The following is a 72,089-nucleotide window of genomic DNA, read 5'->3' on the forward strand; positions in this document are numbered from 1 at the left end:
AGGACTAAGGATATGTTTCTCGTTTATGGAGGTGACGAAGAGCTCGTTGTAAAGGGTTACGTCGACGCTATCTTCGACACAGATCTGGATGACTCGAAGTCACAGACCGGATACGTGTATATTTTTGAATGGAGGAGCAGTAAGCTGGTGCAGTTGCAAGCAAAGCGTCGTGGCGGGATTTACATGTGAAGCGGAGTACATGGCAGCCTCGGAGGCAGCACAGGAAGCAGTCTGGATGAAGGAGTTCATTACCGACCTAGGGGTGATTCCCAATGCGTCGGGCCCGATGACTCTCTTCTGTGACAACACTGGAGCTATTGCCCTTGCGAAGGAGCCCAGGTTTCACAGGAAGACCAGGCATATCAAGCGTCGCTTCAACTCCATTCGTGAAAGTGTTCACAATGGAGACATAGATATTTGTAAAGTACACACGGACCTGAATGTAGCAGATCCGTTGACTAAACCTCTCCCTAGGGCAAAACATGATCAACACTAGGACGCAATGGGTGTTCGATTCATCACAATGTAACTAGATTATTGACTGTAGTGCAAGTGGGAGACTGTTGGAAATATGCCCTAGAGGCAATAATAAATGGTTATTATTATATTTCTTTGTTCATGGTAATTGTCTATTATTCATGCTATAATTGTATTGTCCGGAAATCGTAATACATGTGTGGATACATAGACCACAACGTGTCCCTAGTAAGCCTCTATGTTGACTAGCTCGTTGATCAACTGATAGTCATGGTTTCCTGGCTATGGACATTGGATGTCATTGATAACGGGATCACATCATTAGGAGAATGATGTGATGGACAAGACCCAATCCTAAGCATAGCATAAAAGATCGTGTAGTTTCGTTTGCTAGAGCTTTTCCAATGTCAAGTATCTTTTCCTTAGACCATGAGATCGTGCAACTACCGGATACCGTAGGAGTGCTTTGGGTGTGCCAAACGTCACAACGTAACTGGGTGACTATAAAGGTGCACTACGGGTATCTCCGAAAGTGTCTGTTGGGTTGGCACGGATCGAGACTGGGATTTGTCACTCCGTGTGACGGAGAGGTATCTCTGGGCCCACTCGGTAATGCATCATCATAATGAGCTCAATGTGACTAAGGCGTTAGTCACGGGATCATGCATTGCGGTAGGAGTAAAGAGACTTGCCTGTAACGAGATTGAACAAGGTATTGGGATACCGACGATCGAATCTCGGGCAAGTAACATACCGATTGACAAAGGGAATTGAATACGGGATTGATTGAATCCTCGACACCGTGGTTCATCCGATGAGATCATCGTGGAACATGTGGGAGCCAACATGGGTATCCAGATCCCGCTGTTGGTTATTGACCGGAGAGGCATCTCGGTCATGTCTGCATGTCTCCCGAACCCGTAGGGTCTACACACTTAAGGTTCGGTGACGCTAGGGTTGTAGAGATATATGTATGCGGAAACCCGAAAGTTGTTCGCAGTCCCGGATGAGATCCCAGACGTCACGAGAGGTTCTGGAATGGTCCGGAGGTGAAGAATTATATATAGGAAGTCCAGTTTCGGCCACCGGGAAAGTTTCGGGGGTTACCGGTATTGTACCGGGACCACCGGAAGGGTCCCGGGGGTCCACCGGGTGGGGCCACCTATCCCGGAGGGCCCCGTGGGCTGAAAGTGGAAGGGAACCAGCCCCTAGTGGGCTGGGCGCCCCCCATGGGCCTCCCCCCATGCGCCTAGGGTTGGGAACCCTAGGGTGGGGGGGCTTCCCCCTTGCCTTGGGGGGCAAGGCAACCCCTTCCCCCCTTTGGCCGCCGGCCCCCCCTTGAGATCCCATCTCCAGGGGCCAGCGCCCCCCAGGGGGCCTATATAAAGGGGGGGAGGGAGGGCAGCAACCTACAGCCTTGGGCGCCTCCCTCCTCCCCTGCAACACCTCTCTCTCTCTCTCTCTCTCTCTCTCTCTCTCTCTCTCTCGCAGAAGCTCGGCGAAGCCCTGCCGGAGACCCGCTACATCCACCACCACGCCGTCGTGCTGCTGGATCTCCATCAACCTCTCCTCCCCCCTTGCTTGATCAAGAAGGAGGAGACGTCGCTGCACCGTACGTGTGTTGAACGCGGAGGTGCCGTCCGTTCGGCACTCGGTCATCGGTGATTTGGATCACGGCGAGTACGACTCCGTCATCCATGTTCATTGGAACGCTTCCGCTCGCGATCTACAAGGGTATGTAGATGCACTCCTTTCCCCTCGTTGCTAGTATACTCCATAGATGCATCTTGGTGAGCGTAGGAAAATTTTAAATTATGCTACGATTCCCAACAAGCAGACCTAGCCTAGCAGGCGTTGCAGTCCAATCCGGCGCGCGCCGCTCCGTCGCTGACGTCACGAAGGCTTCGGCTGATACCACGACGTCGAGTGCCCATAACTGTTCCCGCGTAGTTGGTTAGTGCGTATAGACCAAATGGCCAGACTCAGATCAAATACCAAGATCTCGTTAAGCATGTTAAGTATCCGCGAACGCCGACCAGGGCCAGGCCCACCTCGCTCCTAGGTGGTCTCAACCTGCCCTGTCGCTCCGCCATAAAGTAACAGTCAGGGGCCATCAGGAACCCAGGCCCACCTCTACCGGGATGGAGCCACCTGTCCTTTCAGCCCCCTCATCAGAATCACTTGCGGGTACTCAACGAGCCGACCCGACTTTAGTCACCACATGTGTCATGTATATAAAGTATATAGTATATACCCGTGATCACCTCCCGAAGTGATCACGGCCCAGTAGTATAGCATGGCAGACGGACAAGAGTGTAGGGCCACTGATGGAACACTAGCATCCTATACTAAGCAGTAGGATAGCAGGTAAGGGTAACAACTTTAGCAATAATGACAGGCTATGCAACAGAATAGGATTAACCGAAATCAGTAACATGCTACACTACTCTAACGCAAGCAGTATAGAGAAGAATAGGCGATATCTGGTGATCAAGGGGGCGGGGGGCTTGCCTGGAAGCTCAGCCGAGAAGGAGGGGTCATCAACACCGTAGTCGTACTGGGTAGCAGCGGCGTTGGTCTCGGTGTCTAACGAGAGAAGAGGGGGGAAGAAACAATAAATATAATGCAAACATAAGCATGACGATGCAAGACATGACAATGAGCGGTGCTAGGTGTGCCCTAACGCGGTAGGAGGTGATACCGACGAAGGGGGAAACATCCGGGAAAGTATCCCCGGTGTTTCGCGTTTTCGGACAGATGAACCGGAGGGGGAAAGTTGCGAGTTCGATAGGTTAGGGATGTGTGGCGGACGAACAGGCTGTGTATCCGGATTCGTCTCGTCGTTCTGAGCAACTTTCATGTAGAAAGTTTTCCCATCCGAGCTACGGTTTATTTTATATTAATTTTAAAAGATTTAATCATTTTTTGAATTTATTTAATTTATTTTAATTCAACATTACCCAGAATAGTGCTTGCTGACGTCAGCATGATGTCAGCAGTCAACAGAGGTGTTGACTGGGTCAATCTGACGGTGGGTCCCGCATGTCATAGACTCATAGTAATTAAACATGGTTAATTAGCTTTAACTAAATGATTAGGTTACTCTAATCCGATTTAATTAAGTTAATTAATTCTTTAATTAATTAATTAATTAATTAATATTTTAATTATTATATTTATTATTTATTTATTTATATTTTTTTAAACGTTCCGGGGCTGGCCCCACGTGTAAGTGGCCCAGCGCCAACGGGGCGGGCGGCTTAACGGGTGCGGGCGCCGGCCCGACTGGGCGCTGGCCCTGGCTAGCCGCGGCTGCACGCGCGCGCGCAAAGGCGCCGGGGGCATGCCCAGCGTGGCCGGCAAGAGAGCAGGGGCAGGCGGAGGCTGGCACCAGCGCGCGGGCCTGTAGGCGTCAACGGAGGCGAGCTCGGCGGCGGGGAAGCAGGCGACGGGCGAGCGGGCGACGAGCGGCTGTGGCGCGAGGCAAGGCGGGGCGATGGCGCGGGTGGCAGAGGAGCAGAGCAGCGGAGCGGGGCCGCGCAGCGTGGGGCGTCGTCGAGCGCGGCGGCCAGCCGCAGCAGCGGCGATGGGGATAGCCGCAGCGGGGACAGAGGCGGGGCGAGGGGCGTGGCCCCGAGCGGCGTGCGCGGGTGTGGGACGGCGAGCAGCGGGCGCGCGGGACCTGGCGGTGAGCGCGGCGGTGCAGTGCAGCAGGGGAGACAGGAGGAGGAGAGGGCCGCGTGCTCACAGCGGGGAGTGGGGACGGGGCAGTGGGGGTCGGGGTGGTCGATGGGGACGACGCGGCAGAGCAGGAGGCAGACCAGTGGGGAGGTCCGGCGAGGATGGACGGCGACGGGCGATCTGGGCGGCGGCGTCGGCGGTCTCCTCCCTCGATCCCGATCCAATCGGGGGGAGAGGGGGAGATATTTTGGGGGGAGTGGGGGTGTCGGTGGTTGACTGGGAGGGGAGTGGGGGTTAAGGAGTGCGGGTGGGCCTTGGCCCAGTTGGGTAGGCCAGCTGGGCCGGAGCCTAGTGGGGGGGTGCTTCCTTTTATTTATTTTTGTTTGTTTCTATTTTGTAATTTCTTTTCTTTTTATTTATTTTCTTTTCTGTTTAAAATCATTTTAAATTATCTAGGCATTTTATAAAAATGTGTTTATTACACCATATTTACTTTTGCAAAATATGGCACCTGCCGAACATTTTTGTTTTCAATTTTTAAAAACTTTTATTGTTGACATTAATTTGAATTTGAATTGTGAAACGGTTTTGATCCAACGCGATATTATCAACAGTAACCGGGGTGACGTGGCACCGTTAGCGTGGGATTACTGTAGCTTAATTATCCGGGCGTCACAATTCTCCTCCACTACAAGAAATCTCGTCCCGAGATTTAAGAGGGGGTCTAAGGGGGAAATGTTTGGTTACGATATTCTAACGGATCTTCTCGAAGAAGTTAATCCCTTTCGTTGATGTCTTCAATTCTTTATTCCAATGCATGATGATGAAGTTGTCTCCCTTCGGGAACTCCATCGTACTTACGAAAGGATAAGGGGGTATTACGGAAGAACGGACCGCTACAATGTTTGCTTATCTAGCAGATAACATCAGGGAAGGTGGCGGAAGTAACTCTCAAATTGAAACTTTAGACATTATCGAGAGCAAGTGAGGAGGTATCATGAGAAGTTTCGAGCGGATAGACAATCGTTCGTTGCCTGAAACAGTGTGTGAGAGGGGTGCAAGGCAACGGGAATAAGTATTCTGTCTAATACCAGAATTGTTGATCACAGGGAAGGTGGCTCGTGAATTACATACGAAGCCAAGCATGAGGAATAGCTTTGGAAATAGGGGGTGTATAGGAGAGTCAGGTTTTGATCCTGTGGAACTGTGGGTTATGGGCCCACCATGTGGTTAAAGTAGGAAGGGCGGTGACATCTTGCACGATCATGATAGCAAGGCATGTCAGAGGGTAGCCTGTCAGATATATGTCAGCAACATCGTCGGTAGCAAGGGCGAGGGACGAAGAGAACCATTTTCCTGCTCGTTGAAACGAGGCGGACCAATAGGCAAAGTTCTCGTCCATTGGTGGTTACTGGAATGTCACCAACAATAGTAACAGGGTCTTACTGACAGAGTTGTACACCGAGGTGTTTGCACAAGCAGGGAATTAATACTGCTTAGATCATAATGATCACCAGAAACGTTAAGCCAACCAATGGAAAGGACAATATGATTACCAGATTAAACAGAACAATGGAAAGGAAAATGTGTTTAAACACATATTTCAGGGGGTATATCCTTCCCAAGGACAATGGTTAGAAGAGAACCATTTAGGTTAGGGAAGAGGAAGTTCATGACATTACCCAAAGAACGGTGTTTGAATAATTGATAACGAAAATTTAGCATTGTGCTTCAAATGTTTTTATTGAAGATCGGAGTACCACAGACATGCTTCGAGATAGCATTGACATGGTCATTAGGTAAGATCAGGCTATGGATACACAAAGGATCCATCAGGAACAACTTATAGAGTAAGTCTTACAATTTCCTCATGGAAGAATAGCTAACCTTGCTAAAAAGGAAAACTTATAACAATAGGTCCTCCGGCCAGGTGTGTTAGGCATGACATCACCTTACCGGGTCATAAATAGACCAATGTTATAACTCTTGGAAATATGTTCCAACCATCATATCTGACCGAGATTCAGATCTGATTGGTGTCAGGATAACTCAGACTCAGGATGCCTGAGAAGAAAAGGTGCAACACAAATTGACGAGATGACATGTAAGATTCTCGGGAGATGAACTATGGAAGCGAGTTCCGAACAAGGGTTCATCATTAAATCAAGGAGAGGTGAGGAGGTGACTGATTGACTCAGCGACAATCCATTGAGATTTCCAAAAGATGGATTTCCACAACTATGTGAACAAGGAGATAACATTAGCTAGATCGAATGACTTAATGATGTATGCTCGAGGAAAACATACACAGTTAAACATTGGTTGAAATGTGCACCCGAAATATGGGCTAGGTAGCACGATCAATGTTCGAATGATGATTCATTAAGCCATAGACGTAGAATGAAACTATAGACCAATAACTTCAAAGCAATAGGGTTGCTAGAAGTTTAGAATTTACACATCACAGACCATTTGTCGGTATTTCGTTTAGAAACAACACGGGGACCAAGAAAGAATGGTGATGGTGAGAAGTATCACTGTACCAAGAATTCTTAAGAGGTGGAGTAATGCTCACGACATTCTTGACATCAAAGATGGTAATACTCCACGGTAGAACATAACATAAGTTGGATAGCAGGGAAATCAAGATACAACACAAAATATGAACAAGTTTGTGTTGGGGGGAGGCAAGAATGTTGTCGATGATAACACAATTCATCGAGGGGCAAGGATGGTATTTCTCATCCTGAATTTCGACACACAACTTGGAAGAAGTCAAATTGTTGACAATGATCACGACAAATTTGTCGAGAGGTTTTCAAGAAGATGTAATTGATCGACGATGACATCTAGTCAAAGGAATGATGAAAGCGAAAGGTTATTGGAACCACGGGTAGGACACAAACTCGAAATCAAGTTTGTTGTTCAAGGAGAAGTGATATGACGAGGAAGATCGACGCAAGATTAGCTCACTATCAAAATTTGTGCGCTGGGATGGTCCAGGTAGCACAGTTAAAATCGGCACGATAATGACATAGCCGAGCAGGCTAGGAATGACTTGAAGGATTATTAAACTCGTAAGCAACAAAAATTACTTAGAGTTATTGAATCGGAGTGCGGAATTGATTCACTTATCGTGTCCTTGAGGGGTTCTAACAACTCAGAACCCGTTGGAAAAATGGAATCGGCAAGAATATTAGTTGATGAAGAACTCATAAGAAGTTAAGTAGTTCCTTGGCATTCTCGAGATACCAGGGGGGTAATACTCGACGACAGACCAAAGTAGAGGTTGGACGGGGGTATTGCTCTGCAGAGGACAAGTGCTCAACTTGTACGAGAAATGGTATTTAAAGGAGAACATGGTCGGAACCACGATTGCAGAAGGCCAGATCCCAGATATAAGATGAACTTATACCAAGGGAATAATTAATTTAAGAGAAGCTTTTAATGATAAGATCTACATCGTGTCCATGGGCATGAACACAAAGTTCATGGTCGACTCCCACTTCTCCAATGCATAACCTTTCATTCACTTCTCGCATTTGATGAAGTTGTATGGTAGAAAATTATCTCGTAAAATACCAGAAGGGTATGGCTTGTGAAAACCTTCGGGTTCATACGGTTTTTAGGAAAGGTATAGGTTCAATCCATCGGGGCATCTTAGAAACATATACCTCAAACTTCAAGAGTAAAATCACCAGCTCAAAAGTAGAGTATGGTTATCAAGCAGAGGATACAAATTACCAAAGGCATTATATATCCATGGAAATGATCACAAGGTTATTGAATATGAAGGACACTGTCGGATAACAACCCAACAAGGGGTCTTGTGGTCTACAACGGAGCTGATGCGAGTATCGGTACTCTATCAGAGGAAGAAGGAACGAAAGGGCATCGGACTATAAAAACAACTGAGTAATTCAAAGCTCAAATGCAAAGGAATTATCATTTCCAAATCAAGGGATCAGAAGCCAATGGTCTGATTAAGAATGGATAAGTTGAATAGACTTAGGGGTACAATCGACGGCAATTTGATTGGTCGATAACCAGTTCACGTTTCAAATGACGTCTGAGCCGGAAGGATGAATTCTAGGCTCTGATTGAGGATTGCGAGCATTCGCAACAAATTGAATCAACGGACTCAAAATGATAATGACAAGAGATGCCAATAAGATTACGAGACTTAAGATTAATCATAATGCAAGTAAGCAAGAATTTCAAGAGCAAAAGGCTCCTGAGGATTTTCGGAAGATCGAATGGTATTTTGAACACTTTTGTGAAATACTTGAATCAACTGGGGATGAGCGGATACTCGGTAAGTGCGAGAATTATCCGTAGGGGTATTCAGGTGACAAAGAACAACAAGGCAGTAAGCTCAAAGGATTCTCGGAACAACAGAGAGAATTTCGGGGTATCTTGTAATAACAAGATCAACTGGGAAACATTGTATGAATGGCGAGTATACGTGGTTATCCATAGGAGTTTATCGATGAAAGGGAATTGCAAAAGCGATGAACACAAGTTCTCGGGTTATCAGCGGAGAGTATCTTCAGGGTCTTCACGTGCAGCAGACGATCATCAGTAATAAGGGGCTCTTCGGGTGAAAGTGATAACGAGATCCTAATGTTAGATTTAGCAAAATTCACTTAACCCGAATAGAAGAGATATCAGAGTCCCAGAGTATAGACAAGGAGTAAAAGATCCTAATACCACCCAATGGCGACGTGGGCCCGTAAGCCACACAGCCATGTTAGTAAAAGTTTTTCAATGACTAGACTCGACTTCGGCTAAGGAGTAGGAAAGGGGATTCCTACAGGCAGTCGGCTCTGATACCAACTTGTGACGCCCCCGATTTGACCGTACACTAATCATGCACGCAAACGTGTACGAACAAGATCAGGGACTCACGGGAAGATATCACAACACAACTCTAAAACATAAAAAAAGTCATACAAGCATCATAATACAAGCCAGGGGCCTCGAGGACTCGAATGCAAGTGCTCGATCATAGACGAGTCAGCGGAAGCGACAATATCTGAGTACAGACATAAGTTAAACAAGATTGCCTTAAGAAGGCTAGCACAAAAGTAACAACGATCGAAAAGGCAAGGCCTCCTGCCTGGGACCTCCTAACTACTCCTCGAAGCCGAACTCCACGTAGAGTCATCCTCGGGATCTCTAGCTCCTGGACTCCAGCATCTGGTTGCGACAACCAGGTATAGAAAGGGGAAAAGAGGGAGAAAAGCAACCGTGAGTACTCATCCAAAGTACTCGCAAGCAAGGAGCTACACTACATATGCATGGGTATATGTGTAAAGGGCCATATCGGTGGACTGAACTGCAGAATGCCAGAATAAGAGGGGGATAGCTCATCCTGTCGAAGACTATGCTTCTGGCCACCTCCATCTTGCAGCATGTAGAAGAGAGTAGATGGTAAGTTCACCAAGTAGCATCGCATAGCATAATCCTACCCGGCGATCCCCTCCTCGTCGCCCTGTTAGAGAGCGATCACCGGGTTGTATCTGGCACTTGGAAGGGTGTGTTTTATTAAGTATCCGGTTCTAGTTGTCATAAGGTCAAGGTACAACTCCGGGTCGTCCTTTTACCGAGGGACACGGCTATTCGAATAGATAAACTTCCCTGCAGGGGTGCACCACATAACCCAACACGCTCGATCCCATTTGGCCGGACACACTTTCCTGGGTCATGCCCGGCCTCGGAAGATCAACACGTCACAGCCCCACCTAGGCTCAACAGAGAGGTCAGCACGCCGGTCTAAATCCTATGCGCGCAGGGGTCTGGGCCCATCGCCCATTGCACACCTACACGTTGCGTACGTGGCCGGAAGCAGACCTAGCCTAGCAGGCGTTCCAGTCCAATCCGGCGCGCGCCGCTCCGTCGCTGACGTCACGAAGGCTTCGGCTGATACCACGACGTCGAGTGCCCATAACTGTTCCCGCGTAGTTGGTTAGTGCGTATAGACCAAATGGCCAGACTCAGATCAAATACCAAGATCTCGTTAAGCGTGTTAAGTATCCGCGAACGCCGACCAGGGCCAGGCCCACCTCTCTCCTAGGTGGTCTCAACCTGCCCTGTCGCTCCGCCACAAAGTAACAGTCGGGGGCCGTCAGGAACCCAGGCCCACCTCTACCGGGATGGAGCCACCTGTCCTTTCAGCCCCCTCATCAGAATCACTTGCGGGTACTCAACGAGCCGACCCGACTTTAGTCACCACATGTGTCATGTATATAAAGTATATAGTATATACCCGTGATCACCTCCTGAAGTGATCACGGCCCAGTAGTATAGCATGGCAGACGGACAAGAGTGTAGGGCCACTGATGGAACACTAGCATCCTATACTAAGCAGTAGGATAGCAGGTAAGGGTAACAACTGTAGCAACAATGACAGGCTATGCAACAGAATAGGATTAACCGAAATCAGTAACATGCTACACTACTCTAATGCAAGCAGTATAGAGAAGAATAGGCGATATCTGGTGATCAAGGGGGCGGGGGGCTTGCCTGGAAGCTCAGCCGAGAAGGAGGGGTCATCAACACCGTAGTCGTACTGGGTAGCAGCGGCGTCGGTCTCGGTGTCTAACGAGAGAAGAGGGGGGAAGAAACAATAAAAATGCAAACATAAGCATGACGATGCAAGACATGAAAATGAGCGGTGCTAGGTGTGCCCTAACGCGGTAGGAGGTGATACCGACGAAGGGGGAAACATCCAGGAAAGTATCCCCGGTGTTTCGCGTTTTCGGACAGATGAACCGGAGGGGGAAAGTTGCGAGTTCGATAGGTTAGGCATGTGTGGCGGACGAACGGGCTGCGTATCCGAATTCGTCTCGTCGTTCTGAGCAACTTTCATGTAGAAAGTTTTTCCATCCGAGCTACGGTTTATTTTATATTAATTTTAAAAGATTTAATCATTTTTAGAATTTATTTAATTTATTTTAATTCAACATTACCCAGAATAGTGCTTGCTGACGTCAACATGATGTCAGCAGTCAACAGAGGTGTTGACTGGGTCAATCTGACGGTGGGTCCCGCATGTCATAGACTCATAGTAATTAAACATGGTTAATTAGCTTTAACTAAATGATTAGGTTACTCTAATCCGATTTAATTAAGTTAATTAATTCTTCAATTAATTAATTAATATTTTAATTATTATATTTATTATTTATTTATTTATATTTTTTTAAACGTTCTGGGGCTGGCCCCCACGTGTAAGTGGCCCAGCACCAACGGGGCGGGCGGCTTAACGGGTGCGGGCGCCGGCCCGACTGGGCGCTGGCCTTGGCCAGCCGCGGCTGCACGCGCGCGCGCAGAGGCGCCGGGGGCATGCCCAGCGTGGCCGGCGAGAGAGCAGGGGCATGCGGAGGCTGGCACCGACGCGCGGGCGCGCGGGCTTGCAGGCGTCAACGGAGGCGAGCCCGGCGGCGGGGAAGCAGGCCACGGGCGAGCGGGCGACGAGCGGCTATGGCGTGAGGCAAGGCGGGGCGATGGCGCAGGCGGCAGAGGAGCAGAGCAGTGGAGCGGGGCCGCGCAGCGTGGGGTGCCGCCGAGCGCGGCGGCCAGCCGCAGCAGCGGCGACGGGGATAGCCGCAGCGGGGACAGAGGCGGGGCGAGGGGCGTGGCCCCGAGCGGCGTGCGCGGGTGCTGGACGGCGAGCAGCGGGCGCGCGGGACCTGGCGGTGAGCGTGGCGGTGCAGTGCAGCAGGGGAGACAGGAGGAGGAGAGGGGCGCGTGCTCACAGCGGGGAGTAGGGACGGGGCAGTGGGGGTCGGGGTGGTCGACGAGGACGACGCGGCGGAGCGGGAGGCAGGCCAGTGGGGAGGTCCGGCGAGGATGGACGGCGACGGGCGATCCGGGAGGCGGCGTCGGCGGTCTCCTCCCTCGATCCCGATCCAATCGGGGGGAGAGGGGGAGATATTTTGGGGGGAGTGGGGGTGTCGGTGGTTGACTGGGAGGGGAGTGCGGGTTAAGGAGTGCGGGTGGGCCTTGGCCCAGTTGGGTAGGCCAGCTGGGCCGGAGCCCAGTTGGGGGGTTGCTTCCTTTTATTTATTTTTGTTTGTTTGTTTGTTTCTATTTTGTAATTTCTTTTCTTTTTATTTTATTTTCTTTTCTGTTTTAAATCATTTTAAATTATCTAGGCATTTTATAAAAATGTGTTTATTACACCATATTTACTTATGCAAAATATGGCACCTCCCGAACATTTTTGTTTTAAATTTTTAAAAACTTTTATTGTTGACATTAATTTGAATTTGAATTTTGAAACGGTTTTGATCCAACGCGATATTATCAACAGTAACCGGGGTGACGTGGCACCGTTAGCGTGGGATTACTGTAGCTTAATTATCCGGGCGTCACAGCCCGACTCCGTGCTCTGGGACACGTGGCTCCAGGACGAGCACGACGTGCGGCACGCGTCCTACTTCGCCGGCACGGTGTCTAGGCCGCAGCGGCCACGTTGGGAGGTGCGCGGCCTCACGCCCACGCCGTCGCCTTCCCCGTCTTCGTCACCACCTCCACCTCCTCGCATGACAGCGGAGGAGGAGGCCCGTCTCATGGCGCGTGTCATGGAGGACTCCATGCGCATGCACGATGAGCGCCAATGGGAGGGCCTCGAGGAGATGACGGCCCTCTCCATGGCCGGCGACGTCGCCATCCCCAAGCTGGAGATGGTGGCGGCGGAGGAGGTGATGAAGGAGGCGCCGGTGGCCTCGTTCCACCCGGGCCTGGTGGGCCAGGAGTGGACCTGGTCGTGCACGGCAGAGCAGATGGCCGACGCCGTGGGGGGCTTGAACTGGTGCCCCACGCCGCCGTGGTCACCGGAGCGGGACGCATCGCCACGGGAGGAGGTGGTGCAGGCACCTGCCACCTTCCAGCCTGCCCCGGCGCACCACGGACCGCCGGCCCACCTCTGGACGCCGCCGGACTACGCCGACCTCGTCAGCGACAACGACAACACTGGCGGCCACTGAAGACGGCGACGACCACGGCAACGACGGGCGCGGCAGGAGCGCGCGGGCGGTGTTTTTCATTTTGTTTTTATGTTAATTATGACACTGGGCCGTTAAGTGAACCGTGAAACTGGGCTGTTTTGTGGCCATGACCCCTAACTTATATTTTAATTTTTTTAACTGCGTTTATTTACTTTTTTAGTCATTTTATTTTAGTTTTTTTGTTTTTTTATCACGTCCAACACAGACATGATTTGGGGTGCGGCCGCGCGCTGGACGCACCCACGACCCAACGGGCAGAGGCGGACATGGGCGAACCCATTGCCGCCCCAAAGGGACAAAATCCGGCCAAACCGGACGTCCGTTTGGGGTCGTGCGGTGGAGTTGGCCTAAAAGGGCTCCATGGCGTCCCGTTTATTCCCCCACCGCGGCCCTGCTACTCCCATCTTCCCTCTTCGTCATCTACCACCATGTATCGGAGTGGCCGCCTGCCCGATGGCTCGGTCGTGCACAAAAGCTCGAGCAGCTGGGTGTGGGACGGGGGAGGTGTGGCTGGCCGGGAGAGAGATGTGTGGTGCAGGTGGCATGGAGGAAGATACAGCGGATGGGTGCGCTACCATCTCGATCACGAAGAGGGAAGACAAGGGGGCTGGCGCCTAGAGGAGAGCTGGGGCTCGACGGTGGGTTTTCCGGCGATGCGCGGCCGGTTCGCGAGCCTGACGTCGAGATGGTCCCTGGTGGCCTCTGCCGGCGTGACGACGGCGACGTGGCATGAGCCGAGGCGGAAGGAGAAGACCGGGCACGCAGCGAGGCGCGCGAACGCATTCTGGAGCCGCTTCTTGAGAAAGGGAAGGTGGCCGACGAACGGGCGTTGGCGCTGCGCGTGCGCAAACATAGGTAACTGCTAGGTGGCGGACGCGGCGGTAGCGGTGATCCAGCACCTGGGCAGCAGTCGCACTCAGCTCGCCTACTGAGCGTTCCCGGCTGGGGTGGCCATGGGGGCCAACCCGGGCCACTACGTCGCAGCCGTGATCACCGCCCCGTACACACCGCGTCAGAGTAAAGTCTATTTTAAACCCTGAAGACATAGAGCACGACACAAATGAACCCCGACGTCTAAATCCCTGAAGTCCATACCCTGAAATTTTCGATCCTGGTTGTAATCACCCTTAAACCCGTTTAGAACTGGATTTGCTGATGTGGCACCCTGGGATGGTGGGATTGCAAATTAAAGAGAGGCGCATAGGATGGGATTGTGCATGCTCTCAAAGCCTGCCGACACCGCTGATCCAGCTACTCTCCGCCGTCACGGCCTTCTTGCGCTCCATGGATGACGCGGCCGCGCGCGGCTGCCCCGGATGTGAAGCACCTCAAGCTGCTCGGCCCCGACGACACGCTCCTGCTCGGCCGCGTCTACCGCTTCGTCAGCCTCGAAGGTACGTCGCGTGCGATAACTCCAAGCCCTTCGATCGTTTGCATTGACACTTGAGACGCCGCACCGAAAATGTTTTCCAGCGTCAACTTGTTAGGCGTGTATACGTATTCCGGCGGACGGTGCGACGCGACGAGGATTAATCTGCGATTCATGCCTGTCGCCGTCCGCTTGCATGCCGTTTTCTAACTACTAGCGCGGCTGTTTAGTGGAGCTTTATCCATAATAACTTTCTGGACTGAGTATTTGCTAGCATCGTCTTTTCCTATTCTATTTCCACTGAAGAGTGATTAACGGAATCTTATGCATTAATCTGTGTTGTACGAGCAGAGGTGCTGAAAGAGTTCGCGACGAAGCGAAACGTCAAGCTCAGCCGCGTCATGGTCAAGGCCAAGGAGGAGGTGGTGGCGACGAAGCCGGCCAAGCCTAGGCGCTGGTTGCAGCAGCGCCATCGTGCGCGAGGAATCCGACCAGTCGCTCGCAAAGTTGTGTTCACATTTCTCAGTTCGTGACACTTCCGATGCTCACTCGTAGTAGACTAACGGTATACTAACGGTGACGCGCATTGCTTCACCAGGTCCCGAAAGGATTGAGATGTCCAAACAAAGAGACTTCCGGAGCGTGTGACATCACGCCCACATAGCCATCTCATCCCCTCCTTTATAAAGCCCCCGGCAGGCACCCACGAACTCCTGTCAGCTCTAGACAAAGCCAAATTCCTCCTCCCCCGGCCTCCTCTCTCCTTCCTAGCTCTACCCCGGCCGCCACACGCCCGCCCAAGAAGAGCTCGCAGCAGCAGGTACGTAGTGCATGGCCCAGGAGAGCTCGCAGGCCTCCGTCGCGAGCTCACCGCCGCACCCTCCATCTTCGGCTTTCTGGTGGCGCGACATGCATCCCTATTCCACTACCCCTGCTTGGCCGCCGCCGGCCGCCACAGCGGCCACGCCGCTCTGGACCCCGCTCGCTCAACACAGGACATCCTCCTCCGGCGCCGACGACGACCTGTCCGCCTCCAACGCCACCATGCAGACCTCCTTCACCAAGACCTCTACCAACCACTCCGGCATCAGCATGGACGACTCCTCAGCCGCCACTGCGGCCGTGCAGAGCCACCTCTGGAACCAAGTCGTCATGTGAGTACAGCAGGACCATATCACTAGATGCATATTCGGGGGTAATACCATAATAGTAATATTTGCATATTCGAAGGCTCGGCCCGGCCCGGCCCGGGCGTGAAAAGACGGCATGCGTCCACTATCTGTTGTCCGAAAGAAAAAGAAAGGAGCCTCGCTTTGCCTAGATTCTAATCTCGAGAGTATATATTGTCTACCTCTACCTAGCTAGTGTGATTCTAATTTCGATCAATCTAAATAACCTTGCTGCTTAATTCTCATCTCTATTCCCCTTCCCTCTACCAAGCTACACTACACACACTTGTTAATACAGAGAAGAAAAAGAAAATAGAACAAGAATATGTATTACGTATGAGTGTGATAGGTTGTAGTCTATGCTCTAGATTCTAGAGAGTCAGTGGCAGCATGCTAGGGAAAGCAAGAGAGGAACTAAAGCAAAGCAAAGCAAGGAAAAAAGGAGCTAGCTAGTTAGCTTTTCAAATAGTGTGATATGGGAAAGGTAATTAATCCCCACAATGCAAATCTAGAAGGGACTTTTGGTTTGCGTCTCTGCCTCGAGTTAGCTAGCTAAATAGGTTCCACCCTTTGTCAAAAACCGAGAGACGTGATTCAGGACCATGGTTCAGCCGAACCTATGGTCTATGCGTATAATTTAACATCCTACTACATGTGGATCTGTAACATATATATCAACTGCATTTTTTAATCAACCATGTATGGATCCTCATGAATAGACATGCATGACAACTGCATTTTTTAATCAACCATGCACGGATCCTTATGAATAGTGTCTAGAAATGAATGATGTCCAGTATATATAGGTTCGGTTGAACCATGGTTCCGTAAAACATTTTTGGTCAAAAACCTAATTAATACTCCCTCCGTCCCAAAATAAGTGACTCATTTTGGGACGGACGGAGTATTATGTAGAGTTGCAAGTGAGGAGACTATCACATTGGAATCAACATAAGTGAGATCGCTTGCTGCTGGAACAAAATTTGTTAGGCCTCCAAAGAATAAATGCTCCAATCTGTCTAGTATTATCCCTCTGTATCAAAATACAAGACATTTTTTAACACTATAAAAGTGTAAAAAAAACATCTTATATTTTGATACGAAGGGAGTAATATATAAGCTTGAATATACTCCGTCTATCCCGTAATATATGAATGTTTTTCAAGCTATTTTAGTTTGAAAAATGTTCTTATATTATAGGACGGAGTAAGTATTTCCTAGGCTTTGGAGAAGCAACTAAAATTCGCTTGTTTAGTACGGATCGCCAGAAAGTTGTACCATATCAAAGCATTCAGGTCCCCTTGCTTGCTAGCTAGCTAGAAAAGTACTACTTCAATCCAATTCCCAAAGATGATCCCTCTTTACATTCTCGCTTTCAACTCTGCAATTGATTGCCAAATGATAGATGACAAAGAAGCAAAGACCTTTTCGTTTGAGGAACAAATAAGCAAGACTAGGTGCATAAACTAATTTAATTAAGCAGAAGTACCGTTGTGCACGTTCTCTTTTTGTTCACCTTTCAATTACCTCTATTGGAGAAAAACTCAGGGGCACCGGCGGCGAGGTCGCGAGGAGCATGCAGGTGGTGCATGACGCCCACAACGACGACAGCGAGAACTTCCTTGAGCTGCTAAACTCAAGGACGCTCGCCACGGAGCTCTTTGCCGAGCCGCCGGCTTGCGACTATCTCAAGAAGATGGAGTACGGTGGCGGCAGCGCATGGCCGGACGTCCACCAGTTCAGCGCTGCCAATATGGACAAGCACCTCCCTTCCGCCTCCGGCCCTGGCTACTGGTCCATCGCGCCGCCCAACCCGTGCCACGGAGACAGCGGCCACCACCAACGCGTTGGCGGCTCCGGGCCATGCGATAACGCCGCCGCCATGGGCCACGTTGCCAAGGCCCTCTTCCTGGACGCGGACGGCAACGTCAAACACGAGATGGGTGGGGGCGGCCACGGCGCGATACTGCAGGAAGCGGCCAGCACCAGCAGCACCAGCAGCCAAGACTTCACGAGGCCCATCGGGCTAGGGTACAGCTCCATGCAAGGGCTCATCAGCAACAGAATGTATGGAGGCGGCGCCGGCGCTTATGACGTTGCCATGGACGTTCGGTGGGGCAGAAATGACGGTCGCGACCCTAGGAGCCTGTCGGGCTTGATATCGTTCGGCCGGGGGATGGGAAAGCCTGCGCCTTCCGGCTCCCCGGCGAAGACGTCGTCGGCGGAGTACAAGAAGCAAGGGCGGGAGATGTCGTCGCCGGTACCTGTAAGAAAGCAAAACATGCATGCAAGATCAAGGGCCAGAGACATTTGATCGATGTATGATATTGTACTTGTGTGCATGCGTAGGAGAAGACAAGCACCAGCGGCGGCTGTGGCAAGGGGAGTAGTGCACTATCCACCAAGGGGAAGAAGAGATCGGAAGAGGAGAGGGGATCGGAAGGCAACGTGAAGAAGTCCAAGCACGAGTCCTGCTCGCCCACGTCGTCGTCTCCCAAAGTATGGCAGTGTCACACTCTTTTACTTATTTGCATGCATGGTTGATCCGCCATTGGGACATGCATGCATGCATGAGTTCAACCAGTATTTAGACTGCTCATTAATTATAGCTAAATCTTTATTTTTTAGAGCAATATTTATCACAAGCAGTACTACATGCATGATAGCTTAACGTATATGCATGCTTTGAACACATGATGGCTTAACATATACTCCGTCCATTCCAATGAATAAGGTGTGCACACATATTGAAATTCAAGACCAGAAATTATACCAACTAAATGTGAATTATATGTGAATAAAATTATACCATTGAATTCGTATTGAAAAAGTTTTCCTTGATACAATTTTTATGTCACAAAAGATAGATATTATCAATCTAATTTGTGATCAGAGTTGGAGTTTGAGAAACGTGTGTGCCTTATTCATTTGAATGGAGGGGCTATGCATGCTTTGAACACCGTGAAAAGGTTGCACATAGCTTAACGAAACAATGTTATGATACCAAATTCCCCAAACTAATTTAAACTGTCGGTTCTTCATTCATGAGACTATCATTGATTAATGAGTTAATTAGGCTTCCATTTAACAGGGCCAGGTGACTAAAGTAAAGTTAGGACACAAGATAACTGCACTTCAACAGATGGTTTCACCATTTGGGAAGGTGTGTTGAAGCACATATGTGTGTTCGGTTGTTCATTTCTGTTTGATGTTTATTTACACCACAATTATGCCAGAAGGCAAAAAAAAAGCAATACTGAAATTGTTCATCCTTTGAACAGACCGATACCGCATCAGTTCTATATGAGGCGATAAATTACATTAAGTGGTTGCATGAGCAAGTGCAGGTAATTTAGTTTTGCTTCCGATCTCGTGAGTGTTCGTAGTTTTACAAAGAGGAGAATACATTTAACTTTGTACAAAGTCTTACTAAGTCTGCAACAATTAATATGAATGGGAGGGAGTAGTTTTTTTAAGGTTTATTAGAATTTTAATCTAACTTTCTGAACTTGATATGCCTTAATTAATTTGGGCAGGGAGTAATTAATATAATAGCATGTGTATCCCTTTATATAATGCATATGCTTGGTGAGGATTATTTAATCAACATGATCACTAAAAAATTCTCAAAAAAAACATGATCACTAAAAGGATGTGGAAGCTTTATGTCCTTAACACATTTTCATGATGGAGGGCTTTCTACCATCCTTTTCCTGACTCGTGCAACATAATCACTGCAATTATTTATTTGTCAAAAGGGATGTTTCACAACCGCACTCAATATTAGTTAGAGGAGAATATTCATGCCAAGCAGCCAATTATTGTGAGACACGTGTTGCGCCACAACCGACAAGCCCATAGCTGATGAATTTATTCATGCACCCCCTTTTTGGAGGGCCCCATGGTAGCCTTGCTTTGTTCGTATTTAGCACCGCATGAGTGCCACTAGTGCTGCTGCTTTTGTGTAATGGAATGCATGGTCATGCCCCGTTGCTACCTCCTTTTGTAGTTTGGCTCTATCAGTTCATGATATACGACATGGAAAACTTTCTCCATATCTATCTGGGAATCAACATTTTTTGTTTCAGTTTGACTTACTATTTCGTTGTCTGTTGCATGCAGCTGCTGAGTGACCCTTACATGAAGTCGTGTAGTAGCAAGGTAAAACCACAAAATCTACATATGAAGTATTAAACCCTTTGACTAAAATATACTTTTATAACTTTTTCTAGTTCCTCGCAAAAAAATAGTAATAATGATATAATAAGCCCACCTTCCGTCAGCAGCCATCATCAAACTTCTTCAGTTTCTTGCGGAAATTTTACGGTTGATACACCTGGCACATAACAATGTTTCCATTCACATAACACTATGTTGTTGTTCCTTTTTTTCCTTAGGATTACAAGCCATGGGTACGGTCTGATGGGATGGAGAAGGAAGATGCAGAGACTGACCTAAAGAGTAGGGGGTTGTGCTTGGTTCCACTCTCCCGCACGCCCCAGGTGTACATGGATAGCAACGGCCCGGATTATTGGACCCCGCCCAACAGGAGTTGTTTATTCCAATGACTTACTTCATTACTTACTATTATTATTATCATTATTATTGTTATTATTATTGTTGTTGTTATTATTATTATATTGTTGTTGTTGTTGTTGTTGTTGTTGTTGTTGTTGTTGTTGTTGTTGTTACCGCATCGTGAACGAGATATATTTAGAGAATGAGCAATTCATGAGGTTAATTTAGAGTTGTATCTCTGTAACTATAGCCACAAGTTAATTAAACATCAAATGTATCTTGTATGTTGATTGGATCCATGGTTCCTGTAATGTTGTCCATTGTTAACATCGGTACTGCGTTGATTCTTTCTGCTCTAGAACTGATGTGACCATTTTTAATGAGATATGACATGATTCTATACATATAGTAGATTTTAAAAGCATATAGATTATACAACGTGTTTCATCGCTGGCTTAACTTACAGATGTTGCATTGCATCTGTTCAGGAAATATCCCAACTCCACAAAGTAAAGAGAAAAAAAAGTTCATTTAGAATTCACAAAGCCGAGACAGAAGAAAGTTGGCACAAAAAAGAACAGTAAATGTTACTTTATTTGATTCCTAGTATGTACTAAAGCAGTACATATGTATAAAAGTCGGGGATACATGTTCTAGTCCAATAATAGTTGACAACAATAAAAATATATCTTCCATTGTGTACCTTTTAAAAAACTCCATCATGTACTTGTTCTTCTTCTTGGGCACCATTTGCACACCGGCCGCAACCTTGATGAGTTGTTGTTGCGGCCTTGCCTTGGTTGACGGGCCCCATTGGCCACAACCTCGCCAAGTTGCTATAGCCAGTCATGGCATCGCCTCATTGGTCGAGGGCCGCCATTCACCGTTGGTTGTGCCCATGCCCTGGTGGGTAACGCGGCCTGCATACTCAAAACGAGTTGTGCGAACCAACCTGTGGTTGGATAGTTAGGAGGACAGTAGTATCCCTATCCCACCAGGTTTCAGGTCCTGGTGTTCGCATTTATTCTGTATTTATTTCAGAATTTTCGGCGATGCGCATTCAGTGGGAGGAGACGTTCCCGTCGACTACAAGTCGCCTACGGTGACTTCGTAAAATCTCAAGATGATATGTCGGCTCAGTCTCTCAGAAAATCTCATAGGGTAGGGTGTGTGTGTGCGTTTATAGGGATGAGTGTATGCGCGAATATATGAGCGCCTCTGTACTGTGTTAAAAAACGAGCAGTCAAGCAGTCCTAAGGGGGACCGCCTATATGGCGACCTACGCGCCAGGAAGCATGCAGGCGCGTAGGGGGGACACTGCTCCGAACGAACGGCGGGAACTAGTTGGGCTGGCCCATTTCGTGCGCGTTTGGGTGGAGATTGTTTCGTGCGCCAGGATGTTTCTTTGTGCACGATAGGGAAAAGTGGCGCGTAGATGCTGGTTCGAATTTGAACTACTAGTTTTATTCCTGTTTTCCGTTCAAAAAAATGTTTTTTTTCCTGTATGTTCCTAAGTTGGAACGGAAAAATGTAGCGAGCAAATATTGTAGAAAAAAATTCATAAGAAAATGCAAAAAACAGTATGATGTCAGGGGCTCTTTTTTGTACTGAATTTTCTAAACATGTCATACAAACAAAATTGATCAGGAAGAAAATTTCATACAAGGGATTAAAAATAACGTCTTTATCCATTTGTGTGGATTCTCTTGACTGCCATAGTTCTTGTTGGAATTGTCTTGTACTAGTTGTTGTACCTATTTTTATTAAGAAAAGCAAAAAAACTGCTGGTCAGTATATTGTAACATCCACAAAAGTCATGATGAGGGAAAAATAATAGTTTTAAATAGCCAAAAAAATGTGAACAAAATGATCTAAATGTGCTAATAATTTTAAATATTGCAATGCTACTCCATATAGAATTGGACACTTTACATACTAATTTAGAGTGAAAACATCCCATGTTGATTGTAATTGAAAAAAATAAATTTCAGTCATTATGGAAAAGAATTTTATTATGTGGAAGCATTCCAAAAAGCAGTTTAATGTAGGTGATTGAATATGGATGGTAGGGAAAAATGAATTGTATTGTAATGAAACAAAGCACAAATGTATGACATATTTTTAGAAAAGAAGTTAGCCAAGAGTTACTATAGTTGCTTGACAGATTACTATTTGATTGAACACTTAATCTCTGGGCTACATGCAAAACGTTTTATAGTGAACTTTTTCTGTGGAATTATTTGTTCGACTATTTCGACAATCAGGTTGACACTACAATAATTGCTACGTATGAATCTCAAAGCTAGGTAGATGTTTATTTGAAAAACTTTATGAAAGGAATTATTAAAAAGAGAAGGGAAAATGTTTCAGACTTTTTGCAGAGTTGCAGTTGTGACCTCGGTAGTTGTTTATTTGAATGATCGAAACCCCTGTGGAATAACATATTTAGAAAATACATAAGAAACATTTTGACAAAAAGAGTAACCAACTTTCATAACATAGATTATATAGAAGTGATAGAAAAATGGCAAGAACAGAGATAACCAACAAGGGGAGGATGATAAAAAAAGGATCTAGAACTTACATGGTTTTGTAGGAAGTTTCTCACTATAGGTAATTGAACTTCACTATTGGGGTATGTTGCTATCTCGTACAAGAAAATTTCACGCAGAGCTTGCAAATCAGCCTGGAAGAAAGTTTATTCACTTTCAGTTGTACAGTTAAAAAAATGAAGAGGTATTGGTCTAGAAATGATAGGATCTTACAGTTGAGAACCCTGGAACTCCCATTCCACGGTAGTTTTTCAAAATTTGCAACAGAAATAGTCATGTATCATACCTGGGATAGAGGAGATTGTAAGAACTTAACTTAGTTTACGAATATATGAAAACTGCAATTAACTAAGGTAATTCAAATGAAAATGCTGAATGAAAAAAAAAGAGAAGCTATGGACCTGAAATGAGTTCTAGGTACTGCAACAAAATCTGTAGTCGAAGTCCTTTATGTTGAATGCAGTGCAGTTCGGGTATGTCAAGGCAAACAATGTTTTGAAATTGTAGGCAACAGTGCTAATGATAGTGGTGAATCTATCTTGTCCAGAGCCATCAGGATTCATAATGTCGAAGTACCTCTAGGATTCCAGGTTTGTGGAAATTAAAATCAACTGCTTATCATTGAAGCAAGGTAAGTGCACCTAGAAAAAATAGAAGGCATATAAGTTTGGTTTTGTAGGGATAAGAAAATACTGCATTCTTCATGCAAACATAGTGTTTAAAGAGAAATGTTCATATATGTTTTGTTACTCAAGTTAGAGAACTAACGAAATTTGCTCTATCCAGGCTGAAGCCAACTGTTCCTTCACTTAAAATATCTCTACAAATAGGATCTAAATGATCCAATAGAGGCTGTATTAATAATTCCTGCATTGTCGTTTGTGAAAAATATCAATAATACTAAAATGAGTGATGCTTATATCTTTTTTGGTGGATTTCTGTCACTAAAATGAAAAAGTACTTAGCACAAAATGAAGCGAGCACTACCATATCTTCTCTTTGCACAATGTGTGTAATAAAATCAGTATTTGGTATAAGTCCTTGCCTCACGCGGAATAGTTGGTTTTATTAAGAATTTTCGGGTAACAATCTAAAGAATGGGGACTCATCCAGGAGCCAGGTCTCAATGAAATAGTCAAAGTCTTCTGATCAACCCAAACTTCATTGACTTGGAAAATCCTTTGGCTGATATTTTTTTGATGAATGTAAACAAGAAAGGTTGTTAGAAGAACTAGTACCAGATCATGAGGAAGATAGAAGGAAAGAGGAAACATATATTATGAAACTATTGGCTTCAAGTAGTTGCGAGTATCCGAAAACAGGTAAAATACCTTGAGTCCAAATGTGGTAGAGCTGCGTTCATAGTCTTGAAGAACTCAGACCGAACCGGGCTTGAGAAAATAACTTGTTGCTACTGCATGTTTTTGTTCTGGTAAACAACTGCTGCTGAAGAGAATTTCTGAAACAGTTTCTTCTTTCCTTCTGCGATTTTGTTTCTTTTGCATTCAGCTTCAAAGTCTTCTAGAAGTTTATATAATCCTGGATCATCAAGTGGAGTTCCAAATCTGTTTTCTGGTTGACCAGAGTTGATGTTGAAAGGCCTCAGAGGGCTATTGCTATATAGAAACGGAGTTTTCTGATTGGATAACAGTGGATACTTGCCACTAGAATTAACATTATAGGTGGGACCAGCAGGCAGTGAAAGACTTACGTTATTGCAACTAGTCATTTGATGTGGAAGTGTATCATGTAGACCAGCAATTATAGCATTGAAAGAGGGAATATCATGTTCAACATTGATTCCTGTTAAACAACTATATCCCGCTTGGGTATTATTTGTAATAGCCTTGTTACTCTGATATTCTGCTTGTTCATAGATATGGCTAGCTACAACTATAGGAACTAGAGGGTCAGGTGGTACTTCTGCTTGATCTTCTGAGAAATATAATGAATTAGCTGTTGAAAGATGGCACAAAATGAGTTTAAACTACTATGTTCGAGTAGTACGAAAAGAACAAATGTTAGTTGTTTTGAAGAGAAAACAAAACAGTAGTATTACCTTTGTTAGATGAGATAAATTTTCACTGGGTTATGCTGAATTTTTCTTGTCTGCATTGTAGAAGTTCTTTTCCAATCATTTCCCTCACTGAGTGATAAGTCTTCATTGATTCAAGAATCACTATGTATTCAGATTGGAGAAAGAACAAGTACATACTTGTATTAGTAAAAAGTGATTTAGTTCTTGTTGGTATAAGCGTAAAAAAGTTACAAAGATGGGTTAAAAAATGGTAGACCATAAGAACAACGATAAAAACAAATGCTGGAGAAATGATTACCTTGGAAAGTAGTAGTACCACTTAGGTCAGCTTGTGTTTGTTCATCCTTTTTCATAACCTCTGTAGTTGTTGATGCACCAGGCAATAGTAGGTAAAAATTTATCTGCTTGTCAATATGGAGAGATTCAGACATGCTTTGTATAAGATATTCAACTAATACTTTGTTCTTTTCTTCATCAAAAGTGGCTGGATAAATGTGAGGCTCAGGGAAATCAATGAAATCTATTGAAGAGAGGAATGATTCCAGGACAGGATGATTTTCAGTTTCCAACTTGTATGAACAAGGATGACTTGTAGTATTGCTGGACTTCATATTTGGAAGAGAATGAAATTTGGTGAGTTCATCACTCTTGCTTTGTTTGGAAGGAATTTTGAGGCCAAAACAACTGTGTGCCTCATCAATGTAGGAACGTATTGTTGGTATAGAATTTGATACAAATGTTTGCCAGAATTTCTGAGTGCTACGTTCAACTCTTGCCTTTTCCTGATTCATAAAGCAAAAAAATTTAGAAAAAATAATAATAAATTATATGGAAAAATATATGAGATTGTTGTTTTATTTTCTCTGCATTAACTAATCTCTGCATCATGAATAGAAGGGAACTTGCTACTGATGCAGTGTAGAACTGATTCAGGTAGTTCCAATTCTATTTCGTTCAGTTCATCATTGAATGGGGTCGAAGATATGTGCTTCATCTGGCAATGCAAATAATTAAGTTAAAGTTTATTGCTTCCAAAAAATAATTGCAACACAATGACTAAAAGAAGAAGGAGCTTTGCTACTAGTAGTGACTATCATTCTGCAGTTTAGAAGAAAGAAGAGAATGGAAGTGGTTAATTCTTACCGGCAGCCTCCCAAACTGTTTTTCCTCTCCAGGCATTGTAGCAAGAGCTAAAAAAGCATTAAGTATAGTTGATGACCACATTGGAAGCCTTGGGAAAATGTTGGAGGGCATCTTGTATTCAGATGTGATTAAGAATTCAAAGTGCATGACCTTAAAAATGTTGCATGAAAGAATGGGCAGCAGAAAAAGTCTAATTAGTGAACATTCAATGAAGAGAAAATATATTATGAACGAGTAAATCAAATTAGTGTAATTCAGAAAGAGTTAAAGAAGAAAATTCTTACCACAATATTAGTTTGCATCCCCCTGGCATGGCTGAGGGGTTGATCCTTATGTCTGATTTTCTAATTTGATGAACCAAGAAAGACAGGGCAAAAAGACACCGATTGTATTTGAGAACAGAATCTATGTCCACCAAAGCACTGAATTTTGTTTTGTTGGGTAGTCCCTTTGAGTTAGGTGCAATGAGGATAGAAAGAGTCAATAGCAAGAATATCCTAGAGAAAGCTTCTTCAGTTATGGTAGGAGTAATCATTGAGAATAGTTGCTCTGGAGTTGGAGTAGCTGATTGCAAGAATGTATTCATGAATTGAACTGTTTCATTGGTAGGGGTTGTCTGAATTGGTAATCCTCCACATGGAATACCCAGTATTTTGTGCACAACATCATCTGTGATTTTGAATTTAAACCCATTCCTAAGTGCAATGCTGCATGTACTTGTGTTGAACTGGGCAGCTAACCAGTGGAATAAATCATCCACATTCGAGTTGCATGAAATTTGAAGAATAGAACCGAACCCTAGTTTTCGTACTATCATCTTTTGATCGTCAGTAAGATTTGATATGAAAACCAGGAACATATTAAGATGGTCCAGAATAAGTGCCTGAAGTAATTTAATAAAAAGTTCAGAATATTTAGAAAATATGTGCATAGAAAGACGATTTCGATTATAGAGATGGAGTTACTTCAAAATCACTGAAAGTATAAGAAAAAATGTTAGCAGATTGTTCTTACTTTCTTCTTTTTATAAATTTTGTCATCACTTAATTCTGCCATATGTAGTTCTTGGGTATTCCTCTTCTTTAGAAGTGACTCATTTGATGTAGACATCTGCAGAAAATGAATAAAGTTTAGTACAGAAGCATTGATGGAGGAAAAAGATTTACTTAATACTTAAGTAACAAATGTGCTTAAAAAAGAAACTACAAATGTTATGCCAATCACTTGTGCTTAGGACATTTAGTAGGGAAAAATAACAAAGTAGAGCAAGATAATGGATGCTTTTTTGGAAATAAAGTTGAACCTTATTTGTGTTGGCAACTTTCGATAGAACATTAATGTTGACTGTTTCATGGTTATCAAGTTGTTAGCCTTGTTTTGCCTTAATATTTTCATCTTCCATCTGCAATAATTTGAAAAGAAAAATTAGTTGCAATGTTGAGGGCACTGAGAGCAAATGGTTGGTGCACTGACAGTAAAAAATGACTAGTCCAATAGTTGTCTGCCTTGATTGTGGATTTAACCATTTACTCATTTTCGTCAAACATCAAGCGTGGAATAAAAATATTTTGCTCTGGTTGTACATCTTCCTATAACTACTCGGGGATGAACTGGTGCATTGGTTGTACATCTTCCTATAAATAGTTGGGGATGAAGTGAAGAACAGAGCTATCTTGTAGTAAGATGTTCCTAGCTTGAACTGCTTGGTGATGAACCCAAAATCAAGCAACATGAATTGATCTTTGAAATTCCAACCAGAAAATTGGGCAGACCAAGATCTGGTCGATTAGAATCTACCAGATCTAAGCATATGCAGAGGAGGAACACAACTTAGACGTAAAAGAGGAGGACTATTTAAGAAATTGACCTGATGGATCTTAGGAAAATAGTTCTTCAAGTTGATGCCGAGGGTATGGAGGTGGAGGATGGTGGTTTCCAGAGAAATGGAGGCGGGCGATGGTGCTGTCGAGAGAAAATGGAGGAAATGGGGAAGAATGAGAGAGGGGAAAGTGCGGACACAAGTACCAGGCTCCGTCTATTGCGGGGTGGACCCCAGCTGTAGGTTGGACATGTTAGTATTATTTGGATAGATAAAAACAGGTAACCCTAGAAAAAAAAAGTAAAGCAAAAACGTCCTCATCATCTCTCTGCGAGGCACCGCAGGCCGTGCTGGTGGCGCGCACAAGGCGCCCGCGTGTGTCCGCCGTCTAGGTTTGAGGCAGGCAAGCGGCGGACAAGGGGGGTTGTGGCTACCGCCGGCGAGGATTGAAGGTGGACAACCATTGCCGAAGAAGAAGGGCATCTCCGCTGTGGTATGAGCACCTACTAGGTAAATAAAATATGAAGTGCAGTAGATTTTCTTCAAGATAGTAGTGGAAATAGATATTCTTCTAGTTAATTTTCTTCGTGTTCCAGATAAATGTGCTCATGTTTGTTTTTGTCAAAACTTTGGCTATCCAATAGTTCAATCAACCATGAATCAGGATGAACTGTCACATAGTTCTGTCAGCAAACAGGGGAAGAAGAGGAAAAAGAAAGGTGGAGATGGTCTTGAATGTAAGGTAAGATGGTGAAAAATCTTGTTGGATTCTTTGTCTTGTTCATACTAGTGTCACCATCTTACAGATAGAAAAATATAGACAATAACTCAATCTCTGAGACAGGCTAATGGAATGCCCAAGAAAATGCAGAGGTTGATATTGTTTCCGTAGTCCGAAGTAGAACTAGCACATGACATGTTTGACCGTGTTCATTTTTAATTTGAACCAACAGACAGTGCTTGAAGCAAAACAAATAGTATCATAAAACATAGTCTAAAAAAACTAATATGTAAACAATTATGTTGTTCTCTATGATTTGTCAGAATTAAACATGAAACGATTTGTACCAAAAATGATTAAATGGTACTGTTCGCTTATCAGTACATGTTGTGTTGTTCTGTAGCATATGTCATAGGAAAATTCATTAAAGTATTTTTGATGATTTTCAGATGATGAAGCGAAAAAATGCTAATATTTTTCTGGTACTTGCATGAGAAATCTTCTTGCTATGACAAAGTAGTGAACAGTAGAAATTTTACATTGAAGCCTCTGTGTTTTAGATTGAAGCCTGTGTGTGAATTGAACAAAATCATTGGAAGGTTTTGAACAAATAACTTTATCTTTTGTTTTAGGTTGATAGTGTCATATGTGGAGAAGCCAAACTTGGGAAACCAGCAAAAAGAAGTTCTAGGAAGAAAAATGACTTCGTATCCAAAACTCTAGTTTCTGAAGTTTCAAAGGTTTGAAAATTCATTGTAGCTATTAGTACCTTCAGAGAAGAACTTATTTTGATGGATGAAAAACAAATTTGCAGGAAAAAGATGATGTTTTCATGGATGAATTTGATCAGTACGTATTGCATCAGTCGAGGAGAAAAGAAGCTGAGGTCAGTTTAACAAGTTCTTTGGGATTACCAAAACGCAATTTCCATTTTCGTGTGCCATAGACCTTTGATTGACAGTTATGATGGTCTTTAAATAACAGGTACTCATAAGCAGTCAGGAAGGTGTAAGCAAAAGTTATGGGGATTCTTATTGTGGCACTCAGGAAGAAAATACTCATAACCATGATTTGATTGGAACAGAAGACATTAGTGATACCATTCCTGTAATGGTGGGAGAACTTTGTATTGACGGGTCTGTGAAAGTAAGCTTTATACTCCAGCTAGGAACTTGATAGTGTTTTTTACTGTTTGTTTTATTGTAAATAATTGGAAATGATTCATAGTTGTTAAATTAACAAAGAAAATGTAAAACTTGTAGGAAGTTGCTACTAATATTGAACTAGCTGATGCGAATGAGAGACAGCAAGCAGAGACTGTTGACAAGGTAAATCATGCCTTTATTGTAATAGTGTATCATAAATTGGACTTGTCTTGAGGAATCAAATGCACATTATGTCTGAACGAAAGTGTTCATTTGATGCAGGCTAGTGTTTCTGATAATGGATTCAGTGCAATAGTTTCTACAGCACATACGTCAGAACAGTTTTGCGAACAGGTATAGCACTCTCTTTGAATAAAAATGTAGAAGCAAAGAAAATAGTATATATTTTCTTGATCTAGTTGGTGCACACAAAAAGTTAGAAAGTTAGCATGATAGGAAATCTGACATAGAATTCTCTGGTTGTGTTCTTTTTTTTTCTTGCAGTTAGTTGATCTTGTTGGGAATTCAAATGCTGAGCATCTATCTGAAGATGAAGATTCTGGTGATGAAACTGGAGCATGCAATGGGAAGGAAGAATATGAGAATTGGAGAAGTCAAGTACACCAGATGAATTGGAGTAGTCAAGTACACTCGCTGTTGGCATGGTTTTCTCTACGCTAGATGAGGCAGTCAGATTTGTGAATGTGTATGCGCAGATGAATGGTTTTGCAATGAAAAAAGGAAGAAACTACAAGCAGAGGAAGATCACTATACAGTGCTTCAAGGGTAGGAAGACACGTGAAACCAACTCGGGTATTAGGAAAAGGAAGAGGAGTGTAATTGAGAGAACAAACTGCCCTATGAATGTGACAGTGAAGCTAAGGGAAGGGAAATGGTTTATTCTGTCTGTTTGTCTGGAACATAACCATAGCTTTGTGAGCTCGCCTTCACTCACCAAATTCTTCCTCAGCCATAAATACATGAATGAAGCAGAAATACTCCTGTCTAAGTTGCTGCAAGAAAATAGGGTGAAACCACGAAGAATTATGATCATATTTAGGAGGCTGCGTGGTGGGAACTTTGGTAATTTGACATTTGACGTCAAAAATCTTGATAACCTGAAACAGGATGAGCGGATAAAGAAGATGAAGAACACAGATATTGAGTGGACTCGGCAGTATATCAAGAAGTTGCAGCTTGAGAACCCTGGTTTCATCTATAAGATGCAAATAGATGCTGATGACACTGTGCGGAGCATTTTCTGGACAGATGCTCGGTCAAGATTGGACTACAAGTTGTATGGAGAAATCATATCCTTTGACACAACCTATAGCACTAACAAGTACAACATGCCGTTTGCACCGATTGTTGGAATCAATGGACATGGGCGAACAATAGTGTTTGGTTGGGCGCTGTTGCAAAATGAGAAAGCGGATACTTTCACATGGTTGTTTGAGACTTTTGTAGAAGTCATGCAAGGCCAGAAACCAGGGATAGTCTTGACTGATCAAGATTCAGCAATGAAAGTGGTTGTTCCTCGAGTGTTTGGAGATTCTCTCCATAGGTTCTGCATATGGCATGTGCTCAAGAATATGAAGGATAACATGGGTGCATACATGGCTTTGAGGGAAGGGATGGAAGAAATGAAAACTGTATTGATGCAATCTGCCACTGTTGATGAGTTTGTTGCAAATTGGCAAGAGTTTTTTGTGAAGTATGACTGTGCAGAGCAAGATCATATTAAAAGGATGTGGGAAATCCGTGCCCATTTTGTTCCGGCTTAGTTCAGAGGCGTGTTTTTTCCATTCATTCAATCAACAAGCCGTAGCGAAAGTTTCAACTCCAACTTCAAGAACTACATAAGAAGGAAAGACACGATAGAAGCATTCATGAAGCAGTATGAGCTATTTCAAGAAAATGTCATCAATATTGAGAATCAGGACAGATTTGTGTCTAATGAGAAAACTCCTATATTATGGAGCCGCTGTCCTTTAGAAAGGCATGCTGCAAGAATTTTCACCCGTGGCATATATTTGAAAATGCTAACAGAATTTGTGAATGCAACAACTTTTGGTGTGATTGAAATAGAGAAAGACAAGTTGTATGACTTGAAGAGAATTTCAGTTATGAACATCCAGAATTCAGTAGGAAGTTGTTTCGAGTTGCTGTTGATAGGGAGGCAGCAACGTTTGAATGTTTCCGTGGGGAGTTTGAAAGAGATGGAATCCTGTGTTGTCATATCTTAAGATTGTTTACTTAATTTGATATTGTTGAGTTTCCGGAGCGTTACATTCTGAATAGATGGACTATTGCATTTAGAGAGAATGAGTTGAAGAAATTCAAGAACGATCTTATTGAAGTGATAGGAACAGACCCTTCTCAGAATGTTGTTCGGTATGCTATCGTGATGAGTAAGGTTGCTGATGCATGCTCAGACCTCAGTAAAGATTCTGAGTTTAGTAAGGAATTGCTAGAGGCAGTGGAGAAGGTGCATGCAAAATATTTGGAGCGCAATAAGGCTATTGAAACAGTTGAGTGTGATAGTTCGGGCGCTTTGAATGATCCTGCTATAATACCAACACAAACTGTGAACACTGCGGAGATGGTGAGAACACAATCTGAATGCTCAGGTACTTTGAAAGATCCTCCTGTGATACCTTCGAAATCTGTCAACAAAGGTCAGAGGTTGAAATCACAATCTGAAAAGAACTCAGCCAAGAAAATAGCTGCAAAGAAAAGAAGCAACGACAAGGACAAAATGGTTCAGCATAAGAAATGAATGGTATTGGATTAATTAGTAACTAATCTGTACATTATAATTTGACTTTGTTCCCTCAAAAAATTATAATTTGACTTTGGGAAACATATTCTAATTTTGGCTTTTTTGTCTGTACAGTTTTGAGAGTCGAATAAGCTCTTTGAAAACCTATTTTCATGGTCACTTTTGATCCAGGAGTGGTACATTGGTGTCAAGGAAATTTTGGAGTGCCTCCCATGATATTGCTGCTTTTTTTCTACAAATTTGTTAGGTATATTGATGAGGACTTGCTGCAGAGTGAAATAAATATTTATTGTTTGGACAGCTATTGAAAGTTTAAACAAATTATTTGGAGCATGTGTAGTGTGGGAAAAAAATTGTTAGCACATGCTTTGGACAAATATGTATTATGATTGGATCCTTTTTTAATAATGTTTGCCAATTGATAGAGATTGTGTATTTGGAGAATGTGTATTTATTTGGTAAAAATTGAATGTTTCATAAGTTTAGAATACCTGTCCTCTGGTTGTCATGTTAATAAATTTGTTGACCGAGGTTAGAAAAAATGTTGACAAGCTTAGAAAATATGTGAACATCTTCTCTAAGAGACTTGTTCTCACGAAAATTACAAAATTGTTAACAAAAAGTTGTTTTTAAATGATAATGAATTTAACGTTCTGTGCACTATTTTCAAAGAAAAATGTAGATGACCTTAGCAATGTAGGAATCTGAACATTACAACAATTCATTAAACAATGAAAACACTTTTGAGAAATATTAAAGAAAATCTGTGCATAAAATTTAAAAAGTTGTTCACACCTTTGAAGAAGAAGAAATATATTGTTAAAAAATTGTAAAATATGTTGAAAACAATTTGTGGAAAATATGTTAACAAAAAATTGAAAGAAATAGCTAACAATCTATTCATGATTTTATTTAAAAAAATGTTTACAGGCTGTTCACTATTTTTTAAAAAAAGTAGATAAACTTAGAAATGTTATTGGCATCTTCTTTTAAAAAATTGGCAGATTTTAAAACGTTGTTCACACGTTTGAAGAAAGAAGGAAAAAGTTGACAAAAATTTATAATATATGTTGACAAAATTATAGAAAATATGTTAACGTTCGTATTTTCGAGTTGTGACACAAAATAAAAATAAAAAAATAATGTTAACAAAAAAATTGAAAAGAAAATGTTAAAATTGTAGTCACGATTTTTTTTATTATAAAATGTAGACAAATTTACGAAAGTTATTAACAACTTATTTTTAAAAAACGTTGAAAAAAATTAAATTGTTGTTCACACCTTAGAAGAAAAAAATGTTGACAAACTATTGGAAAATATGTTAACTTCGAATTTTGAAGTTGTAACACAAAAAACAAAAAATGTTAACAAAGAAGATGAAAGAAATTGTTAACAATTTGTTCACAATTTTATTACAAAAAAAATGTAGACAGGCTTATGAAAGTTATTCACAACTAATTTTTAAAAAAATGTTCACAAAAAAGTTCACGGGATTAAGATCACTGTTTATATTTGTAATAAAAAGTTGTATCAAAAAATGTTGACAAGATTATAAGAGCTTGTTCAAAAATTAAGGGAAACAATGTTGACAAGATATTGAAAAGAAAGTTAATCTTTTGATTTACAAGTTGGAAGAAAAAATGTTTACAAGTTTAGGACAAGTTTTTGACAGAATAATAAAAAAAGTTGTCTAAAAGTACACAAAGAAGAAAAATGTTCGTAACTTTAGAATAGTTTTTCTTTGGTAGAGTAGTTGACAAATTTGTGGCCCGAGGTTAGAGGAAAAATGTTGCAAAATTTGGAAAATATGATAACAATTTTTATAAAAAAAGTTAGTAGCCTGTTCACTATTTTGTAAAAAATGTAGATAAAACTTAGAAATGTTATTGATAGCTTATTTTAGGAAGTTGTTCAAAAATTAAGAAAAAAAATGTTGATAAGAAAGTGAAAAAATAGATAATCTTTTGATTCACGTGTGGGAACGAAAAAATGTTGACAAATTTACAAAATATATGAATAACTTTTATTTAAAAAGTTAATGATTTGTTCACTATTTTATAAATAATGTAGATAAACTTGGAAATGTTATTTACAACTTATTTTAGAAAAATGTTGTCAGATTTTAAAAAATTGTTTACATGTTTAAAGAAAGAAGGAAAAAGTTGACAAAAATTTATAAAATATGCTGAAACAAATGTAGAAAATATGATAATGTTTGTACTTTCAAGTTGTAACAGAAAAGAAAATAATTTTAAAAAAATTTGAAAGAAACTGTTAACATTGTATTCACGATTTTGTTAATATAAAAATATAAACAAGCTTACAAAAGTTATTTACAACTTATTTTAAAAAAATGTTAACAAAAATTAAATTGTTAGTTAAAAAATGTAGACAAGCTTACGAAAGTTATTCAGAAATTATTTTAAAACATATGTTTACAAAAAATTCATGGTTTTAAGAACAAAAATGTTAACATTCGTATTAAAAAGTTGTAACAAAAAAATGTGGACAAGTTTAGGAGAAGTTGTTGACAAATTAAGAAAAAAGTTGACATTATTTTTGAAATGTTGGCAGATATTTAAAAGTTGTTCACACGTTTGAAGAAAGAAGGAAAATGTTGACAAAATTATATAATATATGTTGACAATATTATAGAAAATATGTTAACGTTCGTATTTTCGAGTTGTAACAGCAAAATAATGTTAACAAAAAATTGTAAGAAAATGTTAACAATGTATTCATGATTTTATTATTAAACAAATGTAGACAAACTTACGAAAGTTATTAACAACTTATTTTAGAAAAATATTCAAAAAAATTAATTGTTGTTCACACCTTAGAAGAAAAAAAATGTTGACAAACTTTTGGAAAATATGTTAATGTTCGAAGTTTGAAGTTGTAACACAAAATACAAAAAATGTAAACAAGAAGATGGAAAAATTGTTAACAATTTGTTCACGTTTTAATTACAAAAAAATGTAGCAGGCTTTCTGGAAGTTGGGAGCTCTCTGAAAGTTGTTGACAAATTAAGAAATAAGTTGACATTATTTCTGAAATGTTGGCACGTTTGAAAAAGTTGTTCACACATTTTAATAAAGAAGGAAAAGGTTGACAAAATTATATAATAGATGTTGACAAAATTATAGAAAATATGTTAACGTTTGTATTTTTGATTGTATAGAAAAAAATTGTAAGAAAATGTTAAGAATGTATTCACGATTTTATTATTATAAAAATGGAGACAAACTCACGAAAGTTATTAACAACTTATTTTTAAAAAATATTCATAAAAATGAAATTGTTGTTCACACCTTAGAAGAGAAAAAATGTTGACAAACTTTTGGAAAATATGTTAATGTTTGAATTTTGAAGTTGTAACACAGAATACAAAAAATATAAACAAGAAGATGTAAGAAATTGTTAACAATTTGTTCACGTCAAATGTTGACAAGTTTATGAGAACTTGTTCAAAAACAAAGGAAAAAATGTTGACAAGTTTAGCAGAAGTTGTTGACAAAATTGTGGTCCGACATTAGGAAAAACTGTTGCAAATGTATACAAGATATTGAAAAATAGTTAATCTTTGGATTTACGAGTTAGAAGAAAAAAAATGTTCACAAGTTTAAAATAAGTTATTGACAAATTAAGAAAAAAGTGGTCTAAAAGTTCAGAAATAAGAATAATGTGCATAGTTTTTCTTTGCTTGACAAGTTACTTGAAATTTCTTAAACATTTTCTACTTGCAAATTTTTTGAACAATTACTTGCTACGAATGAACTAACATGTTTTGCATAGAGAAAATATACATGTTTGAATGAAATGAACAAATTTTTTGTCGATACTGGGTCTGTTTCCAGTGTACAATATGGCTGATTTAAGTACTGTATAACGTTTTAACAAACATTTCGTAAGAATAGCGTACATGGAGAACCATTGCTTACATGGAAAACCATAGGTACTCTTTTTTGTCGATGCTAGTTTCTCAAAATTCTCATAGTGAAACACAACCATGTTCATCATTGTATACATATCACTGTAATTCCCATCGAAAACCTAACGGCGAACAAGAAACACGAATAAAGAAACAAGTTCATCTTAGTTCATTTCATACTACTTTGACTATCAAATTTAACAGCAGGTCCTTCTCTTCTTTGTGATATCAGCAACAATCTTCTCAAAGTGGAATTTGTTCTGATTGAAGTTTCCTATCTTGTATGCAATGAGCTTACGGAATTGGGGAACGATTTCCTGAAAAGAAAATTGCCAGATTCAAATTTTAGTTTGAAAAGCATTACAAAAAACAGTAACATAACTGAAAGAATGTAGTCTATGTGTGCAAAAAAGGAAGACTTGCAAAAGAATTAACAAAACAATAAAAATAAGTACAAAAGCATGATGACATTTGAGACCAAAAAAAAATTAACAGAACGTGGAAGAACTATATCATGAAATAATTCTCTCTGGAACAGTGATAGTATTGCACACAAAAAGAATATGGATAATTTAAAAACAAAAAGGTAGCTGGTTATAGAGAAAGATGTAGTGCGTGTAGTATTTACTTATTCAAAGTCCTTCATGTCTTTTCCGTTCCAACAATCCATATATAGTGTGCCATAGATAGCGCAGTCATGCCTGTCCATGTTTGCACAAAAAAACAGATGAATAAACAGAAAATGTAAATTAGAAAAGATGTAGAAAAGGGTCAAAAAAATAATCTCACAAGTTAGGTTGTTTGGGATAGTTTTCAGGAGAAAACTTCACGAATTCTTCTATATTTTTGAAACTGCACTTGGATGCCTTGAATAGAGTGCTGAGGTTGGTAATCTATAATATAAAACATGAAGATAAGTACAAAGTTAGGTAGACCGAAAAAAGTAAACATGTACTTATTACACACAGAGTTACTTCATGGCCAGTGCGTTAAAAAAATACAATATTCTTGAACAAATAGTTTATACTTATAGTAAAACTAACCAGGTTTGTTGTGAGGATGTTGAGTTCATCAGCATTGACACTATTTGCTGAATCAAAGAAGTTGATTGTTTCGAACAGATTTTTGACGCAAAAGAAAGTCCAATGGAATGAATTTACTCTAGGGAGAAAAAGCTGCACAGGAAAAAGAAGGAACCATCACAAAACACAGGTGAAAAAAATAAAAGGATTAACAATCATGAAAAATAGATCTAAATATACCAAGTCACGTTTGTGGAGGTTGTTTCCTGTGTTGATTCTCTTGAACTCTCGAAGGCAAGACCTGGTGCTGAATTTTGCAGGCTCCACAAGCAATTTAGTCTGTAGAAAAGAAATAGCAAAATTTCATTATCACATATGAAGTAAAAAAATGAAACCTCCCTAGTAGTCATGAATGACTGACATAACATATTTGGAGAGAAAAGTTAAATTGAAAGAAAAAGTTGAAGAGAATTACTGTAAAGTGTGTTGGGAATGAAAATTTTGAAGGCTTCTTTGATTTTGGATCAGGATTCAAATTCTCATGGTTGAAAACTGCAACATAGGCATCCATGACTTCATCATTGACTTTGCCAATTGGTTTTAGACCGTTGTAGAACTTTTCATATGACACCGTTAGGTCATTGAAATATAGAACAGTGGGACTGCAAAGACCAAATGATAAAAATGGAGATAGATTATTTGCATTAGTACCAAAAGTCGTGAAATGCACGACTCCAAGAACTTGATTAGTTACGAATGTGTACAACAAACTTACTTGCCTTTGAAGAACTTGTAGTTTAGGTACTTTTGGTAAAACTTGTCAACAGCTGGTTCTAGATTCAATGTTGATAATGGAGATGCAGGGGACAACTTTTTTGCTTTTCTTTTCTTCCCGTTTTTTTTTCTCGATGGTACTACGACCAGATAGAACATTTGGAGTACTTGTCTCATTAACATCAGAGGGCATCGATCTTGCATCTAGAAAAACAACAAAGGAAACATGGAGAAATGGTATGAGTGTTTGCCTTAAAAAGTGAATGGATGAGACATGGTTCGTGTACAAGGAAGGGAACAAGGTGTTGAAATGGACAAGATACCGTTTCCCGAAGTAGTACCATCAGCGTAGCCCATAGCAAGGGTTATGCCGTGCTCAGTATCAGGAACCACTCTCATAGAAGAACAATCTTTCTGTGGAAGTCCAAGTTCTGAGTGTCCTATGGATTTGCCAACATCAATGTCATCTTCTAAAACAGTGGGACTTGAATGGAAGATAATGTTGTTCTTGTCAAGTTGCTGATCTTGACTGACAGCAGCCGTTGCCTCGTATCGCACAAGAGCACTGTCGTTGTTGTGGGTATTGCTACTGTGAGTAACAGGAGTTTTTGCTTCATTACACTCGGAGGACACATTTTCTGCACAAGGAATCGCACTTTTGGTCATATCTGCCAACACTTTAGATACATGTTCTTCATGGACTTTCTTCAACAAATCATCGTGTTTGGTAACCACCATTGATAACATTTCCTAGTTTTGGTGGAAGAAAAAAGGAAAAAAATGCTGTTAGGTATATATCAAGGGGAAAAAAGTAAGGAGGAACAAAAACAGTTAAGAACTATTGCGACCACCTGATTGTTATTGTCCACTGTTGGCTGAGTTGCTATTGTCCCTTGGTATTGGCTGATAATAACAGGAGGGGCTGTAGTATTTGCCATCATAGAATTGGTGCTTGGAATGATAGAAGACACATTGCTTGCCCAATCTGCACGCATTCGAGACATGTGTTCCTCATGACTTTTTCTCCACAGCTCGTCATGCTTGGCGACCACCTCTGATATAACTTGCACTACCTATATTTGTTATTGACCAAAAAAACATAAGTTTATGAGCAAAAGATCTTGCAGACAAAGAATAAAAATGAACAAGTAAAACAGATTCAAACATACTTCAGGTTGGTTGGATGATTTCAACCCAACATCTTCCGGTGGTCCTGTGGGCAATGTTCCTTGTTTGGCGTTGAAACCTGTATCCTCAACCAATGCTAGTGGACGAGCTCCATATGGTGTGGTCGAAATGTCCCGAAGCTATTTAAAAGAATTGCATCAAAACTAAAATCTTCTCATATGAAGCAAACACTATTCATTGACGTATGTGAAACAAAGTAAACAACAAATAAAAAACAGAGATATGTTTCTTTTGAGAAAAAGAAAGAAAAAACCATTTTATGAGAACTTGAGCTAACTTAATTCTATTTAAAATTCTTGAGTTGTTGTTGGTCACCAACATCATGATGTGTTTTATAAAAAACGCTATGAGCTTCATATCATCATGGTCTTGTTCTTACGAAAAATGTAACCGGGATCCTCCTAGATGTTAGCATCTACCATATGCTATTTTGAGTTATATTAATTCCTTTAACAAATAATGATCACACTTAAAAGATGAAAATGGATTGCTGAATAACACAGCCTCAAACAATCCAAAACATCCACTTTAGAAATTTAAAAATATACTTCACCAAATGTAGAGCAAAAAATGATTTTGTGTATGCCTTTTTCTGAAAGAGCTAAATAAAATTGAGCATGAAGTGCAAAAATTGAACATGAGTGATCAGTGGTAGAAACCCTAACAATACTTCAGAGGTAGAAACCCTAGCATATAAAAAGTGGCTCACTACTTGTCGAAGAAGATTTAACAACATAAACTAGGCAGTTAACTAATAGGAGCGCTAATATTTTAACAAAAAGCAGTGCTAACAATGATAAAATTTACTTTTTCTAACAAAGCTAAAATGACGAATCTGTTCGCGGAAAGCTGTTCACAAAATCATGAAAAAAAGAAATACTCTAACATATATGTGGATCCACACTTACAGGCAGTGCTCCATAGGCTACTGGTTTGTTAGTTGTCCTTTTGAAATCAACATTAGCTGCATGAAGGAAATCAACATTCTACACATGGACCATTCTGGGCACATTGTAGTTAATGCTCCTAAATGGCCTTGCAGAATAAAGATCCAGAAAATCCATATATATGATCTGCATAACAGGAAAATGTGATCAAACCAAAATGAATAAAAAATACAATGTGGAGAAAACAAACAAAAATGATACAACAAAACAAATAGAAAAGTAACTTACAACAAGCATGGGCAGGCAGCCGCCAACCCATATAGGATCGTTCAAATCAATTTCCACTATGTTAAAAAGATTTTCATGGAAGCTTTCGATCTCTTCGTTGAGGTGATTGATGCAATAACTTGCCAAATCATAATTATGCAACTTTGAAATGTCATGCAGACCGTACAGAAGCTTCCAGTTCGCGTAGTTGCCAGTGATTGGACAAAGAACTGTTGAGATGAACAGAAACAGGAAACTGCAAATAAACCCTTCCTCAGTTTCATCATTCTTCATCATTTTGACAATGTTATCTATTGGAATGGTCCTAATTCCAGATTTATATTTATCACTGAGTGCCTTAACTTTTGCATCTACAGCGGGATCATTGCTCTCGGTAGGAAAAGGTTCAGAACCAGATTGAATTCCAAAAACCTGATTGACCATTTCCCTTCGGATTTGAATAACTTTGTTCTTGTACTTGAAGACAGCATTTGAGCGAGTATGGTCGGCAAGCCAGTACATGAAACCGACAGGCACAATGAGATGCTTATTGATGTGCAACAGATTATCCAGATCATGTTTCGAAACATATCCTCTTTGTTTATCAGTTAAATTTGAAATGGCTTTGTTCCATCTGAGGGTCGAGAACCTATGCTTTATAGTCCCACGGTGTTTCAGAGTTTCAGGCATGGTTACTAGACAGGGAACTCTATGGAACAAACCAAGAAAAGGATAATAAGATTAAAAAAGATGAACCAAAAAACTAACTGAGATAAAAATTACTTAGGTTGTTCCATTGTGAGGGAAGGGGGGCATGCAATATTTTTATGTAAAAAAGCATATCATAAATCATGATATAAACTGCTGTTTTGCGTGTGAGGCCAAGATGGATATGAAAAGCATTAACACGTGGTGTTGCTCATAACACTACTATTGTAACAAAAAAAATTGATGACACAACAACCGATTGTAAAATATTGATAAAGTTGATTCGGACTGCAAACTATTTAGTGCTTTCATACCTAAAATGTAGTGCAAAAAAGAAACACAACAAACTTAAAAAAAGGTTTAGCAAAATAATGAGTTAAACACTAACAACCACACAAAAAAGGCAGCAATGTGCTAAAACCTAATTAATTCCAAACAAACCACATAAGGACGCCATGAAAAAAATGGACAAACCTAATGAAAAAATGTACACTCCTTATCAGGGTGGAACCTATCTAAACAAAAATCTATGCCCAGACCCTAGGTAATACCAAGCTGAAGAAATGATATAAGAAGTTAAATTTGTATGCATAAAAGAGGACCAAATTAACCAGTTAAATTTGTATGCTTACGGAAAGGATATTAGAAGTTTATATTTCTTAATTTAGCATGGAATATGTCTCTTAGTTACTATGGAATCTTTTATAAGTACAAGCATGGAAGTAAAAAGTAGTCATACTTATCAAATAGGCCACTTTATTGTCTCAGATTAAATGGTGTAGAAAAGCAACTTTAAACCACATTACAAAATGTACGCAACGCTTAAAGTATACTACAATATAACCCTTAACTAAACAACTAGCATCGATCTAGAAACGAAAAAACTTATGTATGAGAATGTGAAGCATCAACAACACTGAGGTTATGTGCTGCCTCTTTATTGAGTTATAAGCTCCCTGCAACTCACACCCCTGGGCATGCAACACATTTGTTAACAGAAATAATAAACTTTGGTAGGAGAGGAGAATCTGATTTTTGCGGAGATTCTTCAGTTCATCAAAAAGCAAGCAAAGCCCAGAGAGCAAGAGGTTGAAAGCAGAGATGATGGTGTGACTTGCATTCTACTGATAACACTACACCTTGAAATCTGTTTAAACTAGATTTCAGGGTTGCAGAGAAGCACCACCACCATAAAGATTCCATACAAAATTTAACTGGTTAAATTAAGAAATATAAACTTCTAATATCCCTTCTCTAAGAAAACAAATTTAAATCTATGCCCAAACCCTAGGTAATTGGCCCTCTTTTAAGGTTAGTTTTCATGCTGAAGAAATGTATTTTTGCGAAGGTTCTTTTCAAGCTGCCCAAATACAGCACTAGCAGGATAAACAGTGAAAAATAGCATTCAGAATTCATCTACTCCCCTCAGTTTTCATTGCAGTTCCGATATTTGTGATGTCTTCAATTTATCCCAATATATAACCCAGAAGAATGGTCTCTAAGTGGTAACTACTATGCAGCAGGTAAGCACACACACAACTATCCGAAAAAAAGATCTTAAAGCTCTCCCGTTGCCCTAGGTAATTCCAATCAAACTACATCAGGACGCCATGAATAAAATATAAAAACTAATATAAATCTATGAAGAAACCCTAGCTAAAATCGGAGCAAACAACACCAGCACTCCATCAAACAAAAACTGAAACCCTACTTATGAATCTAGGGCGGAAGCCTGGCGAAATCGAAGCGAACTATAGCAGAACGCCTAGAATTAGAAACCCTAGCACAAAACTATGGTGAAAACCCTAGCGGAAGTCCACGGCGGAATCCTAACTAAATGAGGCAAACGACTTCAGGAGGCCATGATCTACAAAAAATCCTACCACAAGACTATGGTGAAACCCTAGAAAATCCAATCACATCTCTACACAAATCCCTGCTCGGCGAAGGGAACAACCAACAACTGAGAAGAAGAAAAGGCGAGACAGAGATGGGGATGGCGGACAAGGTTGATTCACAAACCTCGGGCAAGAACACCGGGCGGAGGGAGGAACTCCGTCCGCTCTCGATCTAGAATCTGCAGCACGGAAGGAGAACGAGAAAGAAGAAGGCGACGAAGACGGGGAAAAGAAGAAACGGATACGGGGAGAAGTAAACGAAGAAGAAGAAACGGAGAAGGAGGGGAAAAGGAAGTGGGCCGGCCCAACAAGCGAACGAAACAGTCAGGGGGTACGCGCCACGGCGCTACGCGGCGACCTGCGCGCCCTATAGGATCCCCGGTCCTAAGGGACCAGTTGTAATACATTCTGTGCACACGTGCAATCAAACCCACAAACATGGCCCATTAGTATCCAGGCCAAACAGGACATGGCTCATCTGAAACCAAGAGCCTCCTCAATGGCCCACGTGTAGAGGTGCCTACTAAGAGAAGAAAAAGTAGGAGCTCCGTATGTAGAACCTCCTATTTGACGCTTTTTGCACGAGCCAGGAGCGAGACGTACGTGCTTTATAGCGCACAGGGATCGAGCATTGTAGCGAACCGGGGACCAGTCACTGCAGCATCCAGGGCTATTGTAGCGAACTTAATCGCTGTAGCGAACGGCTTTTTAGAACTGAACATTTTTTCGAAAAAAGGAGCAATTTTTTGAATTTTGAAAAGACGAACAATAAGTAAAATTTTGATATTTTTTAAAACGTGAACATTTCTCCAATTCTGATTTTTTTTTCAAACACAAACCTTAACATTTTTCGAAAACACGAATATTTTTTAAAATTTTGATATATTTTAAAACCCCTATATTTTTATAATTTCAGAAATTTGTTTTGAAACATGAACGTTTTTTGGAAAACACAAACGGTTTTTCAAAATTTTCAAAGCTTTTAAAAAATGCAACCCTTTTTCAAAACTTGTTTTTTAAAGGTGAATATTTTGTAGAACTATTTTGAAAACACAAACATTTTTTTTGATTTTTTTTGGAAATTACAATTTTTTTATAATATGTGAAAAAATATAAGAAAATAAAGAGAAAAGAATAAAATAAAAAAATCAGTGAAGAAAACAACAGAAAATATAAAAATAAAGAACCTTCCAAAACTGGTAAGAACCCTGGTTCGAACCTCTTGAAGGTTCACAAAACCGGAACCAACGTCGAATCTACAAAGCGTTAACTGGGTCGGCCCAGCTCAGTCACTCATGTGCGAAAAGCCTACAGTCTGACGCAAAGATGAGATTATATAGGATTGTATTCCTTCTCGCTTGATGCAAGATAGAAGGCGAGCGTAAGATGGGCCGACCCGAGTACTGATAGATTTGCTATTTTTCATATTTGAAAATCAATATACTTAAAAGGAGTCACCACACATTTAAAAATACATTGTCTCCACATTGGATCAAGACCAATATCGGGGGGGGGGGGGGGGGGGGGGGGGGGAGATAGATCTCTCTGGATGTGTACACGAATTCAAGTAAATGAAAATGTAGATATAATTTCTCCTATTTTTGATTTTTCTGACATATACTTGAAAAAAATACATTCTACATGTATAAATAATGTTCCACAAGTATAGGAAAAATATACAATATGTATTGAAAAAATAGAATAAATAATAAAAGTAGATATAAAAACCAAGGGAACCACATAAGTAAACTGATGAAGAAACATAGGCCCACAGGCACGACCTATTAGCATCCAGGCCCAGCAGGACATGTCTCATTGCAAACCAAGAGCCTCCTCAACCACCTCAAAAAAACACCTAAATAAACACCTCAAAAAAAATGAAGAGCCTCCTCAATGGCTCGACGTGTAGAGTTGCCTAGTAAGAGAAGCAAAAGTGGGAGCTCTGGTATCTAGGACCTCCTATTTGACACTCCTTGCACAATCCAGGAGCAAGACGTATGTGCACTGTAGCGAGCAGGGATCGAGCATTGTAGCGAATAGGGGACCGTCACTTCAACAAATAGGGCTTTTGTAGCGAACTGAATCGCTGTAGCAAACAAAATTTCTAAAACTGAATATTTTTTCCAAATTACAAAAAATATATATTTTTAAACACGAACAATAATTAAATGTGTGATATTTTTGAAAATGTGAACATTTCTCCAAATTGGATTTAGAAAAAACTTTTTCAAATTTGCAATCATTTTGTGAAAGGCGGCCGCTACGCGTCGGCCGGCGGATGTTTCCGCCTGTAGCACCGTCCGATACGCGCCCCGACAACCGTCCGATCCAACTACCGCGCGCGTGACTATTCCTGTAGCAACCGCTCCGTTTCAGAAACAAAAAAACCCTATTTGCCATCCAGACACACCTGTGCGCAGCGCGGCGCCAGCCCCCGCCACCGCGAAAACGCTGCTGCCGGCGCGCTACAGGGACTGAGGCCGTCGACGGCAAATCCTGCAACATAATGGCGCACCACATCGCGCGGCGCACGCTGGGATCCGACGCAGATCGAGCAAGCCGCGCCCCCTGCTTCGGGAATAGCCGTGGCCGTCGTTCTCAGCTCCAACCGCCGCCGGGGGGCTTCCGCCACGATATGGAGTATCGTCGTGGTTCACAACCCCCCTCCCCCGGCTGTGTTTCCTGAAACTACTTCGACAAGATCAAATCAGGGCAACAGGGTAAGTTTCTGGATCTGAATCCCTGAGCTGCGTGTCACAGTAACTGCTGTAGATCCTATTTATCAGAAGCGGGCTGTTTGATTCATGCTTGAAGCAGCTAAAAATAAAGTTTCAGAATTTTGTGGGTGAAGCCAAGGCACAACCCTAAACCCCTGCCTCCTTCTTGTATCTCCGTAACATGTATCTGAAACATCTCATTTTTGTTGTTTATCAACAGAAGAAACACATAGCTAGTTGTTGTCTCTGGTTTCAATTTTGTTTATGAATGGCATGGATTGAATGAATTTCTGAAACAGCAAAATACAACTGTTGATGCCATGTATATGTCTATGCCATGTATCTATCTAGGCCATGTATCTGTTGATGCATTGTAGATGAAATTCTGAAATTCCAGCAATTCTGAAACAACAATATAACTTTTGATGCCTTGTAGATGAAAAAAGTGACTATTGCACAACACCTGCTATATTTTACGAAAATAAAAACTTGTGCCTCATTTCAGGAAGCTGCGACTGAAGGGGAAGTGAGCTATGTCCAAGGGAACTTTTCTGTCCATGATAATGAAGATTCAGATGGTTTGTTGCATTCTGATGATGCGATGCAAGATGATTCGGATGATGGAGATGTTTCGTCGCAGCGACTACCACCCTATGTTGGCATGGTCTTTGACACAATTAAGGATGCAAAGAAATTCTACAATGACTATGCCTTCAAGTTGGGTTTCAGACACACATATCTTCAACAAAGTAGAGCCAGAAGAAGGGACAGAAGCAAGAGGATGTCGTAATGATCAAGAGGGTCTTTGGGTGTGTGCACGCTAGAAAAGCTAATAAACCGGAAATAAGTAGCACCTCGGAGAGCATTGGAACAGAAGCAAGCAACACCAGCAGGCGGCCTGCTGCTATGGATATAACAAGAAAACGCTAGAAGAACAGGATTACAAACTAATCCAAACAAAATAATCTGAAAAAAGAGTATTCGCTGCACGTTCTGCAAAGAAGAAGGGCACAATGTGCAGACATGTGGACCACTCAAAGCTGCGACAGAGGCAGCGGCAGCACTACCTAAATGTCAATTCTGCTCAGAGGTTGGACATGTGGTACCAAACTGTGTGGACTTGAGAGCGGTGATGACAAATGCTCCGAGAAATGCCCAAGCAATGGAACTCAACCTCTAGGAAAAAATGCTCCAAAGAAATGCTCCATAAAGATGTTTTCCATTTTCTTTTGAGCCTCACATTGTGCTTGATTAAAAAACATTCATAGTTTCTATTTTGCAACATTGATGATGCATTTAATATATATTTCCATTTTGCAAAAACTATGTTACGGGAAAACAGAGGAAATAAAAAGATCTCATATTCTTATGTGTGCCTGAAATTGATACCTATGTGTGCCTGAAAACAGAGGAAAACAAAGCACTATCCTGCAAGAAAACAGACAAGAATGGCTCACATTTTGTATCTTGAAATAGTTTTGAATTTGTTGTTTTCTTTATTTTGTCCCCCTTACAATATTTTTGTTTTCATGTTACGACAAAACATGTTTCCAGTACTTGAAACATCTTGTGTTTTGAACAGTTTTTTGAGGTCTGGTCCAGAACATGAATGATGCTTTCAGGAAATGTTGACATATTCCCAGTATTGCTAAGCACATTTTGTCCCCCCTCCAGTAATTTACATACATACATGATGATGCAAGATGGTTTCAGTTAAAAAATGAACTGTTTCAGCAATATAATCCCAGTAAATATACATGGCACATGAAGTATGATTTCACTGTTTCAGCACAGAAAAAAACAATGAAAACAAAAATATACCAAGCTGCAAAAAAGGCCTGTCATTTTCATTACCAACTCTCCATCAATCTCTAGTTCACATTCACATGGGTCAGCATGGATAATGCTCCAGCATTTCAAAACAAACTAAAAAAAAAAGGAAAAATGGACATGCCCAGCATGATAGATGCTCCAATCTTGAGTTCAACAAAAAACATCTAGATAGCTCCGGCATGATACTTGCTGTTTTCAGTTACATAAATGGATGTTTTGGACACATGGACTCACAAAATAAAAAAAAATTGAAACTAAGCTAGCGAGCTCCTGTTCCAATTGTCATCTTCTACGAGCTTCTCAGCAGTTTATGGAACTCTTCGGCTGAGTTGAGAGTGTTTTGAGGGTGCTTGAAAAGCTTCGGTGCTACGAATGTTCGGAAATTGAGCAACGGCCTCGTGTCCTGAGCATATAAAAATCAGAAATACAAAAAAAAGGAAAATATTAATATTTTGTGCACCCGCTTTGCCGACCAACGAGTTTGGAAGATAGGCATGCTGCGAAACAAGAGCAAAAACGGAAACATGGAAACTATCAGCAATGCATATCTACTTATCAGAGAATGAAAAGTATTGAATCAAAAGTTGAGGATTGCATATATAACTGCAGATAAAATGCAGGTTTGAAAGAACATTAGCTAATCCAACTAATTTCAGATAAACATGAGCTAAAAATTCATGGAACAGTAGCTAAATTTCAGAGAAAAGATATATGTAGTTTCAGAAGCAAAAACTGAGTTCCCTGTGCTATAATCTAGCAGTACAAACATTCCTGTAGTTTCAGAAACATAAGCTACAGACATAACCTACATACTAGTTTAAGAAAGGTAAGTTTCTCTGAAATTTAGCTACTGTTTCTCTGAAATTACATATATGTTTCCTTCCCTTCTCCGAAACTATATATATGTTTCTCTGAAACTACAAACTGGATAACTGCATGAGCTACAGAAGCTTTGAACTAAAAAGAAAAATCCTGCATCACTAGTTTCCTGTAGCACATCAAGTCTGTACCACTAATTCCCTACAACACATCAAAATCCTGCAGCACTAACTTCCAGATAAAAAATGCTACAAAAGTTTTGAGCTACAAACATTCAGAAAAGGATAGCATCAGCTACATCATGTCAAGGGGATAGCATGAGCTCCAGCAGCGTATTCTGAAAGTCAAATCAACAATTCTGCAACACTGGATCTGCAACATCCAAATCCCTATTGCACATCTACGCCACCTATATCATCTACATCATCCACCTCGGCGCCAACGACGAGAGCATCACAACATAAACTATAAGCGTCAGAAAAAATAAAACAAAGGGATCCTACAGAAACTGCGTGCTCTGAAAATTCAGAAACACACAAATGGGATCCAGTGCACAAATTTTCAGCAGAAGGGGATCCAGTGCACAAATTTGTATCACAACATAAACTATGAGCTTCAGAAAAATGAAACAAGGGGATCCTACAGAAACTGCACGCTCCAGAAATTTAGAAACACACCTATGAGTTTCGAGAACTATGCGCTCCAGTGCACAAATTTTCAGCAGCATAAAAACTAAAAAAAATACGATCCTGAAACTCGTTGTCGCGCCGTCGAACTACCTACAACGCCGCCGAACTACCTACAACCGCTCTGCTCCTTGTCGCGCCATCGTCTCCGTCACGGTGATATGCCATTTATTTTCTTTGAGGAAAATGAACTATGAAGGTAGCTAAAACTAACTAAACGTGACTTATGGACGCCACTTATTTACCATTTACATCCCACCTCCTCCCAGCGAATCGTTCACCAACTAAGAGGGGTCCTATTTCGGTTATGTTTTGTTTATTTTAACAGTTCCCTAGTAAAAAATCAAACAACTTGCATCCAAATTGCCAAGATCTAGAGTTGATTCTAAGAAAAACCTCCGAACTAGGTGAGAGCACGCCCGCTAATTTGCAGCAGCAAATAACTGAACTACCTTTTCACCAACCTAACACACATATCCAATGCAACAAATGAACAAGTTCGCTCGTTTATGCTTCCATCTCAGCCAACAAAACCAGACGAACAAGATGCTCCAAATCAACAGTCCAGTTCATCAGGACGCCAACAGAATGCCTTCCAGTAGAACAGCAGCCGCAACAGAATCACATCAACAGTTGAGGAACACAATCCATCCGCACAAGGAAACCTACAATTCTGACGCCATTTCTTTCCTTCGGGAAAATGTATGCTCAAGAAATCGAACAGGGAAACAAAATCAACCAGTGCAGGAAAATCCGCGCTAATTTCCGTCCGCCGCCCGTCTTCTGGAGCATTTTGTTCGAGGGGAGCGGGGGGTTGTCCGATCCATACCTGTCGGCCACCGCCGAACCCGTCGTCGTCGTTGCCACCGGGGAGGATATGTGCCCCCCCCCCCGCCACCGCCCTCCCGAATCCAGCCGTGTATCCCTAGCCCTCTCAGAGACAAGAGTCGATAGAGCTGGTCAGTTGCAAGAATAACTGTACTAAAACAATGGCTCTATTTCAGAAACGCACGCACGTCACGCGGAAGCGGGGAGGCTGTCATCCGTCCAATCAACAGACGATCCGACGAACGCGGAGCCGGCGGATGTGGCGCGAGTGATCGGTCGGGTGAAGGAGAGCTTTTCCCTTTGTGAAAACATGAACATGTTTACAAATTTTGAACTTTCTTTAAATACTGATTTTTTTCCTAATTTCAGAACTTTTTTGGAAGCATGAACATTTTTTTGAAAGCCGAACCATTTTTCTGTAATTTAAAAGTTTTCCGAAAATGCGAACCTTTTCCTAGATATGATTTTTCTGAACATGAATATTTTTTCGAATTTTGATGTTTTTCTGAAACACAAACATTTATAAAATTTGCTCACAATTTTTAAAGTACAAAGTTTTCTATAATCAGTGGAATAAATACTTCAATAGAAAGGAAAATAAATAGAAAAAGTAAAAACCCAAAAATCCAGTGAAGAAAAAAGCAGAAAATAGAACATCAAAGAACCTTCTACAGCGCCTAATGCATTTTTTGAGACTGCCATTGACTATTGATAAGATTAATAGTATATGAGATATATAATATAATTTTTTTATCATTGGAAGCTCCTTTTATGTATGAATTTAACGACATGCTGTTGTGTAACTTAAATGTCATATAATATTGCTCTAATATGTGGTTAAAGTTAGACTCAAAAAATTCATTAGACCCTATATATATTGACAGAGGGAGTGAGAACCCTGTTTGGAACCTGTTGAAGGTTCCCAAAACCGGGAATGAACGTCAAAGTGTTAATTGGGTCGGCCTAGTTCAGTCGCTCCTGTGCGCAACGCCGGCAGTTTGACACAAAGAGCGTTATATAGGATTTTATCCATATATCTCGCTTGACACAAGATGGAAGGCGTGCGTACGATGGGCTGCTTTTGTTTAAATTTCGAAAAATATATAAAAGTATTCCCACTAAAAAGTATTAAAAAATATATTATATATATTTGAAAATCAATTTACTTAAAACAAGTAATCACACATTTCAAAATACCTTGTCTCCACATTGGATCGAGACCAGTATCAAAGGCGCGGATAGATTTATGTGTGCATGCATACATGATTTCAAGTGAATGAAAATGTAGATATATTTTCTCGTACTTCTGTAACATAGCCTCTCTACGGGACAACATTCCTGTTGCCAATGAGATGGTTCTGAACTTTCATCCTTCTTCTAGTGCTGCCAAGTCGCAATGTATAAAAAATGTTTGCACAACTTTTAAAAATATTTATGGCAATAAAAAAAATATTCACACGCTTCAAAAACATGTTCATAGCATTTTTGAAAAATGATTATACAACGTAAAAAATATTCTTGTAGTATTAATAAAACGTTTCTTAACATTCAAAAAACAATTATGTGTCATTTAAAATAATGGTAACGCATTTAAAAATATGTCCATAATTGTTTGTATTTTTCCAACATATACTTGAAAAATATATTCAACATGTATAAAAAATGTTCCACGAGTATAGCAAAAATGTACAATGTGTATTGAAAAAAATAGAAAATAATAATTAAAACCAAGGAAACCAGAAGTAAAGCGATGAAGAAACACGGAAAAGTTGGCGAAACAAACCATGGAAATGACTGAAAACCAAAAAGAAAAAATCCGAAGAAATAAAAGTAAATAGGAGGAAATAACGAGCAGACAAAACCAAATGAAAACTACCGAAGACCAATAGAATAACACAAAGGTTCTAAACCCGTTTCATACCGATGCAGAGAACCTTCCCAAAACCGTGCGACTGGGTTGGCCCACTAAGGGAAGTCGCTGAGGCGGTGTTTTTTTATAGGTTGCACTAGTCGACATATAGCTAAGTTGTACAATACGCCATATTTAGGTATGACGTGCATCAAACCTCGCCAGATTGATGGCTTCACCAATTCCCACAGTGCAGATCTTAACACATCTTACGCACACATGCTTAAATATGAATTCTAGGTTCACTCATTTGTTTTAAAAAGGCTTCCATTTTGTCCTACAATATCTGCAGTTTACACAAAAAAGAGGAGAAATCCAACTCTCTTTTTTTTATCAAAAGAGGGGGTTTCCCTACGATTTCATTAACGAAACCCAACCACGAAGAACCAGCATCCAACATCATAACAAGTTTTTATCAGCTAGCTACTACTAGATAGGTCTTCACATCGCCACATGTGGCACGAGAGGGGATGCAACCCAAAGCTAGATCATATATAGCATCACTTGAGCACTAAAGTTTTTACTGGAGACCAAACTACCAAAAGTAATGCTAGGGGGAGACGGATCATCCAGGGGACATCAACCAGAACAGGAGCCCTTCTCTCATCTCCAGCTTCAGCATCCCAGCCTATGTACCCCCGATCTCCATCTTTTTGACGCACGGTAAACTTCACTTGCCACCCGCTCGATTAGCTTTGCCCCCAAGTTCAAAAGATTTTGCTCTGGGTTTTTTATCTGCAGAATAGACCAGTCCACAATCCAATTGCACATTAGCTTCACAAGAGTCATTGGATCATTAATTTTATTCTCTAAAGATAATATCATTTCTGCATTTTCAGATAGACCAAAACAAGGCAGAAATCCCAACTAGTATTAGTTTTTTTTTTCAGTTTCTGAAATGTTTTTAGCCAAACATTTAGACATTCATCCAAGCCCCCGGGGTGATCTTAAACCAAATGAGCATTTCACCAAGCTCCATAATAGCCTGGTAGCAGAACAAGAAAAGAACAAATGATCAATGTTCTCGTCCTGTCCACAATACACGCATCCCTATTTTCCTTTCCATCCCTTTCTAATTAGGTTGTCTTTAGTTAGAAACTTAGAATGCTTCTCCGCACAGTTAACTAAACCCACAAGTATAGGGGATCGCAACAATTTTCGTGGGTAGAGTATTCAACCTAAATTTATAGATTCGACACAAGGGAAGCCAAAGAATATTTGCAAGTATTAGCAGTTGAGTTGTCAATTCAACCACACCCAGAGAACTAAATACCTGCAGCAGAGTGGTCAGTAGCGCAGTAGTATGATAGTTTGATAGCAATAGTAATAGTAGCAATATATAGTAGCGGTAACGGTAACAGTAAAAGTATTGTAGCAATTATAACAGTAGTAATGACAATAATAACTTAGAAAGAACAATATGTGAAAAACCCGTAGGCATTGGATCGGTGATTTCGCTGGATGATATTCATCATATAACAACCATAACTTAGCGCGACATAGAACTATCTCTAGTTCATCAATATAATGTAGGCATGTATTCCGCAAATAGTCATACGTGCTTATGGAAAAAAACTTGCATGACATCTTTTGTCCTACCCTCCTGTGGCAGCGGGGTCCATAAGGAAACTAAGGGATATTAAGGCCTCCTTTTAATAGAGAACCAGAACAAAGCATTAACATATAGTGAATATATGAACTCCTCAAATTATAGTAATCGCTGGAAAGAATCCCAATTATTGTCACCTTGGGTTATGCGGTGTGACGCCCCTGATTCAATCGTACACTAATCATGCACGCAAACGTGTACGATCAAAATCAGGGACTCACGGGAAGATATCACAACACAACTCTAAAACATAAATAAGTCATACAAACATCATAATACAAGCCAGGGGCCGTCGAGGGCTCGAATACAAGTGCTCGATCATAGACGAGTCAGCGGAAGCAACAATATCTGAGTACAGACATAAGTTAAACAAGTTTGCCTTAAGAAGGCTAGCACAAAAGTAGCAACGATCGAAAAGGCAAGGCCTCCTGCCTGGGACCTCCTAACTACTCCTCGAAGCCGAACTCCATGTAGAATCATCCTCGGGATCTCTAGCTCCTGGACTCCAGCATCTGGTTGCGACAACCAGGTATAGAAAGGGGAAAAGAGGGAGAAAAGCAACCGTGAGTACTCATCCAAAGTACTCGCAAGCAAGGAGCTACACTACATATGCATGGGTATATGTGTAAAGGGCCATATCAGTGGACTGAACTGCAGAATGCCAGAATAAGAGGGGGATAGCTAATCCTGTCGAAGACTACGCTTCTGGCCACCTCCATCTTGCAGCATGTAGAAGAGAGTAGATGGTAAGTTCACCAAGTAGCATCGCATAGCATAATCCTACCCGGCGATCCCCTCCTCGTCGCCCTGTTAGAGAGCGATCACCGGGTTATATCTGGCACTTGGAAGGGTGTGTTTTATTAACTATCCAGTTCTAGTTGTCATAAGGTCAAGGTACAACTCCGGGTCGTCCTTTTACCGAGAGACACGGCTATTCGAATAGATAAACTTCCCCGCAGGGGTGCACCACATAACCCAACACGCTCGATCCCATTTGGCCGGACACACTTTCCTGGGTCATGCCCGGCCTCGGAAGATCAACACGTCGCAGCCTCACCTAGGCTCAACAGAGAGGTCAGCACGCCGGCCTAAATCCTATGCGCGCAGGGGTCTGGGCCCATCGCCCATTGCACACCTGCACGTTGCGTACGCGGCCGGAAGCAGACCTAGCCTAGCAGGCGTTCCAGTCCAATCCGGCGCGCGCCGCTCCGTCGCTGACGTCAAGAAGAGCTTCGGCTGATACCACGACGTCGAGTGCCCATAACTGTTCCCGCGTAGTTGGTTAGTGCGTATAGACCAAATGGCCAGACTCAGATCAAATACCAAGATCTCGTTAAGCGTGTTAAGTATCCGCGAACGCCGACCAGGGCCAGGCCCACCTCTCTCCTAGGTGGTCTCAACCTGCCCTGTCGCTCCGCCATAAAGTAACAGTCGGGGGCCGTCAGGAACCCAGGCCCACCTCTACCGGGATGGAGCCACCTGTCCTTTCAGCCCCCTCATCAGAATCACTTGCGGGTACTCAACGAGCTGACCCGACTTTAGTCACCACATGTGTCATGTATATAAAGCATATAGTATATACCCGTGATCACCTCCCAAAGTGATCACGGCCCAGTAGTATAGCATGGCAGACAGACAAGAGTGTAAGGCCACTGATGGAACACTAGCATCCTATACTAAGCAGTAAGATAGCAGGTAAGGGTAACAACTGTAGCAACAATGACAGGCTATGCAACATAATAGGATTAAGCGAAAGCAGTAACATGCTACACTCTTCCAATGCAAGCAGTATAGAGAAGAATAGGCGATATCTGGTGATCAAGGGGAGGGGGCTTGCCTGGTTGCTCTGGCAAGAAGAAGGGGTCGTCGTTGATGTAGCCGATCACAGGGGTATCGGCAACGGTCTCGGAGCCTACCGGAAAGAAGTAACGGAGGGGGAACACAATAAATAACAGAGCAATCAAATTTAACACAAAGCAAGACGCGGCAATACGTTGTGCTAGGGGTGACATAACGCAGTGATATGTGATACCAGCGAAGGGGGAAACATCCGGGAAAGTATCCCCGGTGTTTCACGTTTTCGGACAGATGAACCGGAGAGTAAAGTTGCATGTTTGCTATGCTAGGGATGTGTGGCGGACGAACGGGCTGCGTATCCGGATTCGTGTCGTCGTTCTGAGCAACTTTCATGTACAAAGTTTTTTCATCCGAGCTACGGTTTATTTTATATTAATTTTAAAAGATTTAAATAATTTTTTAACATTTATTTAATTATTTTAATCCAACATTATCCAGAACAGTGCACGCTGACGTCAGCATGACGTCAGCAGTCAACAGAGGAGTTGATTGGTCAACTGACGTGTGGGTCCCGTTCGTCATTGGCTGTTTAGTCCAATTAGGGTTTAACTAATCTAATATCTGTTTAATTAAACTAACTAGTTAATTAGATTAATTAAATAGTATTAATTAACTTAATTAATTTAGTTAATTAATTAATTAAATTTATTATTATTATTATCTTTTTTTAATCTAAAAACGTTCTGGGCATGGGGCCCATCTGTCATAGGCCCTAGGGGCCATAGCGGGTCGGCCAACGGGCGCCGCCCGAACGGGCGAGGAGAAAGCAGGCGACGGGCGAACTGGTGCGGGTGCTCGCACCCGACGCCAGGAGAGGCAAGGGCGAGCGCGCCTCGGGGCCTCGGTGGCCGGCGACGACAGGAGCAGCGCCGGGTGCGGGGAGCTGCGGGGCACACACGCCGGCGAGACGAGCAGTGGCGGCCTTCGGCAAGTGCGGGGGAGCGCGGTAGGCGCCGGCGGCCACCGCACAAGCGGCAGCAAGGCGCAAGGCCGCGCGGGCGGGGCGCCGTGAGTGCGGGCGCCGGACGCGCACGGGCGTAGATGGCCGCGGTGGTGGTGCGATAAGGCAAGGATGGCCGGAGCGACGGAGTGGGGAGGCGACATCAGCGCGCCCCAAGGGCGCGATGGGGGTCGCCACGGGCGCGGTTCGCGCGCGCGCTTCGACACGGCCAGGAGCAGGGGCCCGGCAACGTGGTCGCACGGGTGGGTGCGAGAGAGAGCGGAGGAGGAGAGGGGGGAGCTCACGGGGGGAGTTGTAGGGGTACGAGGCAGTGGGTGTCAAGGAGGACGACGGGGACGATGATTCGGAGATGCGACGAAGAGGAGGACGGCGTGGCGGAGGCGCTCCGGGTGGCACGGTCCTCGTGCGGCGGCGGTGGTCGACGCGGCGAGGGGCGCCGTCGAGTGCCCGATCCAATCTGGATCGGGAGGAAAGCAGAGAGCGAGTGGGGGAGGAGTGTGGGGTGGTTAGGCTAGGGTTTCGGGGGGTGGGGGATATGGGGAGTGCGGGGTGGGCCTCTTGGTGGCCTGGGTGGCCAATTGGGCCACTCGGCCCAAGGAGAGGGGGGCTTTGCCCTTTTTTTGTTCCTTTTATCAATTTGAAAAGGGTAGTTAGTTAAATGTTTTGCTGCTGTTTTAAATATTTTAGTGCACTTAAACCTTTTATAAAATTGTGGTTTCTCCACAATAATTACCTATGCATTATTTGGCAACACCCCAACATTTTAGTTTTAATATTTGAAAATATTTTATTGTTTGCTTGATTCTGAATTTGAATTCGAACTGGTTTCGAACTAACGCGAGATTAGCAGCGGTAATCGAGGTGACGTGGCATCATTAACGTGGGATTACTGTAGCCTAATTATCCAGGCGTCACGATTCTCCTCCACTACAAGAAATCTCGTCCCGAGATTTAAGAGGTAGTGAAAGGGGGGAAGGTTTAGTTACGAAATTCTAACGGATCTTCTCGGCCTTGGTTACTCTTCTCGAAGAGGTCGATCCATTAAGTTGATGTCTTCATTTCTCTGCTTGAAGTCATCATGATGAAGCCGGCATCCTTTCTTCTGGAACTCAATCATACTTACGAATGTATAAAGGGGGTATTCCGGGAGAACGGACCTCTGCAAGGTTGACTATCTGGTAGCTAACATCAGGGAAGGTGGCGGAAAGTAACTCTCGAACTGGAACTTTTAAGAAAATATCGAGAGAAAAGTAAGAAGGTACCATGAGAAGTTTCAAGCGGGTAGGCAATCGTGCGATGCCTGAAACAAAGTGTAAAAGGGGTCCAGAGCAATGGGAATAAGTTTTGTGCCTGATACCAGAATTGATGATCTCACGGGAGGTGGCTCGTGAATTATATACGAGGCCACGCGCGAGGAACATCCTTGGGAACAGGGGGTGTATAGGAGAGTCAGGTTTCGATCATGTGGAACTGTGTGTTATGGGCCCACCATGTGGATTAAAAGTAGGAGGAACGGTGACATCTTGCACGGTCATGATAGCAAGACATGTCAGAGGGTAGCCTGTCGATTATGTCGGCAACAACGTCGGTACCAAGGGCGAGGGACGAAGAGAACCATTTTCCTGCTCGTTGAAACGAGGCGGACCAGTAGGCAAAGTTCTCGTCCATCGGCGGTTACCGAAGTGTCATCAACAAAAGTAACGGGGTCTTACTGACAGGGCTGTACACCGAGGTGTTCACATAAGCAGGGAATTAATACTGCTTAGATCAAAGTGATCACCAGAAAGGATGAAGAAAACAATGGAAAGGAAAAGGTGTTTATCAGATTAACAGAACAATGGAAAGGAAAATGTGTTTAAACACATATTTCAGGGGTATATCCTTCCCAAGGGTAAGCAGAGCATGATATCCATGATTGGATAGAAGTAGAAAACCCTTTAGGTAAGGGGAGAGAAATTTCTTGACATCACCCATACAACGGTGTTTGGATAATGGAGAAAGAAAATTTAGCATTGTTCTTCAAATGCTGTTATTGGAAATAGGAGTACCACATACATGCTTCGAGATAGCATTGACATGGTCTTCAAGCAAAGATGAGACTTTGGATACATGAAGGATCCATCAGGAAAAACTTGTAGAATAAGTCTTACAATTTTCTCATGAAAGAATGGATAGCCTTGCTGAAAGGAAGAACTATAACAATAGGTCCTCCGGTCAAGTGTGCTAGGCATGACATCACCTTACCGGGTCATATAAAGACCAATGTTATAACTCTTGAAAATATGCTCCAACCATCATAGCTGACCGAGATTCAGATCTGATCGGTGTTAGGAAACCTCAGACTCAGGATGCCTAAGAAGAAAAGGTGCAACACAATTGACGAGATGACATTGTAAAATCCTTAGGAACTGAACTATGGAAGCGAGTTCCGAAACAAGAGTCCATAATTAAATCAAAGAGAAGATGAGGAGGTGGATGTTGGACTTAGTGGCATTTCATCGAGGTTTCCAAAAAGATGGGTTTTCAAAATTATGTGAACAAGGAGATAACATTTGTCAGATCAAATGATATAATGAGGTATGCTCGAGGAAAACATGCCCAATTTAAACACTGGTTGAAAGGTGCGCCCGAAATATGGGCTTAGGTAGCATGATCAATGTTAGAATGGTGATTCCATAACCAATGGTCTAATAATGAAATATCGACCATTAACTTCAAGGCAATAGGGTTGCTAGAAGTTTTGAAGTCGCACATCATAGTTCAATTGTCGGTATTCCGGTTCGGAACAACACGGGTACCAAGGAAGAATGGTGATGGTGAGAAGTATCACTATAGCAAGAATTCTTAAGAGGTGGAGCAATCCTCACAACATTCTTGACATCAAAGATGGTAATACTCCGCGATAGAACTTAACATAAGTTGGATAGCAAGGAAATCAAGGTACAACACAAAACACGAACAAGTTTGTGTTGAATGGAAGGCAATAAAATGGTCGATGATAAAACAAATCATCAAGGGCAAGGATGGTATTTCTCATCGAGAAATCGATAGATATCTTGGAAGAGCTCAGAATGTTGATGATGTTCACGACACATTTGTAGCGAGAATTTATGAAGATGTAATCGATCGGCGATGACATCAAGTCAAAGGAATGATGAAGCGAAAGGTTATTGGAACCAGGGGTACGACACAAACTCAAAATCAAGCTTGTTGTTCAAGGCTAAATGATACGACGAGGAAATCGACGTAAGCTTAGCTCATCATCGGAAGTGGTGCTCCGGGAATAAGGACCAGGTAGCACAATTAAAATCATCACGATAATGATATAGACAAACAGGCTAGGAATGACGTGATCGGCTACAAACCCATAAGTAAAGAAGATTTCTAAAAGTTGTTGAACCGTAGTGCGGACTCGGTTCAGTATTTGGTGTTCTCAGTTGACAACAACCCAGAACCCAGGAAAATTGAAATCGGAACAGTTGGTGAAGAACCCATAAGAAGTTATGCAGTTCCATGACATTCTCGAGATGCCATAGTGTAATACTCGACGGTAGAGCAGAGTAGAGGGTGGACACGTGAAATGATCTGCAGAAGACAAGTACTTAAACTTGCCCGAGAACTGGGATCAAAGAAGAGCATATGGTCGGAACCACAATTGCAAAGGATCAATTCACCGATACCAATGGATATTATATCAAGGAAATAGTTATTATTACAAGAATCTTCCATGATAGGATCTACATCGTGTCCATGGGCATGAACACAAAGGTTCAAGGTCGACTCCCACTTCTTCAATGCATAACCTTCCATTCGCCTCTCGTATTTTGATAATGACATTAGTTGTCGAAAGTTTTACCTGGTGCAATACCAGATAAGTATGTCCCGCGAAATCTTTCGGGTTCACACAGATTAAGGAAGGCATAGGTTCAACCCATCGGGGCATCGTAGAAAGATATACCACAAACTTCAGGAGCAAATAACACAAGCTCAAAAGTAGAGCATGGTTGACAAAGCAGAGGATACAATTTACCAAAGGCATTATGTATCCGAGGAAAGGCTCACAGGCTTATTGAATATGAAGGACGCTGTCGGATAAAATCCAACAAAGAATCTGGTGGTCCACAAGGGATCTGACGTGAGCAACGGTACTCCACTAGAGGAAGAAGAATGCAAGGAGATCAGATTATAGAAACAACTGACTAACTCAAAGCTCAAAGGCAAAGGAATTATGATTTCCAAATCATGGGATCCGAAGCAATGCTCTGATTAGGGATGGATAAGTTGAATAGCCTTAGGGATACAATCGACAGTAATTTGATTATTCGAGAACCAGCTCCTGTTCAAATGACATCTGAGCCGGAAGGATGAATTCTAGGATTCCACTGAGGAATGCGAGCATCGCAACATATTGAATCAACAGACTCAAATGATAATGACAAAGGATGCCAATAAGATTACCAGACTTATGGGATTAATCATAATTAAGGCAAGCAAGAAATTCCAGAGCAATAGGTTGCTGAGGATTTTTGGAAGATCGAATGGTATTTCGAAGACTTTGTGAAATACATGAATCATTTGGGGATGAGCGGATACTCGATAAGTGCATGAAATTATTCGTAGGGGTATTCAGGTGGCAAAGAACTGCAAGGCAGTAGGCACAAAGTATTCTCGGGGTATTTTGTAATAACAAGATCGACTGGGAATAAAAGTAAGAATGACATGTGTAAGTATTTATCCATAGGGATATTTTGGTGGTAGGGAATTGCAAAAGCAACGGGCACAAGGTCTCGAGAGAATATCGGAGAGTATCTTCGAAATCTTCTGGTGCAGTCGGCGATCATCTGGACTGAAGGGACTCTCTGGGAGAAAGTATTTTCGAGAACCTAAAGTTAGTTTTGTTTTTAGCAAAATCAATTAACCCGAATAGAAGAGAGCTCAGAGTCCCAGAGTATAGACGAGGAATAAAAGATCCTAATACCACCCAATGGAGACGTGGGCCCATAAGCCGCACAACCATGTTAGTAAAAACTTTTTCGATGACTAGACTCAACTTCGGCCAAGGAGTTGGAAAGGGGGATTCCTACAGGCAGTCGGCTCCGATACCAACTTGTGACGCCCCCGATTCAATCGTACACTAATCATGCACGCAAACGTGTACGATCAAAATCAAGGACTCACGGGAAGATATCACAACAGAACTCTAAAACATAAATAAGTCATACAAGCATCATAATACAAGCCAGGGGCCGTCGAGGGCTCGAATACAAGTGCTCGATCATAGACGAGTCAGCGGAAGCAACAATATCTGAGTACAGACATAATTTAAACAAGTTTGCCTTAAGAAGGCTAGCACAAAAATAGCAACGATCGAAAAGGCAAGGCCTCCTGCCTGGGACCTCCTAACTACTCCTCGAAGCCGAACTCCATGTAGAATCATCCTCGGGATCTCTAGCTCCTGGACTCCAGCATCTGGTTGCGACAACCAGGTATAGAAAGGGGAAAAGAGGGAGAAAAGCAACCGTGAGTACTCATCCAAAGTACTCGCAAGCAAGGAGCTACACTACATATGCATGGGTATATGTGTAAAGGGCCATATCAGTGGACTGAACTGCAGAATGCCAGAATAAGAGGGGGATAGCTAATCCTGTCGAAGACTACGCTTCTGGCCACCTCCATCTTGTAGCATGTAGAAGAGAGTAGATGGTAAGTTCACCAAGTAGCATCGCATAGCATAATCCTACCCGGCGATCCCCTCCTCGTCGCCCTGTTAGAGAGCGATCACCGGGTTATATCTGGCACTTGGAAGGGTGTGTTTTATTAAATATCCAGTTCTAGTTGTCATAAGGTCAAGGTACAACTCCGGGTCGTCCTTTTACCGAGGGACACGGCTATTCGAATAGATAAACTTCCCCGCAGGGGTGCACCACATAACCCAACACGCTCGATCCCATTTGGCCGGACACACTTTCCTGGGTCATGCCCAGCCTCGGATGATCAACACGTCGCAGCCTCACCTAGGCTCAACAGAGAGGTCACCACGCCAACCTAAATCCTATGCGCGCAGGGGTCTGGGCCCATCGCCCATTGCACACCTGCACGTTGCGTACGCGGCCGGAAGCAGACCTAGCCTAGCAGGCGTTCCAGTCCAATCCGGCGCGCGCCGCTCCGTCGCTGACGTCAAGAAGAGCTTCGGCTGATACCACGACGTCGAGTGCCCATAACTGTTCCCGCGTAGTTGGTTAGTGCGTATAGACCAAATGGCCAGACTCAGATCAAATACCAAGATCTCGTTAAGCGTGTTAAGTATCCGCGAACGCCGACCAGGGCCAGGCCCACCTCTCTCCTAGGTGGTCTCAACCTGCCCTATCGCTCCGCCATAAAGTAACAGTCGGGGGCCGTCAGGAACCCAGGCCCACCTCTACCGGGATGGAGCCACCTGTCCTTTCAGCCCCCTCATCAGAATCACTTGCGGGTACTCAACGAGCTGACCCGACTTTAGTCACCACATGTGTCATGTATATAAAGTATATAGTATATACCCGTGATCACCTCCCGAAGTGATCACAGCCCAGTAGTATAGCATGGCAGACAGACAAGAGTGTAAGGCCACTGATGGAACACTAGCATCCTATACTAAGCAGTAAGATAGCAGGTAAGGGTAACAACTGTAGCAACAATGACAGGCTATGCAACAGAATAGGATTAAGCGAAAGCAGTAACATGCTACACTCTTCCAATGCAAGCAGTATAGAGAAGAATAGGCGATATCTGGTGATCAAGGGGAGGGGGCTTGCCTGGTTGCTCTGGCAAGAAGAAGGGGTTGTCGTTGATGTAGCCGATCACAGGGGTATCGGCAACGGTCTCGGAGCCTACCGGAAAGAAGTAACGGAGGGGGAACACAATAAATAACAGAGCAATCAAATGTAACACAAAGCAAGACGCGGCAATACGTTGTGCTAGGGGTGACGTAACGCAGGGATATGTGATACCAGCGAAGGAGGGAAACATCCGGGAAAGTATCCCCGGTGTTTCACGTTTTCGGACAGATGAACCGGAGAGGAAAGTTGCATGTTTGCTATGCTAGGGATGTGTGGCGGACGAACGGGCTGCGTATCCGGATTCGTCTTGTCGTTCTGACCAACTTTCATGTACAAAGTTTTTTCATCCGATCTACGGTTTATTTTATATTAATTTTAAAAGGTTTAAATCATTTTTAGCATTTATTTAATTACTTTAATCCAACATTATCCAGAACAGTGCACGCTGACGTCAGCATGACGTCAGCAGTCAACAGAGGAGTTGACTGGTCAACTGACGTGTGGGTCCCGTTCGTCATTGACTGTTTAGTCTAATTAGGGTTTAACTAATCTAATATCTGTTTAATTAAACTAACTAGTTAATTAGATTAATTAAATAGTATTAATTAACTTAATTAATTAGTTAAATTTATTATTATTATTATTATTATCTTTTTTATCTAAAAACGTTCTGGGCGTGGGGCCCATCTGTCATAGGCCCTAGGGGCCGTAGCGGGTCGGCCAACGGGCGCCGCCCGAACGGGCGAGGGGAAAGCGGGCGACGGGCGAACTGCTGCGGGTGCTCGCACCTGACGCCAGGAGAGGCGAGGGCGAGCGCGCCTGGGGGCCTCGGTGGCCGGCGACGACAGGAGCAGCGCCGGGTGCGGGGAGCTGTGGGGCACACACGCCGGCGAGACGAGCAGTGGCGGCCTTCGGCAGGTGCGGGGGAGCGCGGTAGGCGCCGGCGGCCACCGCACAAGCGGCAGCAAGGCGCAAGGCCGCGCGGGTGGGGCGCCGTGAGTGCGGGCGCCGGACGCGCACAGGCGTAGATGGCCGCGGTGGTGGTGCGAGAAGGCGAGGATGGCCGGAGCGACGGAGTGGGGAGGCGACATCAGCGCGCCCCAAGGGCGCGATGGGGGTCGCCACGGGCGCGGTTCACGCGCGCGCTTCGGCACGGCCAGGAGCAGGGCTTGGCGACGTGGTAGCTCACGGGGGGAGTTGTAGGGGTACGGGGCAGTGGGTGTCAAGGAGGACGACGGGGACGACGATTCGGAGATGCGACGACGAGGAGGACGGCGAGGCGGAGGCGCTCCGGGTGGCACGGTCCTCGTGTGGCGGGGGTGGTCGACGCGGCGAGGGGCGCCGTCGAGTGCCCGATCCAATCTGGATCGGGAGGAAAGCAGAGAGCGAGTGGGGGAGGAGTGTGGGGTGGTTAGGCTAGGGTTTCGGGGGGTGGGGGATATGGGGAGTGCGGGGTGGGCCTCTTGGTGGCCTGGGTGGCCAATTGGGCCACTCGGCCCAAGGAGAGGGGGGGCTTTGCCTTTTTTTTGTTCCTTTTATTTTGTTTTGTCTTTCTCTTTTTATTTAATTTTCCTTTCTATTTTATTAAATTTTAGCTTTTATAGAATACAAAAGTTGTACCTAAAAGAGCATTAATAATTATGCCACTACCACAATTAGCTCCGCAACTAAAACAAAATAGTTTAATATTTTATCAATTTGAAAAGGGTAGTTAGTTAAATGTTTTGCTGCTGTTTTAAATATTTTAGTGCACTTAAACCTTTTATAAAATTGTGGTTTCTCCACAATAATTACCTATGCATTATTTGGCAACACCCCAACATTTTAGTTTTAATATTTGAAAATATTTTATTGTTTGCTTGATTCTGAATTCGAACTGGTTTCGAACTAACGCGAGATTAGCAGCGGTAATCGAGGTGACGTGGCATCATTAACGTGGGATTACTGTAGCCTAATTATCCGGGCGTCACATGCGGATCATAACACGTAATCGGTGCATATGACTTGCAAGATCGGATCAAGAACATAGATATAATGGTGAAAACATAAACGGTTTAGATCTGAAATCATGGCACTTGGGCCCTAGTGACAAGCATTAAGCATAGCAAAGTCATAGCGACATCAATCTCAGAACATAGTGGATTTAGGGATCAAGCCATAACAAAACTTACTCGATTACATGATGAATCCCATCCAACCCATCACCGTCCAGCAAGCCTACGAAGAGATTACTCACTCACGGCGGTGAGCATCATGAAATTGATGATGGAGGATGGTTGGTGATGACGATGGTGGCGAATCCCCCTCTCCGAAGCCCAGAACGGACTCCAGATCTCCCCTCCCGATGAAGAACAGGAGGTGGCGGTGGCTCCATATCGTGAACCGTGATGAATCTTTTTTATTTTTTTTCTCAGATAATATGAATTTATAGTATCCATAATAGGGTTGGAGGAGCCTCGTGGGCCCCACTACCCACCAGGACGCGCCAGAGGGGGGTGGCGCGCCCTGGTGCCTAGTGGGCAGCTGGGCCCCCCCTCTAGTGGGTTTTGGTTCCAGTATTTTTTATTTATTCCAAAATAATTCTCCAAAAAGTTTCGTCCAATCCCGTGAACTTTTATTTCTGCACAAAAACAACACCATGATAGTTCTACCGAAAACAGCGTCAGTCCGGGTTAGTTTCATTCAAATCATGCAAATTAGAGTCCAAAACAAAGATCAAAAGCGTTAGGAAAAGTAGATACAACGGAGACGTATCATCAACCAGAAAACATCTTAATTTTTGCTAGAATTTTAATTTTTCAAAGAAACTTATGAGGAAAACGTACATCAGTTTTAATGAGAAACAAATACAATGATTTGGCAGAAAATTTTCTGTCAACAGTAAGCATCCACTCGGGTTTATCTTTTCCCCCATACATCCTAACCTCTTCACATCTCATCTTAAGGCTAGACCAAAGAATTTTTTTATCTCCATTTAAAGCCCTTCTAAAAGTGAAATTATTCCATCGCATATCAATTGCCTTCGCCACAAAAATCCTGTGGTCAAAGCTAATATTGTATAAACTAAGGTAAGCCTCTTTTAGAGGCTTGGACCCCACCCACCAATCTTCCCAAAACCTAGTGTTACTGCCATCACCCAATGGTTTTTAACATGTTGGTAAAAGAAGTCTTTGACTTGCAAAAGACTACCCCAAAACTTGGAGTCTCCAGGTTTTTTTAATCGCAGAGATGCATTTTCCTTTAACATATTTATTAAGAAGGATACCAATCCAAATTCTTTCCTCGGTCTCTAGCTTCTAGAACCATTTAGCCAACAAAGCTTTATTCATCAAATCTAGATTTAAGATCCCCAAACCTCCCAAGTTTTTAGGAAGGCAGTAGGTTTTCCAATTAACTAAGTGGTATTGCTTTTTTGTCCTCATTTTCCCGCAACACCAATCTGGCTCTAAAAAAATCAACTTTTTTTCCTAATCCCCACTGGCAAAGGGTAGAAAGACATCATATATATTGGTATACTGGATAGACAAGACTGGACCAAGGTCACTCTACCTGCCATATTCAATAGCCTTCCTTGCCAACATGCACACCTTTTTTCAATTTTTTCAGTGACCACCTTCCAAAACTTGTTTCCTAATCTCACATCAGAGACAAGTAAACCAAGATATTTCAAAGGTACCTCCCCCAGCTTACAAGTGAAGATTTCCTGGTATATGTCAACTTTTTCCCTAGCCTCACAAAACAAAAACACCTCACTTTTATGAAAAGTAATAGTCAATCCTGACATTTGTTCAAAAGCAGTAAGGATGAATTTTAAATTTCTAGCACTTTCCTCATCATCCTGAATCAGAAAAATGGCGTCATCAACATATTGTACAATATTCACACCATTATTCCCAAACTCAGGCATCACCCCTTTGACATACCCATTATCCTTGGCTTTATCTAAGATTATAGCCAGAGCATCAGCAGCTAAAGCAAATAGCAAAGGGGACATATCACCCCCTACCTCATTCCCTTGTGAGTTTTAAAATAAGGTCCAATAGTGTCATTCACCTTAATCCCTACATACCCCCCAATCATAGTGGACATTTTATTTTGTCATAAGCTTTCTCAAAATCCACCTTAAATAGAATTGCACTCTGTTTTTTATGATGGATAGTGTCCAAAGCCTCATGCAATACTACAACCCCTTCCATAATATACCTCCCTTTGATAAAGGCAGTTTGTGTAGGGGAAATGATGGGCTTAATCACTTTGCTTAACCTATTCATCAGAACTTTTGTAATGATCTTAAAACTAACATTGAGAAGGCAGATTGGTCTGAATTTTTGAATTTGTTTAGCATTAGGTACTTTTGGCACTAAAGTGATAATACCATAATTGAGTCTTGATATATTTAATTTTGTAGCATGGAAATCATTTAGTAATTTCATGAGGTCCCACTTTACCAACTCCCAAAAGTGTTGATAAAAGTCTACAAGCAACCCATCAGGGCCTAGAATTTTGTTCTTTTCCATATTAAACACCACAAAAATGTAATTCCTCCATCAAAAATGTTTTATCAATAGGGCAGCTTGTTCTCTGGTAATCCCAGGTGCATTCTGAATATTCAGATTGATTGTGGACGAATTAGGCCGACCAAAGAGACTTTTATAGAAATTCGTGTTATATTTAATTAGGTACTCCTCCCCCTCAATCACCCCTTCATCTTGATGGAGAGAGAGAAACTTTTTCCTTCTTCTGCCATTGGCATTATCGTGGTAATATTTAGTGTTACAATCCCCATCTTTAATCTCTCTATCTTTATACCTCTGAAGCCACTTCAATTCCTCTTGTTTAAGCAATCTGTGTAATTGAGCTCTGAGCTCCTTCTGTTCATCTCTATCATGAGCACACAACCCAAAATTTTCAGCATTCTTATCAATCTTGTCTAATTTTGTTAAGATTTATTTCTTCAGTTTTCTATACCAGGCATCAAAATTCAAGATCCATCCTCTCACTTTTTATCTAAATATCTTCATCCTCCTCTACCATTATTCAATAGTATTGCCGGAATAATGTGCAGACCAAATTTTATGAACAAAATCTCTAAAACCTTCCCTCAACATCTAGGAATTTTGAAATCTAAAAATTGGAGTGAAGTTACTCTTACTTCCGGTATCTAAGACCAGAGGTGTATGATCAGAAAGTTCTCTTTCTAAAGCATGCACTTCAGCCAAAGGATATTGTTCTTCCCAATCTGGGCATATTAAAATTCTATCAAGTTTCACATATGTAGGGTTATCTTGGTTCTTAGCCCAAGTGAAGTTTCTCCCATTTAAAGGCAAGTCTCTCAATCCTGCCTGCTCAATAATGGCATTAAAGACAAAGTTCGAGTGGTCCCTAATGATATTAAAGTCATCTCCCATGACACATGGGACAACAACATTATCTTGGTAAACCCTGGACAATTCTGCTAAGTAAGCAACTTTGCCTGCATTTTGGGCATCTCCATAAACAATGACGAGATTCCATTCAAATTTGCCTTTCTTATCCAAAAGTAAAGTTCTAATAAAGTAGATGCCAATCTCAACATTGACAATGTCAAAACTATCATTATTGATACCCACTAAAATCCCCCCAGCTCTACCTCTTGGTTGAGACCAATTCCAACTAATTTTTCCCTCCACACAAATTTTGTAGTTCATTTCTAGTAAAATCAGTTTTAATAGTTTCTTGAAGCCCTATAAAATCTAATTTGTATATTGCAGATAGTCTCTCTGATAAAATTTCTCTTGATATCAGGGCCCAACCCCCCTCACATTCCAAACCATCCCTATCATTTCTTTATTCTTTTCCCACTATATTTAGTTCCCCCAATAGAGACAATAGGCTTCACACAGGTAAGACCTGGTGAGCCATTACTGCCCTGTTTACCACTAGTAAAAATATTCTTAAGATGAGAAAAATAGTCCATCTCCAACTCAGCATCTGAACGGTCATCATCAGAGCATAATTCTCTAATACTCACATCACCAGTGTCAATGAGATTACTCTCTTTTGTTTCTAGGAAATCATTTTTCTGAATAATGTGAGTTTGAAAAAAAATCCTTTCTAAACTGTTCCATTTTAGCAATGATTTCTATATTTTGGTTAATCATGCCAATGGATCACCCCAAATCAATGCCAATTTTCTCTACCATAAACAGTAAAGATGAGTTGGGAGTATCTAAATCAGAATTCTTACCATAGTTATATTTATCAGCATCTCTCTGTTTAGCCAGTTCTTCAATTCTGGCATCTTGCTTGTCTACCAATCTGCGACATCTCCTTAAATTCTCATCCACATTGCTGTAGATGTTTTGTGATTTGTGAATGCCATGTGTCATCCATCAGGTTGGGTCTCACCTGCTAACCCGTGAGACCTGGTCTCATAGAATTCTTTTCCCACCTCTTCACCCTCCCGAGTTGTCACCCCCAATCTGGTGCAAGGGAGTCTAGAGACTCCTGACTAGCATCATAATTCACTGGCTCTACATAAGTATTATTATCTTTTTCCTTGTTTGGAATCCAACTATCTAACTCTCTTTGACGTGTAGTTCTTAGCAAGGGCAACAAACACGGCAAAGTTGAGCAAAGTGATGGCGACAACGAGCACGAAGTAGTAATCTAGGCGCCCATCATCCATTTCCGGTGGAAACCATCCCGTTCTGCCCCCAGCCGAGGTGACGGACGCCACCAGCGTCACCAGCTGAGAATTGATCAGATTCCCGAGCGAGATGGACAGGAAGTAGAACGCCGTCGACGCGCCCCTCATCGTCTCCGGCGACTGGTCGTAGAAGAACTGCATCTGCCCCACTGAGAGCGACGCGTCCGAGACCGCCATCACGGCGTACTGCGGCAGCAGCCACGCTATGCCCATTTGGGCCGCCTCCTGGCCCCCGGCCATCCGCAGCCTGCACGCCTCGGTGCACGCGGCCACGGCCACCGCGCCGGCCGCCGTCGCGTGCCCGAGCCCCATGAGCTGGAGCGGCGTGAACGCCACGGATGGCGCGACGGCCCTGTTGTAGAACGTGACGTAGGCGGCGGCGAGCACCGTCTCGATGGACGTCAGCGACGCGGCCGGGACGGAGGCGGCGCCGCCCGCGATGTGGGAGTCCGTCTTGGTGCCCTGCTGCACGAACGTGGTCTGCGCCTGCGTGTTGGCGACGAAGTAGACGGCCGAGGTGAGCCATATCGGGATCAGCCGCAGCAGAGTCTTGAGCTCCTCCACCTGGGTGACCGTGCACAGCCTCCATGGCCGGTTCAGGTCGCCGTCTTCCAAGTCCTCGGCCGTGACAATGGCAGCCTTGTCCAAGCACCTGATGGGCGCACACTCGCAGAGCATTTATTCTGAAACTCTGATTAAAATCAACACTTTCATGCCTCATAGGATCTACCTGAACTGTTCGGTGTGCTGCAATCGTTCGTGCAGCGGATGCAGCAACGGGTTCTTGACACCATCCTCCTCGTACAATTCAGTGGCGTCGTCAGGCACCGCCAGGTTTACCTTGCGAGAGAGCGCGACGAGCACTTGGAGCACGCCTTTAATCGGGCTGCCCGCCGGAGGCACGAGCCGGTACATGGGCGCCGTCGCGGCGAGGCCGACGACGGCGACCACGACGAACGACGCGCAGATGCCGTACCCGAGCCCCCAGTTCACCTTGTCCTCTACCCAAACCAGCAATGTCCCCGCGGTCAGCATGGCCACGTTGGCCACCGCGTAGTACCAGCTGAAGTAGGACGCCTTGGCCTCCCGTCCCGACGTGTTCTTGTCATCGTCGTCGTCGAACTGCTCCGCGGCAAACGAGATGAAGACGGCCTTGGACGCGCCGATCCCGACGCCGCACAGGTATATGCCCGAAAAGAAGACTAGCTCTTGGCTAAGCGTCGCCGGTGCGCAGTACGCGCCCGGCGAGCACCGCGGCGGCCTCAGAGATGGCAGCGTAGCTGACGTGGTGACCATGGCCATCCCCTGTTAATTTTGGGTTGTTAGTCAGAGTAGCAGGGTTGCCGTGCCGGCCGGTGCTAATGCAGAGGATCCATCACTTACGACGACAGAAATGGAGAGGCCGATCAAAACCGTCTTGTGTTTTCCCCAGTAGGAGTCGGCGACGGCGGCGCCGAGCAGGGGCATGAGGTAGCTGACCCCAGCCCAAGAATTCACGGCCGTCACATTGGATGCGCTGTCTCCATGGAGAACATCCTGAAGATAGACTATCAAGTTCAGGTAGACCCCGTAGAAAGCACTGACCTCCAGGAACTGCAGGCCTGGCACACATCAACATGGATTTTGTTAGCTGATTCAGGTCGAACTTCAATATCAGTAGTCATAATCAGACCAAAATAATTCCAACGATTAATGGCCTAGAATTAGTTCTACCTTTGGAACTAGTGCATATATGGAACTGACGGCTTATGCTAATTCACTTGTCTAGACACTCACACAAGATGACTTTGAGCGCCTTATCAGAGCAGTGACCGGCCGCCTTGTGCACCTCATGCTCCCGAGCTTCCGAACCAGACGCCTGGGCCTGGCATAGCAATTGAAAGCTCAGAATTTAAACGCGATCACATGTTTTAGCAGAAGTTACCGGTATTGCCTTGGTGCACACAGGAATCGTCGAGCGTGGTAGGCCACACCGACGGCGCAGGGTGGCTCGAGGCTGCAGTTGCAGGGCGCGCAGGCGCCCACGGCCCCGAATCGGGCCTCCCGCAACAGCGCGCAAGCCTCCTGACCTCGATCCGATCGATACTGCAGCTAATTACTATAGTTACAAGCTTCTACGTACCTCATCGTCCGCAAAGATCGGCGTCCTTAAGCCCCCACGGCGATCGGCGTCCATGCCGCCGGCCGTTCTCTCTCCCGGCAGGAACGGGACGCCGTGGATTTGAGCTAGCGTGGGGGATAACTGACCGAAGAATCTAAAA

General features: G+C 42.7%; 2 protein-coding genes across 2 annotated transcripts; one reads left to right on the plus strand and one right to left on the minus strand.

Moving 5' to 3' along the window:
• The first annotated feature begins 15,272 nt into the window (after positions 1-15,272).
• On the plus strand, positions 15,273-20,348 carry LOC123049945 (transcription factor bHLH123). The gene is made up of 7 exons (XM_044472798.1): positions 15,273-15,695; positions 17,259-17,976; positions 18,060-18,209; positions 18,802-18,873; positions 18,992-19,057; positions 19,833-19,871; positions 20,108-20,348. Exons 1-7 carry the CDS (start codon positions 15,373-15,375, stop codon positions 20,276-20,278), a joined length of 1,539 nt encoding a protein of 512 aa, XP_044328733.1. The 5' UTR covers positions 15,273-15,372; the 3' UTR covers positions 20,279-20,348.
• A 49,251-nt stretch (positions 20,349-69,599) lies between these two features.
• On the minus strand, positions 69,600-72,054 carry LOC123049946 (protein NRT1/ PTR FAMILY 8.5-like). Its single transcript, XM_044472799.1, has 5 exons — positions 71,951-72,054; positions 71,605-71,692; positions 71,212-71,429; positions 70,559-71,133; positions 69,600-70,480 (listed from the first exon to the last, which is right to left on the minus strand). The coding sequence occupies exons 1-5, from the start codon at positions 72,002-72,004 to the stop codon at positions 69,694-69,696; spliced, it is 1,722 nt and encodes a 573-aa protein (XP_044328734.1). The 5' UTR covers positions 72,005-72,054; the 3' UTR covers positions 69,600-69,693.
• Positions 72,055-72,089: the final 35 nt, after the last annotated feature.

The sequence above is a fragment of the Triticum aestivum genome, chromosome 2D (assembly GCF_018294505.1).
Source record: "Triticum aestivum cultivar Chinese Spring chromosome 2D, IWGSC CS RefSeq v2.1, whole genome shotgun sequence".
NCBI classification, from domain to species: Eukaryota; Viridiplantae; Streptophyta; class Magnoliopsida; order Poales; family Poaceae; genus Triticum; species Triticum aestivum.

Coding starts and splice junctions, on each gene's coding strand:
- LOC123049945 (XM_044472798.1), top strand. CDS start 15,373: ATGGCCCAGGAGAGCTCGCAGGCCTCCGTCGCGAGCTCACCGCCGCAC. Junction 15,696..17,258: donor CTCTGGAACCAAGTCGTCAT/GTGAGTACAGCA, acceptor AGAAAAACTCAG/GGGCACCGGCGGCGAGGTCG. Junction 19,058..19,832: donor GGTTGCATGAGCAAGTGCAG/GTAATTTAGTTT, acceptor TGTTGCATGCAG/CTGCTGAGTGACCCTTACAT.
- LOC123049946 (XM_044472799.1), bottom strand. CDS start 72,004: ATGGACGCCGATCGCCGTGGGGGCTTAAGGACGCCGATCTTTGCGGAC. Junction 71,134..71,211: donor GCCTCTCCATTTCTGTCGTC/GTAAGTGATGGA, acceptor CAAAATTAACAG/GGGATGGCCATGGTCACCAC. Junction 70,481..70,558: donor CAGCACACCGAACAGTTCAG/GTAGATCCTATG, acceptor TGCGCCCATCAG/GTGCTTGGACAAGGCTGCCA.